Consider the following 72,089-nt stretch of genomic DNA (forward strand, 5'->3'; position numbering starts at 1 on the left):
GGCTTTGTCTACCTCCCAGTGGTCATGTGTGAGCCTTGTTGCTGAATGGGGAATGACTGAAGCGCCTCAAGATGGAGAGGATCTCACTGGCGGTCTTACTTAGAGTCCCCGAACTGGTGGCGGGCTGGCTCTTCCTCCGTCTGCGAGCTGTCCTCCCCTCCTTTGTCAACTTTGGGGTTTTCATGGCCGCATGAGGACCAGTGGGAGGATGCTTTCTGGGTCTTGTCCCCTCGTGTCCTGTGGTGACCTTCACCTGTCCTGCGGTGATGGGAACTTTTCCTCGATGAAGACGTGTCCTTCTTTCCTTTTTTTCCTTCCAGGCTTCATCCCTGGGGTGGGAGACCTTCTGGCTTCCATCCCGTTCAGACGTGTAGCCTTCGCTCTGCAAGGTGGAGACCATGGGGGCTGCGACCTTCCCTTCAGCTCTTCCAGCAGCAGGCTTGCTGGTTGTGACTGCAGCTGGCAACACCATGCTCATGCTGCTCTCTGGACCATCTGCCCCCGTCGAGGATATGCTGGCAACACCCGCCGAGACCAGGTTCGTGTCCTGCAGGGATAGGCTGGCAGCACCTGCAGTGGCCTGGACGGATCCGCTTTCTCCTGGATCCTCGATGGTGGCTCCCGCCAGGCCCACGGTCATCCCTGCCGCCGATCCTTCGGCGCCTTTCAGGGCTGCAGGTGACCCACGGGGGGCATGATGGATTCCCTCTCCCCCCACATAAGCACAAGACGTGGCTCCAGTCACGTCACGAAGCTTGTGAAGCCCAACCTCATCCTGATCCCTTTCTCTGTGGAGCTCTGTGGTCTGAGCCAAGGGGAGGAGAGACAGGTAAGATAGAGATGACAGAAAGTGAGCTCAGAACTGTCCGCTCCTCTCTCATCCTGGAGCTGAGCAACTCAAGGCCTTATACTTAGAATAACCTTTGAAATCACCCAGTCTAAGCTCCCATTGGATGCAAGACCCCATCTACTGCACCCCTGTCAAACGGCCACTCCACTGTACTTGAACAGTCCCAGGGTCAGGGAGAGCACTGATACAATTCTCCATGATGATATACACTTTAACTTTATACCCTTGTGCTTCTCTCTCTGCAGAACAGATTCCTAGAAGTGGGGTTCCTGGGTCAAGGGATGCACACCTTGTACATTTTGGTGACTCCACGGGTGGGGCTGATTTGAGTCAGCGTGTCGGACTCCCGGGGAGACACAATGAAGGAAGGACTTCCTAACTGTGAATGATGTTCCCCACCTGCTGAGACTACCTGGGCTGGGGTAAGTGTTCAGGAAGAGACCAGACAGTCAGGATGCTCTAGAAGGGATTACAGCCCTGGTGATGAGACCAGTGCAGCCGAGATGATACCTAAGGTCTCTCTGAAACTCGGCCTCGTGGGACAAGGTGGAGAAGCACTCAGAACCTCTCCAGTGTTGTGACTCCCGTAGTGATAGCTCGTTTGTCCCTGACCCTTTTCAACGGTAGAAGGTATTTCCCAGGCGAGTCTCAGAGAGCACCAAAGGCTATGAAGGACCAGCTTTGCCCTGCTCTCCCGAAGCGCCCTGCCCCGTGTTCTTGAGTCCCTGTCGGTGCTTACCACTAGGATTTTGGCATCCTCTGTAGTCGCTGCATCTCCAGTTTGGAGCATCGGGGTACTGCTGTAACTGTCTACCGGTGGTCTCAGGATATAGACAAGCTTTTCCCAATAGGAAAAGAGGTCTTCTTGTGCGTCGGAAGAGGGGCACAGCTGCAGATAGAAAGTCCGGCCGGTAGCAAGATTCAGGCACAGCTGCTGTTTCTCCCGGTTGTGGATGGAGATCTTGACAAACTTCAAGGGGAGCAGCTTGGTGAGCTCTAGGGTCTTCACGGGCTTGCAACCTCTCCCCTTGGTGATCCCGGCACAGACTTTCCTTGGTCGGGCCAGCAGCATGACGTCAGGTAGTGGGAAGAGGGGGCTGGTGGATGCGACGCCCACAGTCACCGTTCGGACGCGGTTGTCTAGGTCAATCAGTTCTCCTTCCTTGCTGACCTGGATAAAGTCGCTCTCAAACATGGGAGCGTACTTGAAAATGTCATACTCTCCTCCCTCGTACAGTTGTCGTTGCAGGACCCCCATGGAGGTCCTCGACACCCCCACTGAACAGTAGCTATTGGCCGTGTAATGAGGTAAACTCTCACTGCTCATGGCTCTCTTCGTTCAAGACAGAGCCACCAGCCACAAATTGAGTCTCGGAGAGAGAGAGAGAGAGGGAACGAAAGCACCTCGTCACCTCCCTGCAGGACTCTGCCAGAGTCTCTTGACCCGACCCTATTTATACCGCAAGCCCTTTGTGACCCGTCACCATCGCATCACACACCCCTTTGTTGAGCCTCCAAGCCCCCACCCCCTTGGGGCAGGCTCACCAGCCTCCCCCTAAACCAACCACCACGTCCATAGGGAAGAGGCTGACCCTGCCAGGGTATACGTGTGGGTAGGCTGGATAGTCTTTCTACTCAAAAGGTTGAGAAAACCCTCCTGCTTTTGTAAATATCTGGGTGGTTTCCAGTCTTGTTGTTGTTACAAATCTCCATCATCTTGGCGCTTCTGCTGAATGATGTCCTGGGGATAAAATCCTGGAAGTGGACCGTGTACTTGCTAAGGGCAGGCATCCTATGGGGATTGCTGTTCTCTGTGCCCCCAGCATATATAGCACAGTGCTGGCAGGAACTTAGAAAGAGTGCTACCTGTCAGAGTCCCATTGGTACTGTCATTTCCAGGATACGGAGAATTTTCTCACCCATTTTCTCTTTTCAAGGAGGCTAACGTTTTATATTTATATTTTTTTACAGTTTTAGAAACTGTTTTTCTTGTGAAATATAACACACATTCATGAAAGTGCACAAACCATAAATATATAGCTTAATGAGTAACAAGAAAGTGAGCAGCCTTGTAGCTGCCACCCAGAGCAAGGAATAGAAACCTGCCAGCCCCTCTTCTGCGTGCTCCCTCCCCACAAAGGGAACCCAACCTTGGCTTCTATTTTTTTCCTTTCCCCCCTTCTTTTTTATTGACGTATACTTGATTTGCAATGTTGTGTTCCTTTCTGTTGTGTTAATTTCTTCTGTTAATTTCTGATTCAGTTTCATGTGTATTCTTTGTATATTTCATGTATAGTCTTTTTCCTATTCTTTTCCATTATGGTTGATCACAGGATACTGACTATAGCTCTCTGTGCTCTACAGTAGGACCCTGCTGTTTATCCACCCTGTAGTTTGTATCCGCTAATCCCAAACTCCCAATCCTTCCCTGCCCCCAACCCCACTGAAAACCCCAAGTCTCTCTTCTATGTCTGGGAGTCTGTTTCTGTTTTGCAGATATGTTCATTTGCATCGTACTTTAGAGTCCATGTATAAGGGCTATCATATGGTGAGAAATGTTATTTTTTATATAGGCTTCCCAGGTCATCCTTATGCATGTGAATGTTTGAGAACTACTGTCTTCCACTGTAAAGTTATGGCATACTGGGGCTGAAAGAGGCCCCCCAGACCTCCTAGCCCAGTGGTTTTCCAACTTGGCTGCTGCACAGTAGAATTATTGGGTGAGATTTTTAAAACTCCCAGTGCTGGAGGGCTTACCCCACTTAAATGTCATCAGAATCTCTGGGATTGGGGTCAGGCTATCAATGTTTTTTTGTTTGTTTGTTTGTTTGTTTTGAAGCTCCCCAGGGAACTCCCAACATACAACCAAGGGTAAGAATCACTGCAGCGGTCCAATCCATTGGTTTTACAGTTGGGGACCCCGTGGCTGCCCACCGAGGTACCATTACAGAGAGGCAGAGTGACCCAAGAGAGTCAGTGGCCCAGACAGGATAGGAACTCAGATTTCCTGACTCCTCGTTGGTGCTGCTTCTACCATAAAGATTGTGTCCCTTTGTTGAGCCAATGACAACCCTGATCCCCCCGTGTTCTGTTTTATCCTACACAAAGTAAAATAACTCCCAATGGTTTGATTTCCTTACAAGCCAGAGAGAGTTTCTGTTTTCATAAGGTGAACCTCTGACCCCAGCTATGGCCTGAAGCTCAGCCCCGGCTGCAGACTTGTCCTCCCTCCACCCTAAGTGCCCTGGGGAAGCCTTGCTGGGAAAGCAGGCTTCTCTTTCTGGCAGTGGCTATGCACGTGTGACCTTCGAGCAAGCGACGAAAACCTTTTTCTGTGCTTATTTCCTTGCCTTCTACAGAGTGCCCATAACCAAAGCAAAGTGCTTTGCTGAGAAAAGGATGGTTGTTCAATAACATAGCCTCGTGCTAGGCACAGAACGGACAGCCAATAAATACTTGATGAGTTAAGTAATTAATTCAGCAACGCAAGTATACACATCACACAGTCACTTCCCCCAGCTTGTCTTCTCCCCAAGCTATTTACATATTAAATCTTATTTCAAAAGATTCCCAACCTCGCAATGAAAATTTCTGTAGAGTGCATCTATTTCCAGCCCTAGTGTATGGCTTAATGATACTTAATACCTATCTTGTACAACAAAATTTTGATTCTGGGGTCTCAGGCCAAAGCACAATTCGCACCACAGAAGTCACTGTCAAGTCCCTACCAGGCGAGGGGACATAGAAAACACAAGATCGCATTTCTTTCGGAGTTGTATGGTTTCCTTTATTAGAGAAAGTAGGAATTGCCTCTCTAGGGAAGGATCCAAGCCAACCGGGGCTTTGTCTACCTCCCAGTGGTCATGTGTGAGCCTTGTTGCTGAATGGGGAATGACTGAAGCGCCTAAAGACGGAGAGGATCTCACTGGCGGTCTTACTTAGAGTCCCCGAACTGGTGGCGGGCTGGCTCTTCCTCCGTCTGCGAGCTGTCCTCCCCTCCTTTGTCAACTTTGGGGTTTTCATGGCCGCATGAGGACCAGTGGGAGGATGCTTTCTGGGTCTTGTCCCCTCGTGTCCTGTGGTGACCTTCACCTGTCCTGCGGTGATGGGAACTTTTCCTCGATGAAGACGTGTCCTTCTTTCCTTTTTTTCCTTCCAGGCTTCATCCCTGGGGTGGGAGACCTTCTGGCTTCCATCCCGTTCAGACGTGTAGCCTTCGCTCTGCAAGGTGGAGACCATGGGGGCTGCGACCTTCCCTTCAGCTCTTCCAGCAGCAGGCTTGCTGGTTGTGACTGCAGCTGGCAACACCATGCTCATGCTGCTCTCTGGACCATCTGCCCCCATCGAGGATATGCTGGCAACACCCGCCGAGACCAGGTTCGTGTCCTGCAGGGATAGGCTGGCAGCACCTGCAGTGGCCTGGACGGATCCGCTTTCTCCTGGATCCTCGATGGTGGCTCCCGCCAGGCCCACGGTCATCCCTGCCGCCGATCCTTCGGTGCCTTTCAGGGCTGCAGGTGACCCACGGGGGGCATGATGGATTCCCTCTCCCCCCACATAAGCACAAGACGTGGCTCCAGTCACGTCACGAAGCTTGTGAAGCCCAACCTCATCCTGATCCCTTTCTCTGTGGAGCTCTGTGGTCTGAGCCAAGGGGAGGAGAGACAGGTAAGATAGAGATGACAGAAAGTGAGCTCAGAACTGTCCGCTCCTCTCTCATCCTGGAGCTGAGCAACTCAAGGCCTTATACTTAGAATAACCTTTGAAATCACCCAGTCTAAGCTCCCATTGGATGCAAGACCCCATCTACTGCACCCCTGTCAAACGGCCACTCCACTGTACTTGAACAGTCCCAGGGTCAGGGAGAGCACTGATACAATTCTCCATGATGATATACACTTTAACTTTATACCCTTGTGCTTCTCTCTCTGCAGGACAGATTCCTAGAAGTGGGGTTCCTGGGTCAAGGGATGCACACCTTGTACATTTTGGTGACTCCACGGGTGGGGCTGATTTGAGTCAGCGTGTCGGACTCCCGGGGAGACACAATGAAGGAAGGACTTCCTAACTGTGAATGATGTTCCCCACCTGCTGAGACTACCTGGGCTGGGGTAAGTGTTCAGGAAGAGACCAGACAGTCAGGATGCTGTAGAAGGGATTACAGCCCTGGTGATGAGGCCAGTGCAGCCGAGATGATACCTAAGTTCTCTCTGAAACTCGGCCTCGTGGGACAAGGTGGAGAAGCACTCAGAACCTCTCCAGTGTTGTGACTCCCGTAGTGATAGCTCATTTGTCCCTGACCCTTTTCAACGGTAGAAGGTATTTCCCAGGCGAGTCTCAGAGAGCACCAAAGGCTATGAAGGACCAGCTTTGCCCTGCTCTCCCGAAGCACCCTGCCCCGTGTTCTTGAGTCCCTGTCTGTGCTTACCACTAGGATTTTGGCATCCTCTGTAGTCGCTGCATCTCCAGTTTGGAGCATCGGGGTACTGCTGTAACTGTCTACCGGTGGTCTCAGGATATAGACAAGCTTTTCCCAATAGGAAAAGAGGTCTTCTTGTGCGTCGGAAGAGGGGCACAGCTGCAGATAGAAAGTCCGGCCGGTAGCAAGATTCAGGCACAGCTGCTGTTTCTCCCGGTTGTGGATGGAGATCTTGACAAACTTCAAGGGGAGCAGCTTGGTGAGCTCTAGGGTCTTCACGGGCTTGCAACCTCTCCCCTTGGTGATCCCGGCACAGACTTTCCTTGGTCGGGCCAGCAGCATGACGTCAGGTAGTGGGAAGAGGGGGCTGGTGGATGCGACGCCCACAGTCACCGTTCGGACGCGGTTGTCTAGGTCAATCAGTTCTCCTTCCTTGCTGACCTGGATAAAGTCGCTCTCAAACATGGGAGCGTACTTGAAAATGTCATACTCTCCTCCCTCGTACAGTTGTCGTTGCAGGACCCCCATGGAGGTCCTCGACACCCCCACTGAACAGTAGCTATTGGCCGTGTAATGAGGTAAACTCTCACTGCTCATGGCTCTCTTCGTTCAAGACAGAGCCACCAGCCACAAATTGAGTCTCGGAGAGAGAGAGAGAGAGGGAACGAAAGCACCTCGTCACCTCCCTGCAGGACTCTGCCAGAGTCTCTTGACCCGACCCTATTTATACCGCAAGCCCTTTGTGACCCGTCACCATCGCATCACACACCCCTTTGTTGAGCCTCCAAGCCCCCACCCCCTTGGGGCAGGCTCACCAGCCTCCCCCTAAACCAACCACCACGTCCATAGGGAAGAGGCTGACCCTGCCAGGGTATACGTGTGGGTAGGCTGGATAGTCTTTCTACTCAAAAGGTTGAGAAAACCCTCCTGCTTTTGTAAATATCTGGGTGGTTTCCAGTCTTGTTGTTGTTACAAATCTCCATCATCTTGGCGCTTCTGCTGAATGATGTCCTGGGGATAAAATCCTGGAAGTGGACCGTGTACTTGCTAAGGGCAGGCATCCTATGGGGATTGCTGTTCTCTGTGCCCCCAGCATATATAGCACAGTGCTGGCAGGAACTTAGAAAGAGTGCTACCTGTCAGAGTCCCATTGGTACTGTCATTTCCAGGATACGGAGAATTTTCTCACCCATTTTCTCTTTTCAAGGAGGCTAACGTTTTATATTTATATTTTTTTACAGTTTTAGAAACTGTTTTTCTTGTGAAATATAACACACATTCATGAAAGTGCACAAACCATAAATATATAGCTTAATGAGTAACAAGAAAGTGAGCAGCCTTGTAGCTGCCACCCAGAGCAAGGAATAGAAACCTGCCAGCCCCTCTTCTGCGTGCTCCCTCCCCACAAAGGGAACCCAACCTTGGCTTCTATTTTTTTCCTTTCCCCCCTTCTTTTTTATTGACGTATACTTGATTTGCAATGTTGTGTTCCTTTCTGTTGTGTTAATTTCTTCTGTTAATTTCTGATTCAGTTTCGTGTGTATTCTTTGTATATTTCATGTATAGTCTTTTTCCTATTCTTTTCCATTATGGTTGATCACAGGATACTGACTATAGCTCTCTGTGCTCTACAGTAGGACCCTGCTGTTTATCCACCCTGTAGTTTGTATCTGCTAATCCCAAACTCCCAATCCTTCCCTGCCCCCAACCCCACTGAAAACCCCAAGTCTCTCTTCTATGTCTGGGAGTCTGTTTCTGTTTTGCAGATATGTTCATTTGCATCGTACTTTAGAGTCCATGTATAAGGGCTATCATATGGTGAGAAATGTTATTTTTTATATAGGCTTCCCAGGTCATCCTTATGCATGTGAATGTTTGAGAACTACTGTCTTCCACTGTAAAGTTATGGCATACTGGGGCTGAAAGAGGCCCCCCAGACCTCCTAGCCCAGTGGTTTTCCAACTTGGCTGCTGCACAGTAGAATTATTGGGTGAGATTTTTAAAACTCCCAGTGCTGGAGGGCTTACCCCACTTAAATGTCATCAGAATCTCTGGGATTGGGGTCAGGCTATCAATGTTTTTTTGTTTGTTTGTTTGTTTGTTTTGAAGCTCCCCAGGGAACTCCCAACATACAACCAAGGGTAAGAATCACTGCAGCGGTCCAATCCATTGGTTTTACACTTGGGGACCCCGTGGCTGCCCACCGAGGTACCATTACAGAGAGGCAGAGTGACCCAAGAGAGTCAGTGGCCCAGACAGGATAGGAACTCAGATTTCCTGACTCCTCGTTGGTGCTGCTTCTACCATAAAGATTGTGTCCCTTTGTTGAGCCAATGACAACCCTGATCCCCCCGTGTTCTGTTTTATCCTACACAAAGTAAAATAACTCCCAATGGTTTGATTTCCTTACAAGCCAGAGAGAGTTTCTGTTTTCATAAGGTGAACCTCTGACCCCAGCTATGGCCTGAAGCTCAGCCCCGGCTGCAGACTTGTCCTCCCTCCACCCTAAGTGCCCTGGGGAAGCCTTGCTGGGAAAGCAGGCTTCTCTTTCTGGCAGTGGCTATGCACGTGTGACCTTCGAGCAAGCGACGAAAACCTTTTTCTGTGCTTATTTCCTTGCCTTCTACAGAGTGCCCATAACCAAAGCAAAGTGCTTTGCTGAGAAAAGGATGGTTGTTCAATAACATAGCCTCGTGCTAGGCACAGAACGGACAGCCAATAAATACTTGATGAGTTAAGTAATTAATTCAGCAACGCAAGTATACACATCACACAGTCACTTCCCCCAGCTTGTCTTCTCCCCAAGCTATTTACATATTAAATCTTATTTCAAAAGATTCCCAACCTCGCAATGAAAATTTCTGTAGAGTGCATCTATTTCCAGCCCTAGTGTATGGCTTAATGATACTTAATACCTATCTTGTACAACAAAATTTTGATTCTGGGGTCTCAGGCCAAAGCACAATTCGCACCACAGAAGTCACTGTCAAGTCCCTACCAGGCGAGGGGACATAGAAAACACAAGATCGCATTTCTTTCGGAGTTGTATGGTTTCCTTTATTAGAGAAAGTAGGAATTGCCTCTCTAGGGAAGGATCCAAGCCAACCGGGGCTTTGTCTACCTCCCAGTGGTCATGTGTGAGCCTTGTTGCTGAATGGGGAATGACTGAAGCGCCTAAAGACGGAGAGGATCTCACTGGCGGTCTTACTTAGAGTCCCCGAACTGGTGGCGGGCTGGCTCTTCCTCCGTCTGCGAGCTGTCCTCCCCTCCTTTGTCAACTTTGGGGTTTTCATGGCCGCATGAGGACCAGTGGGAGGATGCTTTCTGGGTCTTGTCCCCTCGTGTCCTGTGGTGACCTTCACCTGTCCTGCGGTGATGGGAACTTTTCCTCGATGAAGACGTGTCCTTCTTTCCTTTTTTTCCTTCCAGGCTTCATCCCTGGGGTGGGAGACCTTCTGGCTTCCATCCCGTTCAGACGTGTAGCCTTCGCTCTGCAAGGTGGAGACCATGGGGGCTGCGACCTTCCCTTCAGCTCTTCCAGCAGCAGGCTTGCTGGTTGTGACTGCAGCTGGCAACACCATGCTCATGCTGCTCTCTGGACCATCTGCCCCCATCGAGGATATGCTGGCAACACCCGCCGAGACCAGGTTCGTGTCCTGCAGGGATAGGCTGGCAGCACCTGCAGTGGCCTGGACGGATCCGCTTTCTCCTGGATCCTCGATGGTGGCTCCCGCCAGGCCCACGGTCATCCCTGCCGCCGATCCTTCGGTGCCTTTCAGGGCTGCAGGTGACCCACGGGGGGCATGATGGATTCCCTCTCCCCCCACATAAGCACAAGACGTGGCTCCAGTCACGTCACGAAGCTTGTGAAGCCCAACCTCATCCTGATCCCTTTCTCTGTGGAGCTCTGTGGTCTGAGCCAAGGGGAGGAGAGACAGGTAAGATAGAGATGACAGAAAGTGAGCTCAGAACTGTCCGCTCCTCTCTCATCCTGGAGCTGAGCAACTCAAGGCCTTATACTTAGAATAACCTTTGAAATCACCCAGTCTAAGCTCCCATTGGATGCAAGACCCCATCTACTGCACCCCTGTCAAACGGCCACTCCACTGTACTTGAACAGTCCCAGGGTCAGGGAGAGCACTGATACAATTCTCCATGATGATATACACTTTAACTTTATACCCTTGTGCTTCTCTCTCTGCAGGACAGATTCCTAGAAGTGGGGTTCCTGGGTCAAGGGATGCACACCTTGTACATTTTGGTGACTCCACGGGTGGGGCTGATTTGAGTCAGCGTGTCGGACTCCCGGGGAGACACAATGAAGGAAGGACTTCCTAACTGTGAATGATGTTCCCCACCTGCTGAGACTACCTGGGCTGGGGTAAGTGTTCAGGAAGAGACCAGACAGTCAGGATGCTGTAGAAGGGATTACAGCCCTGGTGATGAGGCCAGTGCAGCCGAGATGATACCTAAGTTCTCTCTGAAACTCGGCCTCGTGGGACAAGGTGGAGAAGCACTCAGAACCTCTCCAGTGTTGTGACTCCCGTAGTGATAGCTCATTTGTCCCTGACCCTTTTCAACGGTAGAAGGTATTTCCCAGGCGAGTCTCAGAGAGCACCAAAGGCTATGAAGGACCAGCTTTGCCCTGCTCTCCCGAAGCACCCTGCCCCGTGTTCTTGAGTCCCTGTCTGTGCTTACCACTAGGATTTTGGCATCCTCTGTAGTCGCTGCATCTCCAGTTTGGAGCATCGGGGTACTGCTGTAACTGTCTACCGGTGGTCTCAGGATATAGACAAGCTTTTCCCAATAGGAAAAGAGGTCTTCTTGTGCGTCGGAAGAGGGGCACAGCTGCAGATAGAAAGTCCGGCCGGTAGCAAGATTCAGGCACAGCTGCTGTTTCTCCCGGTTGTGGATGGAGATCTTGACAAACTTCAAGGGGAGCAGCTTGGTGAGCTCTAGGGTCTTCACGGGCTTGCAACCTCTCCCCTTGGTGATCCCGGCACAGACTTTCCTTGGTCGGGCCAGCAGCATGACGTCAGGTAGTGGGAAGAGGGGGCTGGTGGATGCGACGCCCACAGTCACCGTTCGGACGCGGTTGTCTAGGTCAATCAGTTCTCCTTCCTTGCTGACCTGGATAAAGTCGCTCTCAAACATGGGAGCGTACTTGAAAATGTCATACTCTCCTCCCTCGTACAGTTGTCGTTGCAGGACCCCCATGGAGGTCCTCGACACCCCCACTGAACAGTAGCTATTGGCCGTGTAATGAGGTAAACTCTCACTGCTCATGGCTCTCTTCGTTCAAGACAGAGCCACCAGCCACAAATTGAGTCTCGGAGAGAGAGAGAGAGAGGGAACGAAAGCACCTCGTCACCTCCCTGCAGGACTCTGCCAGAGTCTCTTGACCCGACCCTATTTATACCGCAAGCCCTTTGTGACCCGTCACCATCGCATCACACACCCCTTTGTTGAGCCTCCAAGCCCCCACCCCCTTGGGGCAGGCTCACCAGCCTCCCCCTAAACCAACCACCACGTCCATAGGGAACAGGCTGACCCTGCCAGGGTATACGTGTGGGTAGGCTGGATAGTCTTTCTACTCAAAAGGTTGAGAAAACCCTCCTGCTTTTGTAAATATCTGGGTGGTTTCCAGTCTTGTTGTTGTTACAAATCTCCATCATCTTGGCGCTTCTGCTGAATGATGTCCTGGGGATAAAATCCTGGAAGTGGACCGTGTACTTGCTAAGGGCAGGCATCCTATGGGGATTGCTGTTCTCTGTGCCCCCAGCATATATAGCACAGTGCTGGCAGGAACTTAGAAAGAGTGCTACCTGTCAGAGTCCCATTGGTACTGTCATTTCCAGGATACGGAGAATTTTCTCACCCATTTTCTCTTTTCAAGGAGGCTAACGTTTTATATTTATATTTTTTTACAGTTTTAGAAACTGTTTTTCTTGTGAAATATAACACACATTCATGAAAGTGCACAAACCATAAATATATAGCTTAATGAGTAACAAGAAAGTGAGCAGCCTTGTAGCTGCCACCCAGAGCAAGGAATAGAAACCTGCCAGCCCCTCTTCTGCGTGCTCCCTCCCCACAAAGGGAACCCAACCTTGGCTTCTATTTTTTTCCTTTCCCCCCTTCTTTTTTATTGACGTATACTTGATTTGCAATGTTGTGTTCCTTTCTGTTGTGTTAATTTCTTCTGTTAATTTCTGATTCAGTTTCATGTGTATTCTTTGTATATTTCATGTATAGTCTTTTTCCTATTCTTTTCCATTATGGTTGATCACAGGATACTGACTATAGCTCTCTGTGCTCTACAGTAGGACCCTGCTGTTTATCCACCCTGTAGTTTGTATCTGCTAATCCCAAACTCCCAATCCTTCCCTGCCCCCAACCCCACTGAAAACCCCAAGTCTCTCTTCTATGTCTGGGAGTCTGTTTCTGTTTTGCAGATATGTTCATTTGCATCGTACTTTAGAGTCCATGTATAAGGGCTATCATATGGTGAGAAATGTTATTTTTTATATAGGCTTCCCAGGTCATCCTTATGCATGTGAATGTTTGAGAACTACTGTCTTCCACTGTAAAGTTATGGCATACTGGGGCTGAAAGAGGCCCCCCAGACCTCCTAGCCCAGTGGTTTTCCAACTTGGCTGCTGCACAGTAGAATTATTGGGTGAGATTTTTAAAACTCCCAGTGCTGGAGGGCTTACCCCACTTAAATGTCATCAGAATCTCTGGGATTGGGGTCAGGCTATCAATGTTTTTTTGTTTGTTTGTTTGTTTGTTTTGAAGCTCCCCAGGGAACTCCCAACATACAACCAAGGGTAAGAATCACTGCAGCGGTCCAATCCATTGGTTTTACACTTGGGGACCCCGTGGCTGCCCACCGAGGTACCATTACAGAGAGGCAGAGTGACCCAAGAGAGTCAGTGGCCCAGACAGGATAGGAACTCAGATTTCCTGACTCCTCGTTGGTGCTGCTTCTACCATAAAGATTGTGTCCCTTTGTTGAGCCAATGACAACCCTGATCCCCCCGTGTTCTGTTTTATCCTACACAAAGTAAAATAACTCCCAATGGTTTGATTTCCTTACAAGCCAGAGAGAGTTTCTGTTTTCATAAGGTGAACCTCTGACCCCAGCTATGGCCTGAAGCTCAGCCCCGGCTGCAGACTTGTCCTCCCTCCACCCTAAGTGCCCTGGGGAAGCCTTGCTGGGAAAGCAGGCTTCTCTTTCTGGCAGTGGCTATGCACGTGTGACCTTCGAGCAAGCGACGAAAACCTTTTTCTGTGCTTATTTCCTTGCCTTCTACAGAGTGCCCATAACCAAAGCAAAGTGCTTTGCTGAGAAAAGGATGGTTGTTCAATAACATAGCCTCGTGCTAGGCACAGAACGGACAGCCAATAAATACTTGATGAGTTAAGTAATTAATTCAGCAACGCAAGTATACACATCACACAGTCACTTCCCCCAGCTTGTCTTCTCCCCAAGCTATTTACATATTAAATCTTATTTCAAAAGATTCCCAACCTCGCAATGAAAATTTCTGTAGAGTGCATCTATTTCCAGCCCTAGTGTATGGCTTAATGATACTTAATACCTATCTTGTACAACAAAATTTTGATTCTGGGGTCTCAGGCCAAAGCACAATTCGCACCACAGAAGTCACTGTCAAGTCCCTACCAGGCGAGGGGACATAGAAAACACAAGATCGCATTTCTTTCGGAGTTGTATGGTTTCCTTTATTAGAGAAAGTAGGAATTGCCTCTCTAGGGAAGGATCCAAGCCAACCGGGGCTTTGTCTACCTCCCAGTGGTCATGTGTGAGCCTTGTTGCTGAATGGGGAATGACTGAAGCGCCTAAAGACGGAGAGGATCTCACTGGCGGTCTTACTTAGAGTCCCCGAACTGGTGGCGGGCTGGCTCTTCCTCCGTCTGCGAGCTGTCCTCCCCTCCTTTGTCAACTTTGGGGTTTTCATGGCCGCATGAGGACCAGTGGGAGGATGCTTTCTGGGTCTTGTCCCCTCGTGTCCTGTGGTGACCTTCACCTGTCCTGCGGTGATGGGAACTTTTCCTCGATGAAGACGTGTCCTTCTTTCCTTTTTTTCCTTCCAGGCTTCATCCCTGGGGTGGGAGACCTTCTGGCTTCCATCCCGTTCAGACGTGTAGCCTTCGCTCTGCAAGGTGGAGACCATGGGGGCTGCGACCTTCCCTTCAGCTCTTCCAGCAGCAGGCTTGCTGGTTGTGACTGCAGCTGGCAACACCATGCTCATGCTGCTCTCTGGACCATCTGCCCCCGTCGAGGATATGCTGGCAACACCCGCCGAGACCAGGTTCGTGTCCTGCAGGGATAGGCTGGCAGCACCTGCAGTGGCCTGGACGGATCCGCTTTCTCCTGGATCCTCGATGGTGGCTCCCGCCAGGCCCACGGTCATCCCTGCCGCCGATCCTTCGGTGCCTTTCAGGGCTGCAGGTGACCCACGGGGGGCATGATGGATTCCCTCTCCCCCCACATAAGCACAAGACGTGGCTCCAGTCACGTCACGAAGCTTGTGAAGCCCAACCTCATCCTGATCCCTTTCTCTGTGGAGCTCTGTGGTCTGAGCCAAGGGGAGGAGAGACAGGTAAGATAGAGATGACAGAAAGTGAGCTCAGAACTGTCCGCTCCTCTCTCATCCTGGAGCTGAGCAACTCAAGGCCTTATACTTAGAATAACCTTTGAAATCACCCAGTCTAAGCTCCCATTGGATGCAAGACCCCATCTACTGCACCCCTGTCAAACGGCCACTCCACTGTACTTGAACAGTCCCAGGGTCAGGGAGAGCACTGATACAATTCTCCATGATGATATACACTTTAACTTTATACCCTTGTGCTTCTCTCTCTGCAGGACAGATTCCTAGAAGTGGGGTTCCTGGGTCAAGGGATGCACACCTTGTACATTTTGGTGACTCCACGGGTGGGGCTGATTTGAGTCAGCGTGTCGGACTCCCGGGGAGACACAATGAAGGAAGGACTTCCTAACTGTGAATGATGTTCCCCACCTGCTGAGACTACCTGGGCTGGGGTAAGTGTTCAGGAAGAGACCAGACAGTCAGGATGCTGTAGAAGGGATTACAGCCCTGGTGATGAGGCCAGTGCAGCCGAGATGATACCTAAGTTCTCTCTGAAACTCGGCCTCGTGGGACAAGGTGGAGAAGCACTCAGAACCTCTCCAGTGTTGTGACTCCCGTAGTGATAGCTCATTTGTCCCTGACCCTTTTCAACGGTAGAAGGTATTTCCCAGGCGAGTCTCAGAGAGCACCAAAGGCTATGAAGGACCAGCTTTGCCCTGCTCTCCCGAAGCACCCTGCCCCGTGTTCTTGAGTCCCTGTCTGTGCTTACCACTAGGATTTTGGCATCCTCTGTAGTCGCTGCATCTCCAGTTTGGAGCATCGGGGTACTGCTGTAACTGTCTACCGGTGGTCTCAGGATATAGACAAGCTTTTCCCAATAGGAAAAGAGGTCTTCTTGTGCGTCGGAAGAGGGGCACAGCTGCAGATAGAAAGTCCGGCCGGTAGCAAGATTCAGGCACAGCTGCTGTTTCTCCCGGTTGTGGATGGAGATCTTGACAAACTTCAAGGGGAGCAGCTTGGTGAGCTCTAGGGTCTTCACGGGCTTGCAACCTCTCCCCTTGGTGATCCCGGCACAGACTTTCCTTGGTCGGGCCAGCAGCATGACGTCAGGTAGTGGGAAGAGGGGGCTGGTGGATGCGACGCCCACAGTCACCGTTCGGACGCGGTTGTCTAGGTCAATCAGTTCTCCTTCCTTGCTGACCTGGATAAAGTCGCTCTCAAACATGGGAGCGTACTTGAAAATGTCATACTCTCCTCCCTCGTACAGTTGTCGTTGCAGGACCCCCATGGAGGTCCTCGACACCCCCACTGAACAGTAGCTATTGGCCGTGTAATGAGGTAAACTCTCACTGCTCATGGCTCTCTTCGTTCAAGACAGAGCCACCAGCCACAAATTGAGTCTCGGAGAGAGAGAGAGAGAGGGAACGAAAGCACCTCGTCACCTCCCTGCAGGACTCTGCCAGAGTCTCTTGACCCGACCCTATTTATACCGCAAGCCCTTTGTGACCCGTCACCATCGCATCACACACCCCTTTGTTGAGCCTCCAAGCCCCCACCCCCTTGGGGCAGGCTCACCAGCCTCCCCCTAAACCAACCACCACGTCCATAGGGAAGAGGCTGACCCTGCCAGGGTATACGTGTGGGTAGGCTGGATAGTCTTTCTACTCAAAAGGTTGAGAAAACCCTCCTGCTTTTGTAAATATCTGGGTGGTTTCCAGTCTTGTTGTTGTTACAAATCTCCATCATCTTGGCGCTTCTGCTGAATGATGTCCTGGGGATAAAATCCTGGAAGTGGACCGTGTACTTGCTAAGGGCAGGCATCCTATGGGGATTGCTGTTCTCTGTGCCCCCAGCATATATAGCACAGTGCTGGCAGGAACTTAGAAAGAGTGCTACCTGTCAGAGTCCCATTGGTACTGTCATTTCCAGGATACGGAGAATTTTCTCACCCATTTTCTCTTTTCAAGGAGGCTAACGTTTTATATTTATATTTTTTTACAGTTTTAGAAACTGTTTTTCTTGTGAAATATAACACACATTCATGAAAGTGCACAAACCATAAATATATAGCTTAATGAGTAACAAGAAAGTGAGCAGCCTTGTAGCTGCCACCCAGAGCAAGGAATAGAAACCTGCCAGCCCCTCTTCTGCGTGCTCCCTCCCCACAAAGGGAACCCAACCTTGGCTTCTATTTTTTTCCTTTCCCCCCTTCTTTTTTATTGACGTATACTTGATTTGCAATGTTGTGTTCCTTTCTGTTGTGTTAATTTCTTCTGTTAATTTCTGATTCAGTTTCATGTGTATTCTTTGTATATTTCATGTATAGTCTTTTTCCTATTCTTTTCCATTATGGTTGATCACAGGATACTGACTATAGCTCTCTGTGCTCTACAGTAGGACCCTGCTGTTTATCCACCCTGTAGTTTGTATCTGCTAATCCCAAACTCCCAATCCTTCCCTGCCCCCAACCCCACTGAAAACCCCAAGTCTCTCTTCTATGTCTGGGAGTCTGTTTCTGTTTTGCAGATATGTTCATTTGCATCGTACTTTAGAGTCCATGTATAAGGGCTATCATATGGTGAGAAATGTTATTTTTTATATAGGCTTCCCAGGTCATCCTTATGCATGTGAATGTTTGAGAACTACTGTCTTCCACTGTAAAGTTATGGCATACTGGGGCTGAAAGAGGCCCCCCAGACCTCCTAGCCCAGTGGTTTTCCAACTTGGCTGCTGCACAGTAGAATTATTGGGTGAGATTTTTAAAACTCCCAGTGCTGGAGGGCTTACCCCACTTAAATGTCATCAGAATCTCTGGGATTGGGGTCAGGCTATCAATGTTTTTTTGTTTGTTTGTTTGTTTGTTTTGAAGCTCCCCAGGGAACTCCCAACATACAACCAAGGGTAAGAATCACTGCAGCGGTCCAATCCATTGGTTTTACACTTGGGGACCCCGTGGCTGCCCACCGAGGTACCATTACAGAGAGGCAGAGTGACCCAAGAGAGTCAGTGGCCCAGACAGGATAGGAACTCAGATTTCCTGACTCCTCGTTGGTGCTGCTTCTACCATAAAGATTGTGTCCCTTTGTTGAGCCAATGACAACCCTGATCCCCCCGTGTTCTGTTTTATCCTACACAAAGTAAAATAACTCCCAATGGTTTGATTTCCTTACAAGCCAGAGAGAGTTTCTGTTTTCATAAGGTGAACCTCTGACCCCAGCTATGGCCTGAAGCTCAGCCCCGGCTGCAGACTTGTCCTCCCTCCACCCTAAGTGCCCTGGGGAAGCCTTGCTGGGAAAGCAGGCTTCTCTTTCTGGCAGTGGCTATGCACGTGTGACCTTCGAGCAAGCGACGAAAACCTTTTTCTGTGCTTATTTCCTTGCCTTCTACAGAGTGCCCATAACCAAAGCAAAGTGCTTTGCTGAGAAAAGGATGGTTGTTCAATAACATAGCCTCGTGCTAGGCACAGAACGGACAGCCAATAAATACTTGATGAGTTAAGTAATTAATTCAGCAACGCAAGTATACACATCACACAGTCACTTCCCCCAGCTTGTCTTCTCCCCAAGCTATTTACATATTAAATCTTATTTCAAAAGATTCCCAACCTCGCAATGAAAATTTCTGTAGAGTGCATCTATTTCCAGCCCTAGTGTATGGCTTAATGATACTTAATACCTATCTTGTACAACAAAATTTTGATTCTGGGGTCTCAGGCCAAAGCACAATTCGCACCACAGAAGTCACTGTCAAGTCCCTACCAGGCGAGGGGACATAGAAAACACAAGATCGCATTTCTTTCGGAGTTGTATGGTTTCCTTTATTAGAGAAAGTAGGAATTGCCTCTCTAGGGAAGGATCCAAGCCAACCGGGGCTTTGTCTACCTCCCAGTGGTCATGTGTGAGCCTTGTTGCTGAATGGGGAATGACTGAAGCGCCTAAAGACGGAGAGGATCTCACTGGCGGTCTTACTTAGAGTCCCCGAACTGGTGGCGGGCTGGCTCTTCCTCCGTCTGCGAGCTGTCCTCCCCTCCTTTGTCAACTTTGGGGTTTTCATGGCCGCATGAGGACCAGTGGGAGGATGCTTTCTGGGTCTTGTCCCCTCGTGTCCTGTGGTGACCTTCACCTGTCCTGCGGTGATGGGAACTTTTCCTCGATGAAGACGTGTCCTTCTTTCCTTTTTTTCCTTCCAGGCTTCATCCCTGGGGTGGGAGACCTTCTGGCTTCCATCCCGTTCAGACGTGTAGCCTTCGCTCTGCAAGGTGGAGACCATGGGGGCTGCGACCTTCCCTTCAGCTCTTCCAGCAGCAGGCTTGCTGGTTGTGACTGCAGCTGGCAACACCATGCTCATGCTGCTCTCTGGACCATCTGCCCCCGTCGAGGATATGCTGGCAACACCCGCCGAGACCAGGTTCGTGTCCTGCAGGGATAGGCTGGCAGCACCTGCAGTGGCCTGGACGGATCCGCTTTCTCCTGGATCCTCGATGGTGGCTCCCGCCAGGCCCACGGTCATCCCTGCCGCCGATCCTTCGGTGCCTTTCAGGGCTGCAGGTGACCCACGGGGGGCATGATGGATTCCCTCTCCCCCCACATAAGCACAAGACGTGGCTCCAGTCACGTCACGAAGCTTGTGAAGCCCAACCTCATCCTGATCCCTTTCTCTGTGGAGCTCTGTGGTCTGAGCCAAGGGGAGGAGAGACAGGTAAGATAGAGATGACAGAAAGTGAGCTCAGAACTGTCCGCTCCTCTCTCATCCTGGAGCTGAGCAACTCAAGGCCTTATACTTAGAATAACCTTTGAAATCACCCAGTCTAAGCTCCCATTGGATGCAAGACCCCATCTACTGCACCCCTGTCAAACGGCCACTCCACTGTACTTGAGCAGTCCCAGGGTCAGGGAGAGCCCTGATACAATTCTCCATGATGATATACACTTTAACTTTATACCCTTGTGCTTCTCTCTCTGCAGGACAGATTCCTAGAAGTGGGGTTCCTGGGTCAAGGGATGCACACCTTGTACATTTTGGTGACTCCACGGGTGGGGCTGATTTGAGTCAGCGTGTCGGACTCCCGGGGAGACACAATGAAGGAAGGACTTCCTAACTGTGAATGATGTTCCCCACCTGCTGAGACTACCTGGGCTGGGGTAAGTGTTCAGGAAGAGACCAGACAGTCAGGATGCTGTAGAAGGGATTACAGCCCTGGTGATGAGGCCAGTGCAGCCGAGATGATACCTAAGTTCTCTCTGAAACTCGGCCTCGTGGGACAAGGTGGAGAAGCACTCAGAACCTCTCCAGTGTTGTGACTCCCGTAGTGATAGCTCATTTGTCCCTGACCCTTTTCAACGGTAGAAGGTATTTCCCAGGCGAGTCTCAGAGAGCACCAAAGGCTATGAAGGACCAGCTTTGCCCTGCTCTCCCGAAGCACCCTGCCCCGTGTTCTTGAGTCCCTGTCTGTGCTTACCACTAGGATTTTGGCATCCTCTGTAGTCGCTGCATCTCCAGTTTGGAGCATCGGGGTACTGCTGTAACTGTCTACCGGTGGTCTCAGGATATAGACAGGCTTTTCCCAATAGGAAAAGAGGTCTTCTTGTGCGTCGGAAGAGGGGCACAGCTGCAGATAGAAAGTCCGGCCGGTAGCAAGATTCAGGCACAGCTGCTGTTTCTCCCGGTTGTGGATGGAGATCTTGACAAACTTCAAGGGGAGCAGCTTGGTGAGCTCTAGGGTCTTCACGGGCTTGCAACCTCTCCCCTTGGTGATCCCGGCACAGACTTTCCTTGGTCGGGCCAGCAGCATGACGTCAGGTAGTGGGAAGAGGGGGCTGGTGGATGCGACGCCCACAGTCACCGTTCGGACGCGGTTGTCTAGGTCAATCAGTTCTCCTTCCTTGCTGACCTGGATAAAGTCGCTCTCAAACATGGGAGCGTACTTGAAAATGTCATACTCTCCTCCCTCGTACAGTTGTCGTTGCAGGACCCCCATGGAGGTCCTCGACACCCCCACTGAACAGTAGCTATTGGCCGTGTAATGAGGTAAACTCTCACTGCTCATGGCTCTCTTCGTTCAAGACAGAGCCACCAGCCACAAATTGAGTCTCGGAGAGAGAGAGAGAGAGGGAACGAAAGCACCTCGTCACCTCCCTGCAGGACTCTGCCAGAGTCTCTTGACCCGACCCTATTTATACCGCAAGCCCTTTGTGACCCGTCACCATCGCATCACACACCCCTTTGTTGAGCCTCCAAGCCCCCACCCCCTTGGGGCAGGCTCACCAGCCTCCCCCTAAACCAACCACCACGTCCATAGGGAAGAGGCTGACCCTGCCAGGGTATACGTGTGGGTAGGCTGGATAGTCTTTCTACTCAAAAGGTTGAGAAAACCCTCCTGCTTTTGTAAATATCTGGGTGGTTTCCAGTCTTGTTGTTGTTACAAATCTCCATCATCTTGGCGCTTCTGCTGAATGATGTCCTGGGGATAAAATCCTGGAAGTGGACCGTGTACTTGCTAAGGGCAGGCATCCTATGGGGATTGCTGTTCTCTGTGCCCCCAGCATATATAGCACAGTGCTGGCAGGAACTTAGAAAGAGTGCTACCTGTCAGAGTCCCATTGGTACTGTCATTTCCAGGATACGGAGAATTTTCTCACCCATTTTCTCTTTTCAAGGAGGCTAACGTTTTATATTTATATTTTTTTACAGTTTTAGAAACTGTTTTTCTTGTGAAATATAACACACATTCATGAAAGTGCACAAACCATAAATATATAGCTTAATGAGTAACAAGAAAGTGAGCAGCCTTGTAGCTGCCACCCAGAGCAAGGAATAGAACCCTGCCAGCCCCTCTTCTGCGTGCTCCCTCCCCACAAAGGGAACCCAACCTTGGCTTCTATTTTTTTCCTTTCCCCCCTTCTTTTTTATTGACGTATACTTGATTTGCAATGTTGTGTTCCTTTCTGTTGTGTTAATTTCTTCTGTTAATTTCTGATTCAGTTTCATGTGTATTCTTTGTATATTTCATGTATAGTCTTTTTCCTATTCTTTTCCATTATGGTTGATCACAGGATACTGACTATAGCTCTCTGTGCTCTACAGTAGGACCCTGCTGTTTATCCACCCTGTAGTTTGTATCTGCTAATCCCAAACTCCCAATCCTTCCCTGCCCCCAACCCCACTGAAAACCCCAAGTCTCTCTTCTATGTCTGGGAGTCTGTTTCTGTTTTGCAGATATGTTCATTTGCATCGTACTTTAGAGTCCATGTATAAGGGCTATCATATGGTGAGAAATGTTATTTTTTATATAGGCTTCCCAGGTCATCCTTATGCATGTGAATGTTTGAGAACTACTGTCTTCCACTGTAAAGTTATGGCATACTGGGGCTGAAAGAGCCCCCCAGACCTCCTAGCCCAGTGGTTTTCCAACTTGGCTGCTGCACAGTAGAATTATTGGGTGAGATTTTTAAAACTCCCAGTGCTGGAGGGCTTACCCCACTTAAATGTCATCAGAATCTCTGGGATTGGGGTCAGGCTATCAATGTTTTTTTGTTTGTTTGTTTGTTTGTTTTGAAGCTCCCCAGGGAACTCCCAACATACAACCAAGGGTAAGAATCACTGCAGCGGTCCAATCCATTGGTTTTACACTTGGGGACCCCGTGGCTGCCCACCGAGGTACCATTACAGAGAGGCAGAGTGACCCAAGAGAGTCAGTGGCCCAGACAGGATAGGAACTCAGTTTTCCTGACTCCTCGTTGGTGCTGCTTCTACCATAAAGATTGTGTCCCTTTGTTGAGCCAATGACAACCCTGATCCCCCCGTGTTCTGTTTTATCCTACACAAAGTAAAATAACTCCCAATGGTTTGATTTCCTTACAAGCCAGAGAGAGTTTCTGTTTTCATAAGGTGAACCTCTGACCCCAGCTATGGCCTGAAGCTCAGCCCCGGCTGCAGACTTGTCCGCCCTCCACCCTAAGTGCCCTGGGGAAGCCTTGCTGGGAAAGCAGGCTTCTCTTTCTGGCAGTGGCTATGCACGTGTGACCTTCGAGCAAGCGACGAAAACCTTTTTCTGTGCTTATTTCCTTGCCTTCTACAGAGTGCCCATAACCAAAGCAAAGTGCTTTGCTGAGAAAAGGATGGTTGTTCAATAACATAGCCTCGTGCTAGGCACAGAACGGACAGCCAATAAATACTTGATGAGTTAAGTAATTAATTCAGCAACGCAAGTATACACATCACACAGTCACTTCCCCCAGCTTGTCTTCTCCCCAAGCTATTTACATATTAAATCTTATTTCAAAAGATTCCCAACCTCGCAATGAAAATTTCTGTAGAGTGCATCTATTTCCAGCCCTAGTGTATGGCTTAATGATACTTAATACCTATCTTGTACAACAAAATTTTGATTCTGGGGTCTCAGGCCAAAGCACAATTCGCACCACAGAAGTCACTGTCAAGTCCCTACCAGGCGAGGGGACATAGAAAACACAAGATCGCATTTCTTTCGGAGTTGTATGGTTTCCTTTATTAGAGAAAGTAGGAATTGCCTCTCTAGGGAAGGATCCAAGCCAACCGGGGCTTTGTCTACCTCCCAGTGGTCATGTGTGAGCCTTGTTGCTGAATGGGGAATGACTGAAGCGCCTAAAGACGGAGAGGATCTCACTGGCGGTCTTACTTAGAGTCCCCGAACTGGTGGCGGGCTGGCTCTTCCTCCGTCTGCGAGCTGTCCTCCCCTCCTTTGTCAACTTTGGGGTTTTCATGGCCGCATGAGGACCAGTGGGAGGATGCTTTCTGGGTCTTGTCCCCTCGTGTCCTGTGGTGACCTTCACCTGTCCTGCGGTGATGGGAACTTTTCCTCGATGAAGACGTGTCCTTCTTTCCTTTTTTTCCTTCCAGGCTTCATCCCTGGGGTGGGAGACCTTCTGGCTTCCATCCCGTTCAGACGTGTAGCCTTCGCTCTGCAAGGTGGAGACCATGGGGGCTGCGACCTTCCCTTCAGCTCTTCCAGCAGCAGGCTTGCTGGTTGTGACTGCAGCTGGCAACACCATGCTCATGCTGCTCTCTGGACCATCTGCCCCTGTCGAGGATATGCTGGCAACACCCGCCGAGACCAGGTTCGTGTCCTGCAGGGATAGGCTGGCAGCACCTGCAGTGGCCTGGACGGATCCGCTTTCTCCTGGATCCTCGATGGTGGCTCCCGCCAGGCCCACGGTCATCCCTGCCGCCGATCCTTCGGTGCCTTTCAGGGCTGCAGGTGACCCACGGGGGGCATGATGGATTCCCTCTCCCCCCACATAAGCACAAGACGTGGCTCCAGTCACGTCACGAAGCTTGTGAAGCCCAACCTCATCCTGATCCCTTTCTCTGTGGAGCTCTGTGGTCTGAGCCAAGGGGAGGAGAGACAGGTAAGATAGAGATGACAGAAAGTGAGCTCAGAACTGTCCGCTCCTCTCTCATCCTGGAGCTGAGCAACTCAAGGCCTTATACTTAGAATAACCTTTGAAATCACCCAGTCTAAGCTCCCATTGGATGCAAGACCCCATCTACTGCACCCCTGTCAAACGGCCACTCCACTGTACTTGAACAGTCCCAGGGTCAGGGAGAGCACTGATACAATTCTCCATGATGATATACACTTTAACTTTATACCCTTGTGCTTCTCTCTCTGCAGGACAGATTCCTAGAAGTGGGGTTCCTGGGTCAAGGGATGCACACCTTGTACATTTTGGTGACTCCACGGGTGGGGCTGATTTGAGTCAGCGTGTCGGACTCCCGGGGAGACACAATGAAGGAAGGACTTCCTAACTGTGAATGATGTTCCCCACCTGCTGAGACTACCTGGGCTGGGGTAAGTGTTCAGGAAGAGACCAGACAGTCAGGATGCTGTAGAAGGGATTACAGCCCTGGTGATGAGGCCAGTGCAGCCGAGATGATACCTAAGTTCTCTCTGAAACTCGGCCTCGTGGGACAAGGTGGAGAAGCACTCAGAACCTCTCCAGTGTTGTGACTCCCGTAGTGATAGCTCATTTGTCCCTGACCCTTTTCAAAGGTAGAAGGTATTTCCCAGGCGAGTCTCAGAGAGCACCAAAGGCTATGAAGGACCAGCTTTGCCCTGCTCTCCCGAAGCACCCTGCCCCGTGTTCTTGAGTCCCTGTCTGTGCTTACCACTAGGATTTTGGCATCCTCTGTAGTCGCTGCATCTCCAGTTTGGAGCATCGGGGTACTGCTGTAACTGTCTACCGGTGGTCTCAGGATATAGACAAGCTTTTCCCAATAGGAAAAGAGGTCTTCTTGTGCGTCGGAAGAGGGGCACAGCTGCAGATAGAAAGTCCGGCCGGTAGCAAGATTCAGGCACAGCTGCTGTTTCTCCCGGTTGTGGATGGAGATCTTGACAAACATCAAGGGGAGCAGCTTGGTGAGCTCTAGGGTCTTCACGGGCTTGCAACCTCTCCCCTTGGTGATCCCGGCACAGACTTTCCTTGGTCGGGCCAGCAGCATGACGTCAGGTAGTGGGAAGAGGGTGCTGGTGGATGCGACGCCCACAGTCACCGTTCGGACGCGGTTGTCTAGGTCAATCAGTTCTCCTTCCTTGCTGACCTGGATAAAGTCGCTCTCAAACATGGGAGCGTACTTGAAAATGTCATACTCTCCTCCCTCGTACAGTTGTCGTTGCAGGACCCCCATGGAGGTCCTCGACACCCCCACTGAACAGTAGCTATTGGCCGTGTAATGAGGTAAACTCTCACTGCTCATGGCTCTCTTCGTTCAAGACAGAGCCACCAGCCACAAATTGAGTCTCGGAGAGAGAGAGAGAGAGGGAACGAAAGCACCTCGTCACCTCCCTGCAGGACTCTGCCAGAGTCTCTTGACCCGACCCTATTTATACCGCAAGCCCTTTGTGACCCGTCACCATCGCATCACACACCCCTTTGTTGAGCCTCCAAGCCCCCACCCCCTTGGGGCAGGCTCACCAGCCTACCCCTAAACCAACCACCACGTCCATAGGGAAGAGACTGACCCTGCCAGGGTATACGTGTGGGTAGGCTGGATAGTCTTTCTACTCAAAAGGTTGAGAAAACCCTCCTGCTTTTGTAAATATCTGGGTGGTTTCCAGTCTTGTTGTTGTTACAAATCTCCATCATCTTGGCGCTTCTGCTGAATGATGTCCTGGGGATAAAATCCTGGAAGTGGACCGTGTACTTGCTAAGGGCAGGCATCCTATGGGGATTGCTGTTCTCTGTGCCCCCAGCATATATAGCACAGTGCTGGCAGGAACTTAGAAAGAGTGCTACCTGTCAGAGTCCCATTGGTACTGTCATTTCCAGGATACGGAGAATTTTCTCACCCATTTTCTCTTTTCAAGGAGGCTAACGTTTTATATTTATATTTTTTTACAGTTTTAGAAACTGTTTTTCTTGTGAAATATAACACACATTCATGAAAGTGCACAAACCATAAATATATAGCTTAATGAGTAACAAGAAAGTGAGCAGCCTTGTAGCTGCCACCCAGAGCAAGGAATAGAAACCTGCCAGCCCCTCTTCTGCGTGCTCCCTCCCCACAAAGGGAACCCAACCTTGGTTTCTATTTTTTTCCTTTCCCCCCTTCTTTTTTATTGACGTATACTTGATTTGCAATGTTGTGTTCCTTTCTGTTGTGTTAATTTCTTCTGTTAATTTCTGATTCAGTTTCATGTGTATTCTTTGTATATTTCATGTATAGTCTTTTTCCTATTCTTTTCCATTATGGTTGATCACAGGATACTGACTATAGCTCTCTGTGCTCTACAGTAGGACCCTGCTGTTTATCCACCATGTAGTTTGTATCTGCTAATCCCAAACTCCCAATCCTTCCCTGCCCCCAACCCCACTGAAAACCCCAAGTCTCTCTTCTATGTCTGGGAGTCTGTTTCTGTTTTGCAGATATGTTCATTTGCATCGTACTTTAGAGTCCATGTATAAGGGCTATCATATAGTGAGAAATGTTATTTTTTATATAGGCTTCCCAGGTCATCCTTATGCATGTGAATGTTTGAGAACTACTGTCTTCCACTGTAAAGTTATGGCATACTGGGGCTGAAAGAGGCCCCCCAGACCTCCTAGCCCAGTGGTTTTCCAACTTGGCTGCTGCACAGTAGAATTATTGGGTGAGATTTTTAAAACTCCCAGTGCTGGAGGGCTTACCCCACTTAAATGACATCAGAATCTCTGGGATTGGGGTCAGGCTATCAATGTTTTTTTCTTTGTTTGTTTGTTTGTTTTGAAGCTCCCCAGGGAACTCCCAACATACAACCAAGTGTAAGAATCACTGCAGCGGTCCAATCCATTGGTTTTACAGTTGGGGACCCCGTGGCTGCCCACCGAGGTACCATTACAGAGAGGCAGAGTGACCCAAGAGAGTCAGTGGCCCAGACAGGATAGGAACTCAGATTTCCTGACTCCTCGTTGGTGCTGCTTCTACCATAAAGATTGTGTCCCTTTGTTGAGCCAATGACAACCCTGATCCCCCCGTGTTCTGTTTTATCCTACACAAAGTAAAATAACTCCCAATGGTTTGATTTCCTTACAAGCCAGAGAGAGTTTCTGTTTTCATAAGGTGAACCTCTGACCCCAGCTATGGCCTGAAGCTCAGCCCCGGCTGCAGACTTGTCCTCCCTCCACCCTAAGTGCCCTGGAGAAGCCTTGCTGGGAAAACAGGCTTCTCTTTCTGGCAGTGGCTATGCACGTGTGACCTTCGAGCAAGCGACGAAAACCTTTTTCTGTGCTTATTTCCTTGCCTTCTACAGAGTGCCCATAACCAAAGCAAAGTGCTTTGCTGAGAAAAGGATGGTTGTTCAATAACATAGCCTCGTGCTAGGCATAGCACGGACAGCCAATAAATACTTGATGAGTTAAGTAATTAATTCAGCAACGCAAGTATACACATCACACAGTCACTTCCCCCAGCTTGTCTTCTCCCCAAGCTATTTACATATTAAATCTTATTTCAAAAGATTCCCAACCTCGCAATGAAAATTTCTGTAGAGTGCATCTATTTCCAGCCCTAGTGTATGGCTTAATGATACTTAATACCTATCTTGTACAACAAAATTTTGATTCTGGGGTCTCAGGCCAAAGCACAATTCGCACCACAGAAGTCACTGTCAAGTCACTACCAGGCGAGGGGACATAGAAAACACAAGATCGCATTTCTTTCGGAGTTGTATGGTTTCCTTTATTAGAGAAAGTAGGAATTGCCTCTCTAGGGAAGGATCCCTGCCAACCGGGGCTTTGTCTACCTCCCAGTGGTCATGTGTGAGCCTTGTTGCTGAATGGGGAATGACTGAAGCGCCTAAAGACGGAGAGGATCTCACTGGCGGTCTTACTTAGAGTCCCCGAACTGGTGGCGGGCTGGCTCTTCCTCCGTCTGCGAGCTGTCCTCCCCTCCTTTGTCAACTTTGGGGTTTTCATGGCCGCATGAGGACCAGTGGGAGGATGCTTTCTGGGTCTTGTCCCCTCGTGTCCTGTGGTGACCTTCACCTGTCCTGCGGTGATGGGAACTTTTCCTCGATGAAGACGTGTCCTTCTTTCCTTTTTTTCCTTCCAGGCTTCATCCCTGGGGTGGGAGACCTTCTGGCTTCCATCCCGTTCAGACGTGTAGCCTTCGCTCTGCAAGGTGGAGACCATGGGGGCTGCGACCTTCCCTTCAGCTCTTCCAGCAGCAGGCTTGCTGGTTGTGACTGCAGCTGGCAACACCATGCTCATGCTGCTCTCTGGACCATCTGCCCCCGTCGAGGATATGCTGGCAACACCCGCCGAGACCAGGTTCGTGTCCTGCAGGGATAGGGTGGCAGCACCTGCAGTGGCCTGGACGGATCCGCTTTCTCCTGGATCCTCGATGGTGGCTCCCGCCAGGCCCACGGTCATCCCTGCCGCCGATCCTTCGGCGCCTTTCAGGGCTGCAGGTGACCCACGGGGGGCATGATGGATTCCCTCTCCCCCCACATAAGCACAAGACGTGGCTCCAGTAACGTCACGAAGCTTGTGAAGCCCAACCTCATCCTGATCCCTTTCTCTGTGGAGCTCTGTGGTCTGAGCCAAGGGGAGGAGAGACAGGTAAGATAGAGATGACAGAAAGTGAGCTCAGAACTGTCCGCTCCTCTCTCATCCTGGAGCTGAGCAACTCAAGGCCTTATACTTAGAATAACCTTTGAAATCACCCAGTCTAAGCTCCCATTGGATGCAAGACCCCATCTACTGCACCCCTGTCAAACGGCCACTCCACTGTACTTGAACAGTCCCAGGGTCAGGGAGAGCACTGATACAATTCTCCATGATGATATACACTTTAACTTTATACCCTTGTGCATCTCTCTCTGCAGGACAGATTCCTAGAAGTGGGGTTCCTGGGTCAAGGGATGCACACCTTGTACATTTTGGTGACTCCACGGGTGGGGCTGATTTGAGTCAGCGTGTCGGACTCCCGGGGAGACACAATGAAGGAAGGACTTCCTAACTGTGAATGATGTTCCCCACCTGCTGAGAATACCTGGGCTGGGGTAAGTGTTCAGGAAGAGACCAGACAGTCAGGATGCTGTAGAAGGGATTACAGCCCTGGTGATGAGACCAGTGCAGCCGAGATGATACCTAAGGTCTCTCTGAAACTCGGCCTCGTGGGACAAGGTGGAGAAGCACTCAGAACCTCTCCAGTGTTGTGACTCCCGAAGTGATAGCTCGTTTGTCCCTGACCCTTTTCAACGGTAGAAGGTATTTCCCAGGCGAGTCTCAGAGTGCACCAAAGCTATGAAGGACCAGCTTTGCCCTGCTCTCCCGAAGCACCCTGCCCCGTGTTCTTGAGTCCCTGTCGGTGCTTACCACTAGGATTTTGGCATCCTCTGTAGTCGCTGCATCTCCAGTTTGGAGCATCGGGGTACTGCTGTAACTGTCTACCGGTGGTCTCAGGATATAGACAAGCTTTTCCCAATAGGAAAAGAGGTCTTCTTGTGCGTCGGAAGAGGGGCACAGCTGCAGATAGAAAGTCCGGCCGGTAGCAAGATTCAGGCACAGCTGCTGTTTCTCCCGGTTGTGGATGGAGATCTTGACCAATTTCAAGGGGAGCAGCTTGGTGAGCTCTAGGGTCTTCACGGGCTTGCAACCTCTCCCCTTGGTGATCCCGGCACAGACTTTCCTTGGTCGGGCCAGCAGCATGACGTCAGGTAGTGGGAAGAGGGGCCTGGTGGATGCGACGCCCACAGTCACCGTTCGGACGCAGTTGTCTAGGTCAATCAGTTCTCCTTCCTTGCTGACCTGGATAAAGTCGCTCTCAAACATGGGAGCGTACTTGAAAATGTCATACTCTCCTCCCTCGTACAGTTGTCATTGCAGGACCCCCATGGAGGTCCTCGACACCCCCACTGAACAGTAGCTATTGGCCGTGTAATGAGGTAAACTCTCACTGCTCATGGCTCTCTTCATTCAAGACAGAGCCACCAGCCACAAATTGAGTCTCGGAGAGAGAGAGAGAGAGGGAACGAAAGCACCTCGTCACCTCCCTGCAGGACTCTGCCAGAGTCTCTTGACCCGACCCTATTTATACCGCAAGCCCTTTGTGACCCGTCACCATCGCATCACACACCCCTTTGTTGAGCCTCCAAGCCCCCACCCCCTTGGGGCAGGCTCACCAGCCTCCCCCTAAACCAACCACCACGTCCATAGGGAACAGGCTGACCCTGCCAGGGTATACGTGTGGGTAGGCTGGATAGTCTTTCTACTCAAAAGTTTGAGAAAACCCTCCTGCTTTTGTAAATATCTGGGTGGTTTCCAGTCTTGTTGTTGTTACAAATCTCCATCATCTTGGCGCTTCTGCTGAATGATGTCCTGGGGATAAAATCCTGGAAGTGGACCGTGTACTTGCTAAGGGCAGGCATCCTATGGGGATTGCTGTTGTCTGTGCCCCCAGCGTATATAGCACAGTGCTGGCAGGAACTTAGAAAGAGTGCTACCTGTCAGAGTCCCGTTGGTACTGTCATTTCCAGGATATGGAGAATTTTCTCACCCATTTTCTCTTTTCAAGGAGGCTAACGTTTTATATTTATATTTTTTTACAGTTTTAGAAACTGTTTTTCTTGTGAAATATAACACACATTCATGAAAGTGCACAAACCATAAATATATAGCTTAATGAGTAACAAGAAAGTGAGCAGCCTTGTAGCTGCCACCCAGAGCAAGGAATAGAACCCTGCCAGCCCCTCTTCTGCGTGCTCCCTCCCCACAAAGGGAACCCAACCTTGGCTTCTATTTTTTTCCTTTCCCCCCTTCTTTTTTATTGACGTATAGTTGATTTGCAATGTTGTGTTCCTTTCTGTTGTGTTAATTTCTTCTGTTAATTTCTGATTCAGTTTCATGTGTATTCTTTGTATATTTCATGTATAGTCTTTTTCCTATTCTTTTCCATTATGGTTGATCACAGGATACTGACTATAGCTCTCTGTGCTCTACAGTAGGACCCTGCTGTTTATCCACCCTGTAGTTTGTATCTGCTAATCCCAAACTCCCAATCCTTCCCTGCCCCCAACCCCACTGAAAACCCCAAGTCTCTCTTCTATGTCTGGGAGTCTGTTTCTGTTTTGCAGATATGTTCATTTGCATCGTACTTTAGAGTCCATGTATAAGGGCTATCATATGGTGAGAAATGTTATTTTTTATATAGGCTTCCCAGGTCATCCTTATGCATGTGAATGTTTGAGAACTACTGTCTTCCACTGTAAAGTTATGGCATACTGGGGCTGAAAGAGGCCCCCCAGACCTCCTAGCCCAGTGGTTTTCCAACTTGGCTGCTGCACAGTAGAATTATTGGGTGAGATTTTTAAAACTCCCAGTGCTGGAGGGCTTACCCCACTTAAATGTCATCAGAATCTCTGGGATTGGGGTCAGGCTATCAATGTTTTTTTGTTTGTTTGTTTGTTTGTTTTGAAGCTCCCCAGGGAACTCCCAACATACAACCAAGGGTAAGAATCACTGCAGCGGTCCAATCCATTGGTTTTACACTTGGGGACCCCGTGGCTGCCCACCGAGGTACCATTACAGAGAGGCAGAGTGACCCAAGAGAGTCAGTGGCCCAGACAGGATAGGAACTCAGATTTCCTGACTCCTCGTTGGTGCTGCTTCTACCATAAAGATTGTGTCCCTTTGTTGAGCCAATGACAACCCTGATCCCCCCGTGTTCTGTTTTATCCTACACAAAGTAAAATAACTCCCAATGGTTTGATTTCCTTACAAGCCAGAGAGAGTTTCTGTTTTCATAAGGTGAACCTCTGACCCCAGCTATGGCCTGAAGCTCAGCCCCGGCTGCAGACTTGTCCTCCCTCCACCCTAAGTGCCCTGGAGAAGCCTTGCTGGGAAAACAGGCTTCTCTTTCTGGCAGTGGCTATGCACGTGTGACCTTCGAGCAAGCGACGAAAACCTTTTTCTGTGCTTATTTCCTTGCCTTCTACAGAGTGCCCATAACCAAAGCAAAGTGCTTTGCTGAGAAAAGGATGGTTGTTCAATAACATAGCCTCGTGCTAGGCACAGAACGGACAGCCAATAAATACTTGATGAGTTAAGTAATTAATTCAGCAACGCAAGTATACACATCACACAGTCACTTCCCCCAGCTTGTCTTCTCCCCAAGCTATTTACATATTAAATCTTATTTCAAAAGATTCCCAACCTCGCAATGAAAATTTCTGTAGAGTGCATCTATTTCCAGCCCTAGTGAATGGCTTAATGATACTTAATACCTATCTTGTACAACAAAATTTTGATTCTGGGGTCTCAGGCCAAAGCACAATTCGCACCACAGAAGTCACTGTCAAGTCCCTACCAGGCGAGGGGACATAGAAAACACAAGATAGCATTTCTTTCGGAGTTGTATGGTTTCCTTTATTAGAGAAAGTAGGAATTGCCTCTCTAGGGAAGGATCCAAGCCAACCGGGGCTTTGTCTACCTCCCAGTGGTCATGTGTGAGCCGTGTTGCTGAATGGGGAATGACTGAAGCGCCTAAAGACGGAGAGGATCTCACAGGCGGTCTTACTTAGAGTCCCCGAACTGGTGGTGGGCTGGCTCTTCCTCCGTCTGCGAGCTGTCCTCCCCTCCTTTGTCAACTTTGGGGTTTTCATGGCCGCATGAGGACCAGTGGGAGGATGCTTTCTGGGTCTTGTCCCCTCGTGTCCTGTGGTGACCTTCACCTGTCCTGCGGTGATGGGAACTTTTCCTCGATGAAGACGTGTCCTTCTTTCCTTTTTTTCCTTCCAGGCTTCATCCCTGGGGTGGGAGACCTTCTGGCTTCCATCCCGTTCAGACCTGTAGCCTTCGCTCTGCAAGGTGGAGACCATGGGGGCTGCGACCTTCCCTTCAGCTCTTCCAGCAGCAGGCTTGCTGGTTGTGACTGCAGCTGGCAACATCATGCTCATGCTGCTTTCTGGACCATCTGCCCCCATCGAGGATATGCTGTAAACACCCGCCGAGACCAGGTTCGTGTCCTGCAGGGATAGGCTGGCAGCACCTGCAGTGGCCTGGACGGATCCGCTTTCTCCTGGATCCTCGATGGTGGCTCCCGCCAGGCCCACGGTCATCCCTGCCGCCGATCCTTCGGTGCCTTTCAGGGCTGCAGGTGACCCACGGGGGGCATGATGGATTCCCTCTCCCCCCACATAAGCACAAGACGTGGCTCCAGTCACGTCACGAAGCTTGTGAAGCCCAACCTCATCCTGATCCCTTTCTCTGTGGAGCTCTGTGGTCTGAGCCAAGGGGAGGAGAGACAGGTAAGATAGAGATGACAGAAAGTGAGCTCAGAACTGTCCGCTCCTCTCTCATCCTGGAGCTGAGCAACTCAAGGCCTTATACTTAGAATAACCTTTGAAATCACCCAGTCTAAGCTCCCATTGGATGCAAGACCCCATCTACTGCACCCCTGTCAAACGGCCACTCCACTGTACTTGAGCAGTCCCAGGGTCAGGGAGAGCCCTGATACAATTCTCCATGATGATATACACTTTAACTTTATACCCTTGTGCTTCTCTCTCTGCAGGACAGATTCCTAGAAGTGGGGTTCCTGGGTCAAGGGATGCACACCTTGTACATTTTGGTGACTCCACGGGTGGGGCTGATTTGAGTCAGCGTGTCGGACTCCCGGGGAGACACAATGAAGGAAGGACTTCCTAACTGTGAATGATGTTCCCCACCTGCTGAGACTACCTGGGCTGGGGTAAGTGTTCAGGAAGAGACCAGACAGTCAGGATGCTGTAGAAGGGATTACAGCCCTGGTGATGAGACCAGTGCAGCCGAGATGATACCTAAGGTCTCTCTGAAACTCGGCCTCGTGGGACAAGGTGGAGAAGCACTCAGAACCTCTCCAGTGTTGTGACTCCCGTAGTGATAGCTCGTTTGTCCCTGACCCTTTTCAACGTTAGAAGGTATTTCCCAGACCAGTCTCAGAGAGCACCAAAGGCTATGAAGGACCAGCTTTGCCCTGCTCTCCCGAAGCGCCCTGCCCCGTGTTCTTGAGTCCCTGTCGGTGCTTACCACTAGGATTTTGGCATCCTCTGTAGTCGCTGCATCTCCAGTTTGGAGCATCGGGATACTGCTGTAACTGTCTACCGGTGGTCTCAGGATATAGACAAGCTTTTCCCAATAGGAAAAGAGGTCTTCTTGTGCGTCGGAAGAGGGGCACAGCTGCAGATAGAAAGTCCGTCCGGTAGCAAGATTCAGGCACAGCTGCTGTTTCTCCCGGTTGTGGATGGAGATCTTGACAAACTTCAAGGGGAGCAGCTTGGTGAGCTCTAGGGTCTTCACGGGCTTGCAACCTCTCCCCTTGGTGATCCCGGCACAGACTTTCCTTGGTCGGGCCAGCAGCATGACGTCAGGTAGTGGGAAGAGGGGGCTGGTGGATGCGACGCCCACAGTCACCGTTCGGACGCGGTTGTCTAGGTCAATCAGTTCTCCTTCCTTGCTGACCTGGATAAAGTCGCTCTCAAACATGGGAGCGTACTTGAAAATGTCATACTCTCCTCCCTCGTACAGTTGTCGTTGCAGGACCCCCATGGAGGTCCTCGACACCCCCACTGAACAGTAGCTATTGGCCGTGTAATGAGGTAAACTCTCACTGCTCATGGCTCTCTTCGTTCAAGACAGAGCCACCAGCCACAAATTGAGTCTCGGAGAGAGAGAGAGAGAGGGAACGAAAGCACCTCGTCACCTCCCTGCAGGACTCTGCCAGAGTCTCTTGACCCGACCCTATTTATACCGCAAGCCCTTTGTGACCCGTCACCATCGCATCACACACCCCTTTGTTGAGCCTCCAAGCCCCCACCCCCTTGGGGCAGGCTCACCAGCCTCCCCCTAAACCAACCACCACGTCCATAGGGAACAGGCTGACCCTGCCAGGGTATACGTGTGGGTAGGCTGGATAGTCTTTCTACTCAAAAGGTTGAGAAAACCCTCCTGCTTTTGTAAATATCTGGGTGGTTTCCAGTCTTGTTGTTGTTACAAATCTCCATCATCTTGGCGCTTCTGCTGAATGATGTCCTGGGGATAAAATCCTGGAAGTGGACCGTGTACTTGCTAAGGGCAGGCATCCTATGGGGATTGCTGTTCTCTGTGCCCCCAGCATATATAGCACAGTGCTGGCAGGAACTTAGAAAGAGTGCTACCTGTCAGAGTCCCATTGGTACTGTCATTTCCAGGATATGGAGAATTTTCTCACCCATTTTCTCTTTTCAAGGAGGCTAACGTTTTATATTTATATTTTTTTACAGTTTTAGAAACTGTTTTTCTTGTGAAATATAACACACATTCATGAAAGTGCACAAACCATAAATATATACCTTAATGAGTAACAAGAAAGTGAGCAGCCTTGTAGCTGCCACCCAGAGCAAGGAATAGAACCCTGCCAGCCCCTCTTCTGCGTGCTCCCTCCCCACAAAGGGAACCCAACCTTGGCTTCTATTTTTTTCCTTTCCCCCCTTCTTTTTTATTGACGTATAGTTGATTTGCAATGTTGTGTTCCTTTCTGTTGTGTTAATTTCTTCTGTTAATTTCTGATTCAGTTTCATGTGTATTCTTTGTATATTTCATGTATAGTCTTTTTCCTATTCTTTTCCATTATGGTTGATCACAGGATACTGACTATAGCTCTCTGTGCTCTACAGTAGGACCCTGCTGCTTATCCACCCTGTAGTTTGTATCTGCTAATCCCAAACTCCCAATCCTTCCCTGCCCCCAACCCCACTGAAAACCCCAAGTCTCTCTTCTATGTCTGGGAGTCTGTTTCTGTTTTGCAGATATGTTCATTTGCATCGTACTTTAGAGTCCATGTATAAGGGCTATCATATGGTGAGAAATGTTATTTTTTATATAGGCTTCCCAGGTCATCCTTATGCATGTGAATGTTTGAGAACTACTGTCTTCCACTGTAAAGTTATGGCATACTGGGGCTGAAAGAGGCCCCCCAGACCTCCTAGCCCAGTGGTTTTCCAACTTGGCTGCTGCACAGTAGAATTATTGGGTGAGATTTTTAAAACTCCCAGTGCTGGAGGGCTTACCCCACTTAAATGTCATCAGAATCTCTGGGATTGGGGTCAGGCTATCAATGTTTTTTTGTTTGTTTGTTTGTTTGTTTTGAAGCTCCCCAGGGAACTCCCAACATACAACCAAGGGTAAGAATCACTGCAGCGGTCCAATCCATTGGTTTTACACTTGGGGACCCCGTGGCTGCCCACCGAGGTACCATTACAGAGAGGCAGAGTGACCCAAGAGAGTCAGTGGCCCAGACAGGATAGGAACTCAGATTTCCTGACTCCTCGTTGGTGCTGCTTCTACCATAAAGATTGTGTCCCTTTGTTGAGCCAATGACAACCCTGATCCCCCCGTGTTCTGTTTTATCCTACACAAAGTAAAATAACTCCCAATGGTTTGATTTCCTTACAAGCCAGAGAGAGTTTCTGTTTTCATAAGGTGAACCTCTGACCCCAGCTATGGCCTGAAGCTCAGCCCCGGCTGCAGACTTGTCCTCCCTCCACCCTAAGTGCCCTGGAGAAGCCTTGCTGGGAAAACAGGCTTCTCTTTCTGGCAGTGGCTGTGCACATGTGACCTTCGAGCAAGCGACGAAACCTATTTCTGTGCTTATTTCCTTGCCTTCTACAGAGTGCCCATAACCAAAGTAAGTGCTTTGCTGAGAAAAGGATGGTTTTTCAATAACATAGCCTCGTGCTAGGCACAGCACGGACTCCCAATAAATACTTGATGAGTTAAGTAATTAATTCAGCAACGCAAGTATACACATCACACAGTCACTTCCCCCAGCTTGTCTTCTCCACAAACTATTTACATATTAAATCTTATTTCAAAAGATTCGCAACCTCGCAATGGAAATTTCTGTAGGGTGCATCTATTTCCAGCCCTAGTGAATGGCTTAATGATACTTAATACCTATCTTGTACAACAAAATTTTGATTCTGGGGTCTCAGGCCAAAGCACAATTCGCACCACAGAAGTCACTGTCAAGTCCCTACCAGGCGAGGGGACATAGAAAACACAAGATCGCATTTCTTTTGGAGTTGTATGGTTTCCTTTATTAGAGAAAGTAGGAATTGCCTCTCTAGGGAAGGATCCAAGCCAACCGGGGCTTTGTCTACCTCCCAGTGGTCATGTGTGAGCCTTGGTGCTGAATGGGGAATGACTGAAGCGCCTAAAGACGGAGCGGATCTCACTGGAGGTCTTACTTAGAGTCCCCGAACTGGTGGCGGGCTGGCTCTTCCTCCGTCTGCGAGCTGTCCTCCCCTCCTTGGTCAACTTTGGGGTTTTCATGGCCGCATGAGGACCAGTGGGAGGATGCTTTCTGGGTCTTGTCCCCTCGTGTCCTGTGGTGACCTTCACCTGTCCTGCGGTGATGGGAACTTTTCCTCGATGAAGACGTGTCCTTCTTTTATTTTTTCCTTCCAGGCTTCATCCCTGGGGTGGGAGACCTTCTGGCTTCCATCCCGTTCAGACGTGTAGCCTTCGCTCTGCAAGATGGAGACCACGGGGGCTGCAACCTTCCCTTCAGCTCTTCCAGCAGCAGGCTTGCTGGTTGTGACTGCAGCTGGCAACACCATGCTCATGCTGCTCAATGGACCATCTGCCCCCGTCGAAGATGTGCTGGCAACACCCGCCGAGACCAGGTTCGTGTCCTGCAGGGATAGGCTGGCAGCACCTGCAGTGGCCTGGACGGATCCGCTTTCTCCTGGATCCTCGATGGTGGTCCCGCCAGGCCCACAGTCATCCCTGCTGCCGATCCTTCGGCGCCTTTCAGGGCTGCAGGTGACCCACGGGGGGCATGATTGATTCCCTCTCCCCCCACATAAGCACAAGACGTGACTCCAGTCACGTCAGGAAGCTTGTGAAGCCCAACCTCATCCTGATCCCTTTCTCTGTGGAGCTCTGTGGTCTGAGCCAAGGGGAGGAGAGACAGGTAAGATAGAGATGACAGAAAGTGAGCTCAGAACTGTCCGCTCCTCTCTCATCCTGGAGCTGAGCAACTCAAGGCCTTATACTTAGAATAACCTTTGAAATCACCCAGTCTAAGCTCCCATTGGATGCAAGACCGCATCTACTGCACCCCTGTCAAACGGCCACTCCACTTTACTTGAACAGTCCCAGGGTCAGGGAGAGCACTGATACAAGTTTGGTTCAAGTTAGATTTTATTCCTCTTTTATGTATTTATAGATATAAGCATGGAAATAATTCATTCTTATAAATACATCAGTGTGAATGGAAGAAATTATTTTTCTGTTTTATTTTTACATTTTATTTTTAAAAATTTTGAAATATAATATTAGTTATTTTTTTATACAGTAGGTTATTATTAGTTATCTAGTTTATGCATAGACATGTATACAGGTCAATCCCAATCTCCCAACTCATCCCACCACCACCACCCAATGGCTTCCCCCACTTTGTGTCCATACGCTTGTTCTCTACCTCTGTGTCTCTATTTCTGCCCTGAAAACCAGTTCATCTGTACCATTTTTTCTAGGTTCCACATATAGGCATTAATATACAATATTTGTTTTTCACTTTCTGCCATACTTCACTCTGTATGACAGTCTCTAGATCCGTCAACCTCTCTACAAATGACCCAGTTTCATTCCTTTTTATGGCTGAGTAATATTCCATTTTATATATGTACCACATCTTTATCCATTCGTCTGTCTGTGGCCATTTAGGTTGCTTCCATTACCTGGCTATTGTAAATAGTGCTGCAATGAACATTGTGGTGAATGTGTCTCTGTGATTTATGGTTTTCCCTGGGTAAATGCCCAGAAGTGGGATTGCTGGATCCTATGGTAATTCTCTTTTTAGTTTTTTAAAGGAACCTCCATACTGTTCTCCATAGTGACTGTATCAATTTACATTCCCACCAATAGCGGAAGAGGGTTCCTTTTGTCCACACCCTCCCCAGAATTTGTTGTTTGTAGATTATCTGATGATGCCGATTCTAACAGGTGTGAGGTCTTACCTCATTGTAGTTTTGATTTGCATTTCTCTAATAATTAGTGATGTTGAGCAGCTTTTCATGTGCGTCTTGGCCATCTCTGTGTCTTCTTTGAAGAAACGTCTATTTAGATCTTCTGCCCATTTTTGTATTGGGTTGTTTGTTTTATTAATATTAAGCTGCATGAACTGTTTATATATATTGGAGATTAAACCTTTGTCCATTGATTCGTTTGTGAACGTTTTCGCCCATTCTGAGGGTTGCCTTTTTCCATTCCCGTTTTTTTAACAAAGAAAGAAAGAAAGCAAAAGAATCAGAACACTAATGTGCGTGAAATATGCCTCTTGAAACTGTCGTTTTGAAATATGGACGTCTTTTGAATTTTATGGTCGATATATGACACCAGGATTTGTTTTCAAGGCAGGTGTCATTTACAGGCCTGTATTGATTTGGAATATCCACCGACCATTAGCGCTGGGATTAAAGCTGCTGTTGTGTGAAACGGCCACAAGGTGGCAGCAGTTCTCCCTTACCAAATCTGGTTACTAGGGCAGCAGAGCCTCAATGGAAGTCGCGTTCTAGATTGGAATGTAGAACGGAATGTGCCAGGAGAAAGCCCCTCAAGTTTGTCTCACTAATTCTTGTTCGTGTTTTTAATTTAATTTTTTTATTTTTTATTACAGCAAGTTTGAGTACAACGTTTAGCTTGTTGTAGGTGTGCAAGAGGTGGTTCTTTTACACATATACATATGTCTGTTCTTCCTGGGATCCTTTTCCCATGTACGTTATGACAGAATGTTGAGTAGTCTTCTCTTGGTACTCCGTAGGTCTTTGGTGATTATGTACGTCTACTGTGTTTGTATATGTCTGTTAACCCCAATATCGTAATGAATTCAATGCTCACACCTTTCCCTTGGTGAAACATAAGTTTGTTTAATGAATCTGTGATTGCCCTTCTCCTTGGAAATATCTGCCCTGGTATCAATTTATAGGTAACACCTATAAGTGATATGATATGATATGTGTCTTTCACTTTCTGACTTACTCCAAGTCACGTGATTACCTCTAGACTCATCTACGGTGCTGCAAATGGCATTGTGTCCTTTTTTCCCTTGGCGAATATTCTGTCTTAGCGAGGTCCATTTTCTGCAATGTGATTCCCTGAGGGCAGAGGATTAGCTGACCTGGGCAGCCTGACCCTGCCGGCAAGCCCTCCCCAGGTGTGCCTGGGTTGAGGTCAATATAAACAGCACTCCAGGCAGCAATAGCCCCTGCAGCTGTGCCTGACTCCATATTCTCTGCCCCGTCAGCAGTCTCGGGGCTGTGCTGGTGGGAGCTTGTGTGGGTCCAGGGCTTTGTGGGCGGCCCGGGGTGAGTGGGGCTCTGCTGGACTTTCTGCAGGAGTTGCCAGGCTGCCACCTGTAAAGAAGAGGATGTGTCACCCATATCTTCCACTGGAATATCTCTCCGGGCTGAGGTGAGGAAGGAAAAAAAGGAGTGGGGGCCGGGATAGGAGGGGTATCTCAGGCAGGGCAATGGAAAGCTTCCAGAAGAGCGCCCGTGGCCAGGATCATCCTGGCTGACCTGCAGGCACCAAGTTGGCCTGCATGCTGTCGCTGGTGTGGCTCCACGGCCCTTCCTCTAGGCTTTCAAGCCCTTGTACATATTCAGGTGTTTCACCTGGGAAGGGTGGGAACAGTTCAGCAGCAGCTGACCTGGGGCTCAGCTCACGTTTACTCACAGAGGCCTCGGCACGGTCCCACAGCTTTGCAATAAGGACGCTCCTTGCGTGGATGGGCGGGGCTGCTGGCTGTATGGGGGATGATTCCCCACCTGTGACCAATTTCAGAATTGTTTACCACTGGAGCAAGTGCCTTGGTTGTGTTTCCCTCTGTATAAATGTTAGGTTCAGCTTTTTTTTTTCTTTTTTGGTTCAAGTTAGATTTTATTCCTCTTTTATGTATTTAAGGATATAAGCATGGAAATATTTCATTCTTATAAATACATCAGGGTGAATGGAAGAAATTTTTTTCTGTTTTATTTTTACATTTTATTTTTAAAAATTTTGAAATTTAATTTTATTTATTTTTTTATACAGTAGTTTATTATTAGTTATCTATTTTATGCATAGACATGTATACAGGTCAATCCCAATCTCACAACTATACCACCACCACCACCCCATGGCTTCCCCCACTTTGTGTCCATACGTTTGTTCTCTGCCTCTGTGTCTCTATTTCTGCCCTGCAAACCAGTTCATCTGTACCATTTTTCTAGGTTCCACATATAGGCATTAATATACAATATTTGTTTTTCTGACTTACTTCACTCTGTATGACAGTCTCTAGATCCATCAAATTCTCTACAAATGACCCAGTTTCATTCCTTTTTATGGCTGAGTAATATTCCATTTTATATATGTACCACATCTTTATCCATTCGTCTGTCTGTGGCCATTTAGGTTGCTTCAATTACCTGGCTATTGTAAATAGTGCTGCAATGAACATTGTGGTGAATGTCTCTCTGTGATTTATGGTTTTCCCTGGGTAAATGCCCAGAAGTGGGATTGCTGGATCCTATGGTAATTCTCTTTTTAGTTTTTTAAAGGAAGCTCCATACTGTTCTCCATAGTGACTGTTTCAATTTACATTCCCACCAATAGCGGAAGAGGGTTCCTTTTGTCCACAGCCTCCCCAGAATTTGTTGTTTATAGATTATCTGATGATGCCGATTCTAACAGGTGTGAGGTCTTACCTCATTGTAGTTTTGATTTGCATTTCTCTAATAATTAGTGATGTTGAGCAGCTTTTCATGTGCGTCTTGGCCATCTCTGTGTCTTCTTTGAAGAAACGTCTATTTAGATCTTCTGCCCATTTTTGTATTGGGTTGTTTGTTTTATTAATATTAAGCTGCATGTGCTGTTTATATATATTGGAGATTAAACCTTTGTCCATTGATTCGTTTGTGAACGTTTTCGCCCATTCTGAGGGTTGCCTTTTTCCATTCCCGTTTTTTTAACAAAGAAAGAAAGAAAGCAAAAGAAGCAGAACACTAATGTGCGTGAAATATGCCTCTTGAAACTGTCGTTTTGAAATATGGACGTCTTTTGAATTTTTTGGTCGATATATGACCCCAGGATTTGTTTTCAGGGCAGGTGTCATTTACAGGCCTGTAATGATTTGGAATATCCACTGACCATTAGCGCTGGGATTAAAGCTGCTGTTGTGTGAAACGGCCACAAGGTGGCAGCAGTTCTCCCTTACCAATTCTGGTTACTAGGGCAGCAGAGCCTCAATGGAAGTCGCGTTCTAGATTGGAATGTAGAACGGAATGTGCCAGGAGAAAGCCCCTCAAGTTTGTCTCACTACTTCTTGTTCGTGTTTTTAATATAATTTTTTATTTTTTATTACAGCAAATTTGAGTAAAACGTTTAGCTTGTTGTAGGTGTGCAAGAGGTGGTTCTTTTACACATATACATATGTCTGTTCTTCCTGGGATCCTTTTCCCATGTACGTTATGACAGAATGTTGAGTAGTCTTCTCTTGGTACTCCGTAGGTCTTTGGTGATTATATACGTCTACTGTGTTTGTATATGTCTGTTAACCCCAATATCGTAATGAATTCATTGCTCACACCTTTCCTTTGGTGAACCATAAGTTTGTTTAATGAATCTGTGATTGCCCTTCTCCGTGGAAATATCTGCCCTGGTATCAATTTATAGGTAACACCTATAAGTGATATGATATGATATGTGTCTTTCACTTTCTGACTTACTCCAAGTCACGTGATTACCTCTAGACTCATCTACGGTGCTGCAAATGGCATTGTGTCATTTTTTCCTTGGCGAATATTCTGTCTTAGCGAGGTCCATTTTTTGCAATGTGATTCCGTGAGGGCTGAGGATTAGCTGACCTGGGCAGCCTGACCCGGCTTGCAAGCCCTCCCCAGGTGTGCCTGGGTTGAGGTCAATATAAACAGCACTCCAGGCAGCAATAGCCCCTGCAGCTGTGCCTGACTCCATATTCTCTGCCCCGTCAGCAGTCTCGGGGCTGTGCTGCTGGGAGGGTGTGAGGGTCAACGGCTTTGTGGGCGGCCCGGTGTGAGTGGGGCTCTGCTGGACTTTCTGCAGGAGTTGCCAGGCTGCCACCTGTAAAGAAGTGGATGTGTCACACATAACTTCCACTGGAATATCTCTCCGGGCTGAGGTGAGGAAGGATAAAAAGGAGTGGGGGACGGGACTGGAGGGGTATCTCAGGCAGGGCAATGGAAAGCTTCCAGAAGAGCGCCCGTGGCCAGGACCATCCTGGCTGACCTGCAGGCACCATGTTGGCCTGCGTGCTGTCGCTGGTGTGGCTCCACGGCACTTCCTCTAGGCTTTCAAGCCCTTGTACATATTCAGGTGTTTCACCTGTGAAGGGTGGGAACAGTTCAGCAGCAGCTGGCCTGGGGCTCAGCTCACGTTTACTCACAGAGGCCTCGGCACGGTCCCCCAGCTTTGCAATAAGGACGCTCCTTGCGTGGGCGGGCGGGGCTGCTGGCTGTATGGGAGATGGTTCCCCACCTCTGACCAATTTCAGAATTGTTTACCACTGGAGCAAGTGCCTTGGTAGTGTTTTCCTCTGTATAACTGTTAGGTTCAGTTTTTTTTTTCTTTTTTGGTTCAAGTTAGATTTTATTCCTCTTTTATGTATTTATGGATATAAGCATGGAAATAATTCATTCTTATAAATACATCAGTGTGAATGGAAGAACTTTTTTTCTGTTTTATTTTTACATTTTATTTTTGAAAATTTTGAAATTTAATTTTATTTATTTTTTTTATACAGTAGGTTATTATTAGTTATCTATTTTATGCATAGACATGTATACAGGTCAATCCCAATCTCCCAACTCATCCCACCACCACCACCCCATGGCTTCCCCCACTTTGTGTCCATACGTTTGTTCTCTACTTCTGTGTCTCTATTTCTGCCCTGCAAACGAGTTCATCTGTACCATTTTTCTAGGTTCCACATATAGGCATTTATATACAATATTTGCTTTTCTCTTTCTGACTGACTTCACTCTGTATGAGAGTCTCTAGATCCATCAACTTCTCTACAAATGACCCAGTTTCATTCCTTTTTATGGCTGAGTAATATTCCATTTTATATATGTACAACATCTTTATCCATTCATCTGTCTGTGGCCATTTAGGTTGCTTCCTTTACCTGGCTATTGTAAATAGTGCTGCAATGAACATTGTGGTGAATGTGTCTCTGTGATTTATGGTTTTCTCTTGGTATATGCCCAGAAGTGGGATTGCTGGATCCTATGGTAATTCTCTTTTTAGTTTTTTAAAGGAAGCTCCATACTGTTCTCCATAGTGACTGTATCAATTTACATTCCCACCAATAGCGGAAGAGGGTTCCTTTTGTCCACACCCTCCCCAGAATTTGTTGTTTGTAGATTATCTGATGATGCCGATTCTAACAGGTGTGAGGTCTTACCTCATTGTAGTTTTGATTTGCATTTCTCTAATAATTAGTGATGTTGAGCAGCTTTTCATGTGCGTCTTGGCCATCTCTGTGTCTTCTTTGAAGAAACGTCTATTTAGATCTTCTGCCCATTTTTGTATTGGGTTGTTTGTTTTATTAATTTAAAGCTGCATGAGCTGTTTATATATAATGGAGATTAAACCTTTGTCCATTGATTCGTTTGTGAACGTTTTCGCCCATTCTTAGGGTTGCCTTTTTCCATTCCCGTTTTTTTAACAAAGAAAGAAAGAAAGCAAAAGAAGCAGAACACTAATGTGCGTGAAATATGCCTCTTGAAACTGTCGTTTTGAAATATGGACGTCTTTTGAATTTTTTGGTCGATATATGACCCCAGGATTTGTTTTCAGGGCAGGTGTCATTTACAGGCCTGTAATGATTTGGAATATCCACTGACTATTAGCGCTGGGATTAAAGCTGCTGTTGTGTGAAACGGCCACAAGGTGGCAGCAGTTCTCCCTTACCAAATCTGGTTACTAGGGCAGCAGAGCCTCAATGGAAGTCGCGTTCTAGATTGGAATGTAGAACGGAATGTGCCAGGAGAAAGCCCCTCAAGTTTGTCTCACTACTTCTTGTTCGTGTTTTTAATTTATTTTTTTATTTTTTATTACAGCAAGTTTGAGTACAACGTTTAGCTTGTTGTAGGTGTGCAAGAGGTGGTTCTTTTACACATATACATATGTTTGTTCTTCCTGGGATCCTTTTCCCATGTACGTTATGACAGAATGTTGAGTAGTCTTCTCTTGGTACTCCGTAGGTTTTTGGTGATTATATATGTCTACTGTGTTTGTATATGTGTGTTAACACCAATGTCGTAATGAATGCAATCCTCACAACTTTCCTTTGGTGAACCATAAGTTTTTTTAATGAATCTGTGATTGCCCTTCTCCGTGGAAATATCTGCCCTGGTATCAATTTATAGGTAACACCTATAAGTGATATGATATGATATGTGTCTTTCACTTTCTGACTTACTCCAAGTCACGTGATTACCTCTAGACTCATCTACGGTGCTGCAAATGGCATTTTGTCCTTTTTTTCCTTGGCGAATATTCTGTCTTAGCGAGGTCCTTTTTCTGCAATGTGATTCTCTGAGGGCTGAGGATTAGCTGACCTGGGCAGCCTGACCCTGCCGGCAAGCCCTCCCCAGGTGTGCCTGGGTTGAGGTCAATATAAACAGCACTCCAGGCAGCAATAGCCCCTGCAGGTGTGCCTGACTCCATATTCTCTGCCCCGTCAGCAGTCTTGGGGCTGTGCTGGTGGGAGGGTGTGAGGGTCCACGGCTTTGTGGGTGTCCCGGTGTGAGTGGGGCTCTGCTGGACTTTCTGCAGGAGTTGCCAGGCTGCCACCTGTAAAGAAGAGGATGTGTCACCCATAACTTCCACTGGAATAACTCTCCGGGCTGAGGTGAGGAAGGAAAAAAAGGAGTGGGGGCCGGGACAGGAGGGGTATCTCAGGCAGCGCAATGGAAAGCTTCCAGAAGAGCGCCCGTGGCCAGGACCATACTGGCAGACCTGCAGGCACCAAGTTGGCTTGCGTGCAGTCGCTGGTGTGGCTCCACGGCCCTTCCTCTAGGCTTTCAAGCCCTTGTACATATTCAGGTGTTTCACCTGTGAAGGGTGGGAACAGTTCAGCAGCAGCTGGCCTGGGGCTCAGTTCACGTTTACTCACAGAAGCCTCGGCACGGTCCCCCAGCTTTGCAATAAGGACGCTCCTTGCGTGGGCGGGCGGGGCTGCTGGCTGTATGGGAGATGATTCCCCACCTCTGACCAATTTCTGAATTGTTTACAAGTGGAGCAAGTGCCTTGGTAGTGTTTTCCTCTGTATAAATGTTAGCTTAATTTATTTTTTTCTTTTTTGGTTCAAGTTAGATTTTATTCCTCTTTTATGTATTTATGGATATAAGCATGGAAATAATTCTTTTTATAAATACATCAGTGTGAATCGATGAACTTTTTTTCTGTTTTATTTTTACATTTTATTTTTAAAAATTTTGAAATTTAATTTTATTTATTTATTTTTATACAGTAGGTTATTATTAGTTATCTGTTTTATGCATAGACATGTATATAGGTCAATCCGAATCTACCAACTCATCCCACGACCACCACCCCATGGCTTCCCCCACTTTGTGTCCATACGTTTGTTCTCTACATCTGTGACTCTATTTCTGCCCTGCAAACGAGTTCATCTGTACCATTTTTCTAGGTTCCACATATAGGCATTTATATACAATATTTGCTTTTCTCTTTCTGACTGACTTCACTCTGTATGACAGTCTCTAGATCCATCAACTTCTCTACAAATGACTCAGTTTCATTCCATTTTATGGCTGAGTAATATTCCATTTTATATATGTACCACATCTTTATCCATTCGTCTGTCTGTGGGCATTTAGGTTGCTTCCATTACCTGGCTATTCTAAATAGTGCTGCAATGAACATTGTGGTGAATGTGTCTCTGTGATTAATGGTTTTCTCTGGGTATATGCCCAGAAGTGGGATTGCTGGATCCTATGGTAATTCTATTTTTAGTTTTTTAAAGGAACCTCCATACTGTTCTCCATAGTGACTGTATCAATTTACATTCCCACCAATAGTGGAAGAGGGTTCCTTTTGTCCACACCCTCCCCTGAATTTGTTGTTTGTAGATTATCTGATGATGCCGATTCTAACAGGTGTGAGGTCTTACCTCATTGTAGTTTTGATTTGCATTTCTCTAATAATTAGTGATGTTGAGCAGCTTTTCATGTGCGTCTTGGCCATCTCTGTGTCTTCTTTGAAGAAACGTCTATTCAGATCTTCTGCCCATTTTTGTATTGGGTTGTTTGTTGTATTAATATTAAGCTGCATGAGCTGTATATATATATTGGAGATTAAACCTTTGTCCATTGATTCGTTTGTGATCGTTTTCGCCCCTTCTGAGGGTTACCTTTTTCCATTCCCGTTTTTTTAACAAAGAAAGAAAGAAAGCAAAAGAATCAGAACACTAATGTGCGTGAAATATGACTCTTGAAACTGTCGTTTTGAAATATGGACGTCTTTTGAATTTTTTGGTCGATATATAACCCCAGGATTTGTTTTCAGGGCAGGTGTCATTTACAGGCCTGTAATGATTTGGAATATCCACTGACTATTAGCGCTGGGATTAAAGCTGCTGTTGTGTGAAACGGCCACAAGGTGGCAGCAGTTCTCCCTTACCAAATCTGGTTACTAGGGCACCAGAGCCTCAATGGAAGTCGCGTTCTAGATTGGAATGTAGAACGGAATGTGCCAGGAGAAAGCCCCTCAAGTTTCCCTCACTACTTCTTGTTCGTGTTTTTAATTTAATTTTTTATTTTTTATTACAGCAAGTTTGAGTACAACGTTTAGCTTGTTGTAGGTGTGGAAGATGAGGTTCTTTTACAAATATACATATGTCTGTTCTTCCTGGGATCCTTTTCCCATGTTCGTTATGACAGAATGTTGAGTAGTCTTCTCTTGGTACTCCGTAGGTCTTTGGTGATTATATACGTCTACTGTGTTTGTATATGTCTGTTAACCCCAATATCGTAATGAATTCAATCCTCACACCTTTCCTTTGGTGAACCATAAGTTTGTTTAATGAATCTTTGATTGCTCTTCTCCGTGGAAATATCTGCCCTGGTATCAATTTATAGGTAACACCTATAAGTGATATGATATGATATGTGTCTTTCACTTTCTGACTTACTCCAAGTCACGTGATTACCTCTAGACTCATCTACGGTGCTGCAAATGGCACTGTGTCCTTTTTTTCCTTTGCGAATATTCTGTCTTAGCGAGGTCCATTTTCTGCAATGTGATTCCCTGAGGGCTGAGGATTAGCTGACCTGGGCAGCCTGACCCTGCCGGCAAGCCCTCCCCAGGTGTGCCTGGGTTGAGGTCAATATAAACTGCACTCCAGGCAGCAATAGCCCCTGCAGCTGTGCCTGACTCCATATTCTCTACCCCGTCAGCAGTCTCGGGGCTGTGCTGGTGGGAGGGTGTGAGGGTCCACGGCTTTGTGGTTGGCCCGGTGTGAGTGGGGCTCTGCTGGACATTCTGCAGGAGTTGCCAGGCTGCCACCTGTAAAGAAGAGGATGTGTCACCCATAACTTCCACTGGAGTATCTCTGGGCTGAGGTGATTAAGGAAAAAAAGGAGTGGGGGCCGGGACAGGAGGGGTATCTCAGGCAGGGGAATGGAAAGCTTCCAGAAGAGCGCCCGTGGCCAGGACCATCCTGGCTGACCTGCAGGCACCAAGTTGGCCTTCGTGCTTTCGCTGGTGTGGCTCCACGGCCCTTCCTCTAGGCTTTCAAGCCCTTGTACATATTCAGGTGTTTCACCTGGGAAGGGTGGGAACAGTTCAGCCGCAGCTGGCCTGGGGCTTAGCTCACGTTCACTCACAGAGGCCTCGGCACGGTCCCCCAGCTTTGCAATAAGGACGCTCCTTGCGTGGGCGGGTGGGGCTGCTGGCTGTATGGGAGATGATTCCCCACCTCTGACCAATTTCAGAATTGTTTACCACTGGAGCAAGTGCCTTGGTAGTGTTTTCCTCTGTATAACTGTTAGGTTCAGTTTTTTTTTTATTCTTTTTTAGTTCAAGTTAGATTTTATTCCTCTTTTATGTCTTTATAGATATAAGCATGGAAATAATTCATTCTTATAAATACATCAGTGTGAATGGAAGACCTTTTTTTCTGTTTTATTTTTACATTTTATTTTTAAAAATTTTGAAATTTATTTTTATTTATTTTTTTATACACTAGGTTATTATTAGTTATCTATTTTATGCATAGACATGTATACAGGTCAACCCAATCTCCTAACTCATCCCACCACCACAACCCCATGGCTTCCCCCACTTTGTGTCGATACGTTTGTTCTCTACCTCTGTGTCTCTATTTCTGCCCTGCAAACCAGTTCATCTGTACCATTTTTCTAGGTTCCACATATGCATTAATATACAATATTTGTTTTTCTCTTTCTGACTTACTTCACTCTGTATGACAGTCTCTAGATCCATCAACTTCTCTACAAATAACTCAGTTTCATTCCTTTTTATGGCTGAGAAATATTCCATTTTATATATGTACCACATCTTTATCCATTCGTCTGTCTGTGGGCATTTAGGTTGCTTCCATTACCTGGCTATTGTAAATAGTGCTGCAATGAACATTGTGGTGAATGTGTCTCTGTGATTTATGGTTTTCTCTGGGTATATGCCCAGAAGTGGGATTGTTGGATCCTATGGTAATTCTCTTTTTAGTTTTTTAAAGGAACCTCCATACTGTTCTCCATAGTGACTGTATCAATTTACATTCCCACCAATAGTGGAAGAGTGTTCCTTTTGTCCACACCCTCCCCAGAATTTGTTGTTTGTAGATTATCTGATGTTGCCGATTCTAACAGGTGTGAGGTCTTACCTCATTGTAGTTTTGATTTGCATTTCTCTAATAATTAGTGATGTTGAGCAGCTTTTCATGTGCGTCATGGCCATCTCTGTGTCTTCTTTGAAGAAACGTCTATTTAGATCTGCTGCCCATTTTTGTATTGGGTTGTTTGTTGTATTAATATTAAGCTGCATGAGCTGTATATATAGGAGATTAAACCTTTGTCCATTGATTCGTTTGTGAACGTTTTTGCCCCTTCTGAGGGTTACCTTTTTCCATTCCCGTTTTTTTAACAAAGAAAGAAAGAAAGCAAAAGAATCAGAACACTAATGTGCGTGAAATATGCCTCTTGAAACTGTCGTTTTGAAATATGGACGTCTTTTGAATTTTTTGGTCGATATATAACCCCAGGATTTGTTTTCAGGGCAGGTGTCATTTACAGGCCTGTAATGATTTGGAATATCCACTGACCATTAGCGCTGGGATTAAAGCTGCTGTTGTGTGAAACGGCCACAAGGTGGCAGCAGTTCTCCCTTACCAAATCTGGTTACTAGGGCAGCAGAGCCTCAATGGAAGTCGCGTTCTAGTATGGAATGTAGAATGGAATGTGCCAGGAGAAAGCCCCTCAAGTTTGTCTCACTACTTCTTGTTCGTGTTTTTAATTTAATTTTTTATTTTTTATTACAGCAAGTTTGAGTACAACGTTTAGCTTGTTGTAGGTGTGGAAGATGTGGTTCTTTTACACATATACATATGTCTGTTCTTCCTGGGATCCTTTTCCCATGTTCGTTATGACAGAATGTTGAGTAGTCTTCTCTTGGTACTCCGTAGGACTTTGGTGATTATATACGTCTACTGTGTTTGTATATGTCTGTTAACCCCAATATCGTAATGAATTCAATCCTCACACCTTTCCTTTGGTGAACCATATGTTTGTTTAATGAATCTTTGATTGCCGTTCTCCGTGGAAATATCTGCCCTGGTATCAATTTATAGGTAACACCTATAAGTGATATGATATGATATGTGTCTTTCACTTTCTGACTTACTCCAAGTCACGTGATTACCTCTAGACTCATCTAAGGTGCTGCAAATGGCATTGTGTGCTTTTTTTCCTTGGCTAATATTCTGTCTTAGCGAGGTCCATTTTCTGCAATGTGATTCCCTGAGGGCTGATGATTAGCTGACCTGGGCAGCCTGACCCTGCCGGCAAGCCCTCCCCAGGTGTGCCTGGGTTGAGGTCAATATAAACAGCACTCCAGGCAGCAATAGCCCCTGCAGCTGTGCCTGACTCCATATTCTCTGCCCCGTCAGCAGTCTCGGGGCTGTGCTGCTGGGAGGGTGTGAGGTTCCACGGCTTTGTGGGTGGCCCGCTGTGTGTGGGGCTCTGCTGGACTTTCTGCAGGAGTTGCCAGGCTGCCACCTGTAAAGAAGAGGATGTGTCACCCATAACTTCCACTGGAGTATCTCTCCGGGCTGAGGTGAGTAAGGAAAAAAAGGAGTGGGGGCCGGGACAGGATAGGGTATCTCAGGCAGGGCAATGGAAAGCTTCCAGAAGAGCGCCCGTGGCCAGGAGCATCCTGGCTGAGCTGCAGGCACCAAGTTGGCCTGCGTGCTTTCGCTGGTGTGGCTCAACGGCCCTTCTTCTAGGCTTTCAAGCCCTTGTACATATTCAGGTGTTTCACCTGGAAGGGCGGGAACAGTTCAGCAGCAGCTGGCCTGGGGCTCAGCTCACGTTTACTCACAGAGGCCTCGTCACGGACCCCCAGCTTTGCAATAAGGACGCTCCTTGCGTGGGTGGGTGGGGCTGCTGGCTGTATGGGAGATGATTCCCCGCCTCTGACCAATTTCAGAATTGTTTACCACTGGAGCAAGTGCCTTGGTAGTGTTTTCCTCTGTATAACTGTTTGGTTCAGTTTATTTTTTTTTTCTTTTTTGGTTCAAGTTAGATTTTATTCCTCTTTTATGTATTTATAGATATAAGCATGGAAATAATTCATTCTTATAAATACATCAGTGGGAATGGAAGAACTATTTTTCTGTTTTATTTTTACATTTTATATTTAAAAATTTTGAAATTTAATTTTATTTATTTTTTATACACTAGGTTATTATTAGTTATCTATTTTATGCATATACATGTATACAGGTCAATCCCAATCTCCCAACTCATCCCACCACCACCAACCCATGGCTTCCCCCACTTTGTGTCCATACGTTTGTTCTCTACCTCTGTGTCCCTATTTCTGCCCTGCAAACCAGTTCATCTGTAGCATTTTTCTCGGTTCCACATTTAGGCATTAATATACAATATTTGTTTTTCTCTTTCTGACTTACTTCACTCTGTATGACAGTCTCTAGATCCATCAACTACTCTACAAATGACTCAGTTTCATTCCTTTTTATGGCTGAGTAATATTCCATTTTATATATGTACCACATCTTTATCCATTCGTCTGTCTGTGGGCATTTAGGTGGCTTCCATTACCTGGCTATTGTAAATAGTGCTGCAATGAACATTGTGGTGAATGTGTCTCTGTGATTTATGGTTTTCTCTGGGTGTATGCCCAGAAGTTGGATTGTTGGATCCTATGGTAATTCTCTTTTTAGTTTTTTAAAGGAACCTCCATACTGTTCTCCATAGTGACTGTATCAATTTACATTCCCACCAATAGCGGAAGAGGGTTCCTTTTGTCCACACCCTCCCCAGAATTTGTTGTTTGTAGATTATCTGATGATGCCGATTCTAACAGGTGTGAGGTCTTACCTCATTGTAGTTTTGATTTGCATTTCTCCAATAATTAGTGATGTTGAGCAGCTTTTCATGTGCATCTTGGCCATCTCTGTGTCTTCTTTGAAGAAACGTCTATTTAGATCTTCTGCCCATTTTTGTATTGGGTTGTTTGTTGTATTAATATTAAGCTGCATGAGCTGTATATATATATTGGAGATTAAACCTTTGTCCATTGATTCGTTTGTGAACGTTTTCGCCCCTTCTGAGGGTTACCTTTTTCCATTCCCGTTTTTTTAACAAAGAAAGAAAGAAAGCAAAAGAATCAGAACACTAATGTGCGTGAAATATGCCTCTTGAAACTGTCGTTTTGAAATATGGACGTCTCTTGAATTATTTGGTCGATATATGACCCCAGGATTTGTTTACAGGGCAGGTGTCATTTACAGGCCTGTAATGATTTGGAATATCCACTGACCATTAGCGCTGGGATTAAAGCTGCTGTTGTGTGAAACGGCCACAAGGTGGCAGCAGTTCTCCCTTACCATATCTGGTTACTAGGGCAGCAGAGCCTCAATGGAAGTCGCGTTCTAGATTGGAATGTAGAACGGAATGTACCAGGAGAAAGCCCCTCAAGTTTTTCTCACTAATTCTTGTTCGTGTTTTTAATTTAATTTTTTATTTTTTATTACAGCAAGTTTGAGTACAACGTTTAGCTTGTTGTAGGTGTGCAAGAGGTGGTTCTTTTACACATATACATATGTCTGTTATTCCTGGGATCCTTTTCCCATGTTCGTTATGACAGAATGTTGAGTAGTCTTCTCTTGGTACTCCGTAGGTCTTTGGTGATTATATACGTCTACTATGTTTGTATATGTCTGTTAACCCCAATATCATAATGAATTCAATCCTCACACCTTTCCTTTGGTGAACCATAAGTTTGTTTAATGAATCTTTGATTGCCCTTCTCCATGGAAATATCTGCCCTGGTATCAATTTATAAGTAACACCTATAAGTGGTATAATATGATATGTGTCTTTCACTTTCTGACTTACTCCAAGTCATGTGATTACCTCTAGACTCATCTACGGTGCTGCAAATGGCATTGTGTGCTTTTTTTCCTTGGCTAATATTCTGTCTTAGCGAGGTCCATTTTCTGCAATGTGATTCCCTGAGGGCTGAGGATTAGCTGACCTGGGCAGCCTGACCCTGCCGGCAAGCCCTCCCCAGGTGTGCCTGGGTTGAGGTCAATATAAACAGCACTCCAGGCAGCAATAGCCCCTGCAGCTGTGCCTGACTCCATATTCTCTGCCCCGTCAGCAGTCTCGGGGCTGTGCTGGTGGGAGGTTGTGAGGGTCCACGGCTTTGTGGGTGGCCCGGTGTGAGTGGGGCTCTGCTGGACTTTCTGCAGGAGTTGCCAGGCTGCCACCTGTAAAGAAGAGGATGTGTCACCCATAACTTCCACTGGAGTATCTCTCCGGGCTGAGGTGAGTAAGGAAATAAAGGAGTGGGGTCCGGGACAGGAGGGGTATCTCAGGCAGGGCAATGGAAAGCTTCCAGAAGACCGCCCGTGGCCAGGACCATCCTGGCTGACCTGCTGGCACCAAGGTGGCCTGCGTGCTGTCGCTGGTGTGGCTCCACGGCCCTTCCTCTAGGCTTTCAAGCCCTTGTACATATTCAGGTGTTTCACCTGGGAAGGGTGGGAACAGTTCAGCAGCAGCTGACCTGGGGCTCAGCTCACGTTTACTCACAGAGGCCTCGGCACGGTCCCCCAGCTTTGCAATAAGGACGCTCCTTGCGTGGGCGGGTGGGGCTGCTGGATGTATGGGAGATGATTCCCCACCTCTGACCAATTTCAGAATTGTTTACCACTGGAGCAAGTGCCTTGGTAGTGTTTTCCTCTGTATAACTGTTAGGTTCAGTTTTTTTTTTTTCTTTTTTGGTTCAAGTTAGATTTTATTCCTCTTTTATGTATTTATAGATATAAGCATGGAAATAATTCATTGTTATAAATACATCAGTGTGATGGAAGTACTTTTTTTCTGTTTTATTTTTACATTTTATTTTTAAAAATTTTGAAATTTAATTTTATTTATTTTTTTATACACTAGGTTATTATTAGTTATCTATCTTATGCATATACATGTATACAGGTCAATCCCAATCTTCCAACTCATCCCACCACCACAAGCCCATGGCTTCCCCCACTTTGTGTCCATACGTTTGTTCTCTACCTCTGTGTCTCTATTTCTGCCCTGCAAACCAGTTCATCTGTAGCATTTTTCTAGGTTCCACATATAGGCATTAATATACAATATTTGTTTTTCTCTTTCTGACTTACTTCACTCTGTATGACAGTCTCTAGATCCATCAACTTCTCTACAAATGACTCAGTTTCATTCCTTTTTATGGCTGAGTAATATTCCATTTTATATATGTACCACATCTTTATCCATTCGTCTGTCTGTGGGCATTTAGGTTGCTTCCATTACCTGGCTATTGTAAATAGTGCTGCAATGAACATTGTGGTGAATGTGTCTCTGTGATTTATGGTTTTCTCTGGGTATATGCCCAGAAGTGGGATTGCTGGATCCTATGGTAATTCTCTTTTTAGTTTTTTAAAGGAACCTCCATACAGTTCTCCATAGTGACTGTATCAATTTACATTCCCACCAATAGCGGAAGAGGGTTCCTTTTGTCCACACCCTCCCCAGAATTTGTTGTTTGTAGATTATCTGATGATGCCGATTCTAACAGGTGTGAGGTCTTACCTCATTGTAGTTTTGATTTGCATTTCTCTAATAATTAGTGATGTTGAGCAGCTTTTCATGTGCGTCTTGGCCATCTCTGTGTCTTCTTTGAAGAAACGTCTATTTAGATCTTCTGCCCATTTTTGTATTGGGTTGTTTGTTGTATTAATATTAAGCTGCATGAGCTGTATATATATATTGGAGATTAAACTTTTGTCCATTGATTCGTTTGTGAACGTTTTCGCCCCTTCTGAGGGTTACCTTTTTCCATTCCCGTTTTTTTAACAAAGAAAGAAAGAAAGCAAAAGAATCAGAACACTAATGTGCGTGAAATATGCCTCTTGAAACTGTCATTTTGAAATATGGACGTCTTTTGAATTTTTTGGTCGATATATGACCTCAGGATTGGTTTTCAGGGCAGGTGTCATTTACAGGCCTGTAATGATTTGGAATATCCACTGACCATTAGCGCTGGGATTAAAGCTGCTGTTGAGTGAAACGGCCACAAGGTGGCAGCAGTTCTCCCTTACCAAATCTGGTTACTAGGGCAGCAGAGCCTCAATGGAAGTCGCGTTCTAGATTGGAATGTAGAACGGAATGTACCAGGAGAAAGCCCCTCAAGTTTTTCTCACTAATTCTTGTTCGTGTTTTTAATTTAATTTTTTATTTTTTATTACAGCAAGTTTGAGTACAACGTTTAGCTTGTTGTAGGTGTGCAAGAGGTGGTTCTTTTAAACATATACATATGTCTGTTCTTCCTGGGATCCTTTTCCCATGTTCGTTATGACAGAATGTTGAGTAGTCTTCTCTTGGTACTCCGTAGGTCTTTGGTGATTATATACGTCTACTGTGTTTGTATATGTCTGTTAACCCCAATATCATAATGAATGCAATCCTCACACCTTTCCTTTGGTGAACCATAAGTTTGTTTAATGAATCTTTGATTGCCCTTCTCCGTGGAAATATCTGCCCTGGTATCAATTTATAGGTAACACCTATAAGTGATATGATATGATATGTGTCTTTCACTTTCTGACTTACTCCAAGTCACGTGATTACCTCTAGACTCATCTACGGTGCTGCAAATGGCATTGTGTGCTTTTTTTCCTTGGCTAATATTCTGTCTTAGCGAGGTCCATTTTCTGCAATGTGATTCCCTGAGGGCTGAGGATTAGCTGACCTGGGCAGCCTGACCCTGCCGGCAAGCCCTCCCCAGGTGTGCCTGGGTTGAGGTCAATATAAACAGCACTCCAGGCAGCAATAGCCCCTGCAGCTGTGCCTGACTCCATATTCTCTGCCCCGTCAGCAGTCTCGGGGCTGTGCTGGTGGGAGGGTGTGAGGGTCCACGGCTTTGTGGTTGGCCCGGTGTGAGTGGGGCTCTGCTGGACTTTCTGCAGGAGTTGCGAGGCTGCCACCTGTAAAGAAGAGGATGTGTCACCCATAACTTCCACTGGAGTATCTCTCCGGGCTGTGGTGAGTAAGGAAAAAAAGGAGTGGGGGCCGGGACAGGAGGGGTATCACAGGCAGGGCAATGGAAAGCTTCCAGAAGAGCGCCCGTGGCCAGGACCATCCTGGCTGACATGCAGGGACCAAGTTGGCCTTCGTGCTTTCGCTGGTGTGGCTCCACGGCCCTTCCTCTAGGCTTTCAAGCCCTTGTACATATTCAGGTGTTTCACCTGGGAAGGGTGGGAACAGTTCAGCAGCAGCTGGCCTGGGGCTCAGCTCACGTTTACTCACAGAGGCCTCGGCACGGTCCCCCAGCTTTGCAATAAGGACGCTCCTTGCGTGGGCGGGTGGGGCTGCTGGCTGTATGGGAGATGATTCCCCACCTCTGACTAATTTCAGAATTGTTTACCACTGGAGCAAGTGCCTTGGTTGTGTTTTCCTCTGTATAACTGTTAGGGTCAGTTTTTTATTTCTTTTTTAGTTCAAGTTAGATTTTATTCCTCTTTAATGTATTTATAGATATAAGCATGGAAATAATTCATTCTTATAAATACATCAGTGTGAATGGAAGACCTTTTTTTCTGTTTTATTTTTACATTTTATTTTTAAAAATTTTGAAATTTATTTTTATTTATTTTTTTATACACTAGGTTATTATTAGTTATCTATTTTATGCATAGACATGTATACAGGTCAATCCCAATCTCCCAACTCATCCCACCACCACCACCCCATGGCTTCCCCCACTTTGTGTCGATACGTTTGTTCTCTACCTCTGTGTCTCTATTTCTGCCCTGCAAACCATTTCATCTGTAGCATTTTTCTAGGTTCCACATATAGGCATTAATATACAATATTTGTTTTTCTCTTTCTGACTTACTTCACTCTGTATGACAGTCTCTAGATCCATCAACTTCTCTACAAATAACTCAGTTTCATTCCTTTTTATGGCTGAGAAATATTCCATTTTATATATGTACCACATCTTTATCCATTCGTCTGTCTGTGGGCATTTAGGTTGCTTCCATTACCTGGCTATTGTAAATAGTGCTGCAATGAACATTGTGGTGAATGTGTCTCTCTGATTTATGGTTTTCTCTGGGTATATGCCCAGAAGTGGGATTGCTGGATCCTATGGTAATTCTCTTTTTAGTTTTTTAAAGGAACCTCCATACTGTTCTCCATAGTGACTGTATCAATTTACATTCCCACCAATAGCGGAAGAGGGTTCCTTTTGTCCACACCCTCCCCAGAATTTGTTGTTTGTAGATTATCTGATGATGCCGATTCTAACAGGTGTGAGGTCTTACCTCATTGTAGTTTTGATTTGCATTTCTCTAATAATTAGTGATGTTGAGCAGCTTTTCATCTGCGTCTTGGCCATCTCTGTGTCTTCTTTGAAGAAACGTCTATTTAGATCTTCTGCCCATTTTTGTATTGGGTTGTTTGTTGTATTAATATTAAGCTGCATGAGCTGTATATATAGGAGATTAAACCTTTGTCCATTGATTCGTTTGTGAACGTTTTTGCCCGTTCTGAGGGTTACCTTTTTCCATTCCCGTTTTTTTAACAAAGAAAGAAAGAAAGCAAAAGAATCAGAACACTAATGTGCGTGAAATATGCCTCTTGAAACTGTCGTTTTGAAATATGGACGTCTTTTGAATTTTTTGGTCGATATATAACCCCAGGATTTGTTTTCAGGGCAGGTGTCATTTACAGGCCTGTAATGATTTGGAATATCCACTGATCATTAGCGCTGGGATTAAAGCTGCTGTTGTGTGAAACGGCCACAAGGTGGCAGCAGTTCTCCCTTACCAAATCTGGTTACTAGGGCAGCAGAGCCTCAATGGAAGTAGCATTCTAGATTGGAATGTAGAACGGAATGTGCCAGGAGAAAGCACCTCAAGTTTGTCTCACTACTTCTTGTTCGTGTTTTTAATTTATTTTTTTATTTTTTATTACAGCAAGTTTGAGTACAACGTTTAGCTTGTTGTAGGTGTGCAAGAGGTGGTTCTTTTACACATATACATATGTCTGTTCTTCCTGGGATCCTTTTCCCATGTACGTTATGACAGAATGTTGAGTAGTCTTCTCTTGGTACTCCGTAGGTCTTTGGTGATTATATACGTCTACTGTGTTTGTATATGTCTGTTAACCCCAATATCATAATGAATTCAATCCTCACACCTTTCCTTTGGTGAACCATAAGTTTGTTTAATGAATCTTTGATTGCCCTTCTCCGTGGAAATATCTGCCCTGGTATCAATTTATAGGTAACACCTATAAGTGATATGATATGATATGTGTCTTTCACTTTCTGACTTACTCCAAGTCACGTGATTACCTCTAGACTCATCTACGGTGCTGCAAATGGCATTGTGTGCTTTTTTTCCTTGGCGAATATTCTGTCTTAGCGAGGTCCATTTTCTGCAATGTGATTCCCTGAGGGCTGAGGATAAGCTGACCTGGGCAGCCTGACCCTGCCGGCAAGCCCTCCCCAGGTGTGCCTGTGTTGATGTCAATATAAACAGCACTCCAGGCAGCAATAGCCCCTGCAGCTGTGCCTGACTCCATATTTTCTGCCCCGTCAGCAGTCTCGGGGCTGTGCTGGTGGGAGGTTGTGAGGGTCCACGGCTTTGTGGGTGGCCCGGTGTGAGTGGGGCTCTGCTGGACTTTCTGCAGGAGTTGCCAGGCTGCCACCTGTTACGAAGAGGATGTGTCACCCATAACTTCCACTGGAGTATCTCTCCGGGCTGAGGTGAGTAAGGAAAAAAAGGAGTGGGGGCCGGGACAGGAGGGGTATCTCAGGCAGGGCAATGGAAAGCTTCCAGAAGAGCGCCCGTGGCCAGGACCATCCTGGCTGACCTGCAGGCACCAAGTTGGCCTGCGTGCTTTCACTGGTGTGGCTCCACGGCCCTTCCTCTAGGCTTTCAAGCCCTTGTACATATTCAGGTGTTTCACCTGGGAAGGGTGGGAACAGTTCAGCAGCAGCTGGCCTGGGGCTCAGCTCACGTTTACTCACAGATGCCTCTGCACGGTCCCCCAGCTTTGCAATACGGACGCTCCTTGCATGGGTGGGTGGGGCTGCTGGCTGTATGGGAGATGATTCCCCACCTCTGACCAATTTCAGAATTGTTTACCACTGGAGCAAGTGCCTTGGTAGTGTTTTCCTCTGTATAACTGTTAGGTTCAGTTTTTTTTTTCTTTTTTGGTTCAAGTTAGATTTTATTCCTCTTTTATGTATTTATTGATATAAGCATGGAAATAATTCATTCTTATAAATACATCAGTGTGAATGGAAGAACTATTTTTCTGTTTTATTTTTACATTTTATTTTTAAAAATTTTGAAATTTAATTTTATTTAATTTTTTATACACTAGGATATTATTAGTTATCTATTTTATGCATATACATGTATACAGGTCAATCCCAATCTCCCAACTCATCCCACCACCACCAACCCATGGCTTCCCCCACTTTGTGTCGATACGTTTGTTCTCTACCTCTGTGTCTCTATTACTGCCCTGCAAACCAGTTCATCTGTAGCATTTTTATAGGTTCCACATATAGGCATTAATATACAATATTTGTTTTTGTCTTTCTGACTTACTTCACTCTGTATGACAGTCTCTAGATCCATCAACTGCTCTACAAATGACTCAGTTTCATTCCATTTTATGGCTGAGTAATATTCCATTTTATATATGTACCACATCTTTATCCATTCGTCTGTCTGTGGGCATTTAGGTTGCTTCCATTACCTGGCTATTGTAAATAGTGCTGCAATGAACATTGTGGTGAATGTGTCTCTGTGATTTATGGTTTTCTCTGGGTATATGCCCAGAAGTGGGATTGCTGGATCCTATGGTAATTCTCTTTTTAGTTTTTTAAAGGAACCTCCATACTGTTCTCCATAGTGACTGTATCAATTTACATTCCCACCAATAGCAGAAGAGGGTTCCTTTTGTCCACACCCTCCCCAGAATTTGTTGTTTGTAGATTATCTGATGATGCCGATTCTAACAGGTGTGAGGTCTTACCTCATTGTAGTTTTGATTTGCATTTCTCTAATAATTAGTGATGTTGAGCAGCTTTTCATGTGCGTCTTGGCCATCTCTGTGTCTTCTTTGAAGAAACGTCTATTTAGATCTTCTGCCCATTTTTGTATTGGGTTGTTTGTTGTATTAATATTAAGCTGCATGAGCTGTATATATATATTGGAGATTAAACCTTTGTCTATTGATTCGTTTGTGATCGTTTTCGCCCCTTCTGAGGGTTACCTTTTTCCATTCCCGTTTTTTTAACAAAGAAAGAAAGAAAGCAAAAGAATCAGAACACTAATGTGCGTGAAATATGCCTCTTGAAACTGTCGTTTTGAAATATGGACGTCTTTTGAATTTTTTGGTCGATATATAACCCCAGGATTTGTTTTCAGGGCAGGTGTCATTTACAGGCCTGTAATGATTTGGAATATCCACTGACTATTAGCGCTGGGATTAAAGCTGCTGTTGTGTGAAACGGCCACAAGGTGGCAGCAGTTCTCCCTTACCAAATCTGGTTACTAGGGGAGCAGAGCCTCAATGGAAGTCGCGTTCTAGATTGGAATGTAGAACGGAATGTGCCAGGAGAAAGCACCTCAAGTTTGTCTCACTACTTCTTGTTCGTGTTTTTAATTTAATTTTTTTATTTTTTATTACAGCAAGTTTGAGTACAACGTTTAGCTTGTTGTAGGTGTGGAAGATGAGGTTCTTTTACACATATACATATGTCTGTTCTTCCTGGGATCCTTTTCCCATGTTCGTTATGACATAATGTTGAGTAGTCTTCTCTTGGTACTCCGTAGCTCTTTGGTGATTATATACGTCTACTGTGTTTGTATATGTCTGTTAACCCCAATATCGTAATGAATTCAATCCTCACACCTTTCCTTTGGTGAACCATAAGTTTGTTTAATGAATCTTTGATTGCCCTTCTCCGTGGAAATATCTGCCCTGGTATCAATTTATAGGTAACACCTATAAGTGATATGATATGATATGTGTCTTTCACTTTCTGACTTACTCCAAGTCACGTGATTACCTCTAGACTCATCTACGGTGCTGCAAATGGCACTGTGTCCTTTTTTTCCTTTGCGAATATTCTGTCTTAGCGAGGTCCATTTTCTGCAATGTGATTCCCTGAGGGCTGAGGATTAGCTGACCTGGGCAGCCTGACCCTGCCGGCAAGCCCTCCCCAGGTGTGCCTGGGTTGAGGTCAATATAAACAGCACTCCAGGCAGCAATAGCCCCTGCAGCTGTGCCTGACTCCATATTCTCTGCCCCGTCAGCAGTCTCGGGGCTGTGCTGGTGGGAGGGTGTGAGGGTCCACGGCTTTGTGGTTGGCCCGGTGTGAGGGGGGCTCTGCTGGACATTCTGCAGGAGTTGCCAGGCTGCCACCTGTTACGAAGAGGATGTGTCACCCATAACTTCCACTGGAGTATCTATCCGGGCTGAGGTGAGTAAGGAAAAAAAGGAGTGGGGGCCGGGACAGGTGGGGTATCTCAGGCAGGGCAATGGAAAGCTTCCAGAAGAGCGCCCGTGGCCAGGACCATCCTGGCTGACCTGCAGGCACCAAGTTGGCCTTCGTGCTTTCGCTAGTGTGGCTCCACGGCCCTTCCTCTAGGCTTTCAAGCCCTTGTACATATTCAGGTGTTTCACCTGGGAAGGGTGGGAACAGTTCAGCCGCAGCTGGCCTGCGGCTTAGCTCACGTTCACTCACAGAGGCCTCGGCACGGTCCCCCAGCTTTGCAATAAGGACGCTCCTTGCGTGGGCGGGTGGGGCTGCTGGCTGTATGGGAGATGATTCCCCACCTCTGACCAATTTCAGAATTGTTTACCACTGGAGCAAGTGCCTTGGTAGTGTTTTCCTCTGTATAACTGTTAGGTTCAGTTTTTTTTTTTCTTTTTTAGTTCAAGTTAGATTTTATTCCTCTTTTATGTATTTATAGATATAAGCATGGAAATAATTCATTCTTATAAATACATCAGTGTGAATGGAAGACCTTTTTTTCTGTTTTATTTTTACATTTTATTTTTAAAAATTTTGAAATTTATTTTTATTTATTTTTTTATACACTAGGTTATTATTAGTTATCTATTTTATGCATAGACATGTATACAGGTCAATCCCAATCTCCCAACTCATCCCACCACCACCACCCCATGGCTTCCCCCACTTTGTGTCGATACGTTTGTTCTCTACCTCTGTGTCTCTATTTCTGCCCTGCAAACCATTTCATCTGTAGCATTTTTCTAGGTTCCACATATAGGCATTAATATACAATATTTGTTTTTCTCTTTCTGACTTACTTCACTCTGTATGACAGTCTCTAGATCCATCAACTTCTCTACAAATAACTCAGTTTCATTCCTTTTTATGGCTGAGAAATATTCCATTTTATATATGTACCACATCTTTATCCATTCGTCTGTCTGTGGGCATTTAGGTTGCTTCCATTACCTGGCTATTGTAAATAGTGCTGCAATGAACATTGTGGTGAATGTGTCTCTGTGATTTATGGTTTTCTCTGGGTATATGCCCAGAAGTGGGATTGCTGGATCCTATGGTAATTCTCTTTTTAGTTTTTTAAAGGAACCTCCATACTGTTGTCCATAGTGACTGTATCAATTTACATTCCCACCAATAGTGGAAGAGGGTTCCTTTTGTCCACACCCGCCCCAGAATTTGTTGTTTGTAGATTATCTGATGATGCCGATTCTTACAGGTGTGAGGTCTTACCTCATTGTAGTTTTGATTTGCATTTCTCTAATAATTAGTGATGTTGAGCAGCTTTTCATGTGCGTCTTGGCCATCTCTGTGTCTTCTTTGAAAAAACGTCTATTTAGATCTTCTGCCCATTTTTGTATTGGGTTGTTTGTTGTATTAATATTAAGCTGCATGAGCTGTATATATAGGAGATTAAAGCTTTGTCCATTGATTCGTTTGTGAACGTTTTTGCCCCTTCTGAGGGTTACCTTTTTCCATTCCCGTTTTTTTAACAAAGAAAGAAAGAAAGCAAAAGAATCAGAACACTAATGTGCGTGAAATATGCCTCTTGAAACAGTCGTTTTGAAATATGGACGTCTTTTGAATTTTTTGGTCGATATATAACCCCAGGATTTATTTTCAGGGCAGGTGTCATTTACAGGCCTGCAATGATTTGGAATATCCACTGACCATTAGCGCTGGGATTAAAGCTGCTGTTGTGTGAAACGGCCACAAGGTGGCAGCAGTTCTCCCTTACCAATTCTGGTTACTAGGGCAGCAGAGCCTCAATGGAAGTCACGTTCTAGATTGGAATGTAGAATGGAATGTGCCAGGAGAAAGCCCCTCAAGTTTGTCTCACTACTTCTTGTTCGTGTTTTTAATTTAATTTTTTATTTTTTATTACAGCAAGTTTGAGTACAACGTTTAGCTTGTTGTAGGTGTGGAAGATGTGGTTCTTTTACACATATACATATGTCTCTTCTTCCTGGGATCCTTTTCCCATGTTCGTTATGACAGAATGTTGAGTAGTCTTCTCTTGGTACTCCGTAGGACTTTGGTGATTATATACGTCTACTGTGTTTGTATATGTCTATTAACCCCAATATCGTAATGAATTCAATCCTCACACCTTTCCTTTGGTGAACCATAAGTTTGTTTAATGAATCTGTGATTGCCCTTCTCCGTGGAAATATCTGCCCTGGTATCAATTTATAGGTAACACCTATAAGTGATATGATATGATATGTGTCTTTCACTTTCTGACTTACTCCAAGTCACGTGATTACCTCTAGACTCATCTACGGTGCTGCAAAAGGCATTGTGTCCTTTTTTTCCTTGGCGAATATTCTGTCTTAGCGAGGTCCATTTTCTGCAATGTGATTCCCCGAGGGCTGAGGATTAGCTGACCTGGGCAGCCTGACCCTGCCGGCAAGCCCTCCCCAGGTGTGCCTGGGTGGAGGTCAATATAAACAGCACTCCAGGCAGCAATAGCCCCTGCAGCTGTGCCTGACTCCATATTCTCTGCCCCGTCAGCAGTCTCGGGGCTGTGCTGGTGGGAGGGTGTGAGGGTCCACGGCTTTGTGTGTGGCCCGGTGTGAGTGGGGCTCTGCTGGACTTTCCACAGGAGTTGCCAGGCTGCCACCTGTAAAGAAGAGGATGTGTCACCCATAACTTCCACTGGAGTATCTCTCCGGGCTGAGGTGAGTAAGGAAAAAAAGGAGTGGGGGCCGGGACAGGAGGGGTATCTCAGGCAGGGCAATGGAAAGCTTCCAGAAGAGCGCCCGTGGCCAGGACCATCCTGGCTGACCTGCAGGCACCAAGTTGGCCTTCGTGCTTTCGCTGGTGTGGCTCCACGGCCCTTCCTCTAGGCTTTCAAGCCCTTGTACATATTCAGGTGTTTCACCTGGAAGGGCGGGAACAGTTCAGCAGCAGCTGGCCTGGGGCTCAGCTCACGTTTACTCACAGAGGCCTCGGCACGGTCCCCCAGCTTTGCAATAAGGACGCTCCTTGCGTGGGTGGGTGGGGCTCCTGGCTGTATGGGAGATGATTCCCCACCTCTGACCAATTTCAGAATTGTTTACCACTGGAGCAAATGCCTTGGTAGTGTTTTCCTCTGTATAACTGTTAGGTTCAGTTTTTTTTTTTCTTTTTTGGTTCAAGTTAGATTTTATTCCTCTTTTATGTATTTATAGATATAAGCATGGAAATAATTCATTCTTATAAATACATCAGTGTGAATGGAAGAACTATTTTTCTGTTTTATTTTTACATTTTATTTTTAACGTTTTTGAAATTTAATTTTATTTATTTTTTTATACACTAGGTTATTATTAGTTATCTATTTTATGCATATACATGTACACAGGTCAATCCCAGTCTCCCAACTCATCCCACCACCACCAACCCATGGCTTCCCCCACTTTGTGTCCATACGTTTGTTCTCTACCTCTGTGTCTCTATTTCTGCCCTGCAAACCAGTTCATCTGTACCATTTTTCTAGGTTCCACATATAGGCATTAATATACAATATTTGTTTTTCTCTTTCTGACTTACTTCACTCTGTATGACAGTCTCTAGATCCATCAACTTCTCTACAAATAACTCAGTTTCATTCCTTTTTATGGCTGAGAAATATTCCATTTTATATATGTACCACATCTTTATCCATTCGTCTGTCTGTGGGCATTTAGGTTGCTTCCATTACCTGGCTATTGTAAATAGTGCTGCAATGAACATTGTGGTGAATGTGTCTCTGTGATTTATGGTTTTCTCTGGGTATATGCCCAGAAGTGGGATTGCTGGATCCTATGGTAATTCTCTTTTTAGTTTTTTAAAGGAACCTCCATACTGTTCTCCATAGTGACTGTATCAATTTACATTCCCACCAATAGCGGAAGAGGGTTCCTTTTGTCCACACCCTCCCCAGAATTTGTTGTTTGTAGATTATCTGATGATGCCGATTCTAACAGGTGTGAGGTCTTACCTCATTGTAGTTTTGATTTGCATTTCTCTAATAATTAGTGATGTTGAGCAGCTTTTCATGTGCGTCTTGGCCATCTCTGTATCTTCTTTGAAGAAACGTCTATTTAGATCTTCTGCCCATTTTTGTATTGGGTTGTTTGTTGTATTAATATTAAGCTGCATGCGCAGTATATATATATTGGAGATTAAACCTTTGTCCATTGATTCGTTTGTGAACGTTTTCGCCCCTTCTGAGGGTTACCTTTTTCCATTCCCGTTTTTTGAACAAAGAGAGAAAGAAAGCAAAAGAATCAGAACACTAATGTGCGTGAAATATGCCTCTTGAAACTGTCGTTTTGAAATATGGACGTCTTTTGAATTTTTTGGTCGATATATGACCCCAGGATTTGTTTTCAGGGCAGGTGTCATTTACAGGCCTGTAATGATTTGGAATATCCACTGACCATTAGCGCTGGGATTAAAGCTGCTGTTGTGTGAAACGGCCACAAGGTGGCAGCAGTTCTCCCTTACCAAATCTGGTTACTAGGGCAGCAGAGCCTCAATGGAAGTCGCGTTCTAGATTGGAATTTAAAACGGAATGTGCCAGGAGAAAGACCCTCAAGTTTGTCTCACTACTTCTTGTTCGTGTTTTTAATTTAATTTTTTATATTTTATTACAGCAAGTTTCAGTACAACGTTTAGCTTGTTGTAGGTGTGCAAGAGGTGGTTCTTTTACACATATACCTATGTCTGTTCTTCCTGGGATACTTTTCCAATGTACGTTATGACAGAATGTTGAGTAGTCTTCTCTTGGTACTCCGTAGGTCTTTGGTGATTATATATGTCTACTGTGTTTGTATATGTCTGTTAACCCCAATATCGTAATGAATTCAATCCTCACACCTTTCCTTTGGTGAACCATAAGTTTGTTTAATGAATCTGTGATTGTCCTTCCCCGTGGAAATATCTGCCCTGGTATCAATTTATAGGTAACACCTATAAGTGATATGATACGATATGTGTCTTTCACTTTCTGACTTACTCCAAGTCACGTGATTACCTCTAGACTCATCTACGGTGCTGCAAATGTCATTGTGTGCTTCTTTTCCTTGGCGAATATTCTGTCTTAGCGAGGTCCATTTTCTGCAATGTGATTCCCTGAGGGCTGAGGATTAGCTGACCTGGGCAGCCTGACCCTGCCGGCAAACCCTCCCCAGGAGTGCCTGGGTTGAGGTCAATATAAACAGCACTCCAGGCAGCAATAGCCCCTGCAGCTGTGCCTGACTCCATATTCTCTGCCCCGTCAGCAGTCTCGGGGCTGTGCTGGTGGGAGGGTGTGAGGGTCCACGGCTTTGTGGGTGGCCCGGTGTGAGTGGGGCTCTGCTGGACTTTCTGCAGGAGTTGCCAGGCTGCCACCTGTAAAGAAGAGGATGTGGCACCCATAACTTGTACTGGAATATCTCTCCGGGCTGAGCTGAGGAAGGAAAAAAAGGAGTGGGGGCCTGGACAGGAGGGGTATCTCAGGCCGGGCAATGGAAAGCTTCCAGAAGAGCGCCCGTTGCCAGGACCATCCTAGCTGACCTGCAGGCACCAAGTTGGCCTGCGTGCTTTCACTGGTGTGGCTCCACGGCCCTTCCTCTAGGCTTTCAAGCCCTTGTACATATTCAGGTGTTTCACCTGGGAAGGGTGCGAACAGTTCTGCAGCAGCTGGCCTGGGGCTCAGCTCACGTTTACTCACAGAGGCCTCGGCACGGTCCCCCAGCTTTGCAATAAGGACGCTCCTTGCGTGGGCGGGTGGGGCTGCTGGCTCTATGGGAGATGATTCCCCACCTCTGACCAATTTCAGAATTGTTTACCACTGGAGCAAGTGCCTTGGTAGTGTTTTCCTCTGTATAACTGTTAGGTTCAGTTTTTTTTTTCTTTTTGGTTCAAGTTAGATTTTATTCCTCTTTTATGTATTTATGGATATAAGCATGGAAATAATTCATTCTTATAAATACATCAGTGTGAATGGAAGAATATTTTTTCTGTTTTATTTTTACATTTCATTTTTAAAATTTTTGAAATTTAATTTTATTTTTTTTTATACACTAGGTTATTATTAGTTATCTATTTTATGCATAGACATGTATACAGGTCAATCCCAATCTCCCAACTCATCCCACCACCACCACCCCATGGCTTCCCCCACTTTGTGTCGATCCGTTTGTTCTCTACCTCTGTGTCTCTATTTCTGCCCTGCAAACCAGTTCATCTGTAGCATTTTTCTAGGTTCCACATTTAGGCATTAATATACAATATTTGTTTTTCTCTTTCTGACTTACTTCACTCTGTATGACAGTCTCTAGATCCATCAACTTCTCTACAAATGACCCAGTTTCATTCCTTTTTATGGCTGAGTAATATTCCATTTTATATATGTACCACATCTTTATCCATTCGTCTGTCTGTGGGCATTTAGGTTGCTTCCATTACCTGGCTATTGTAAATAGTGCTGCAATGAACATTGTGGTGAATGTGTCTTTGTGATTTATGGTTTTCTCTGGGTATATGCCCAGAAGTGGGATTGCTGGATCCTATGGTAATTCTCTTTTTAGTTTTTTAAAGGAACCTCCATACTGTTCTCCATAGTGAATGAATCAATTTACATTCCCACCAATAGCGGAAGAGGGTTCCTTTTGTCCACACCCTACCCAGAATTTGTTGTTTGTAGATTATCTGATGATGCCGATTCTAACAGGTGTGAGGTCTTACCTCATTGTAGTTTTGATTTGCATTTCTCTAATAATTAGTGATGTTGAGCAGCTTTCAATGTGCGTCTTGGCCATCTCTGTGTCTTCTTTGAAGAAACGTCTATTTAGATCTTCTGCCCATTTTTGTATTGGGTTGTTTGTTTTATTAATATTAAGCTGCATGAGCTGTTTATATATATTGGAGTTTAAACCTTTGTCCATTGATTCGTTTGTGAAAGTTTTCGCCCATTCTGAGGGTTGCCTTTTTCCATTCCCGTTTTTTTAACAAAGAAAGAAAGAAATCAAAAGAAGCAGAACACTAATGTGCGTGAAATATGCCTCTTGAAACTGTCGTTTTGAAATATGGACATCTTTTGAATTTTTTGGTCGATATATGACCCCAGGATTTGTTTTCAGGGCAGGTGTCATTTACAGGCCTGTAATGATTTGGAATATACACTGACCATTAGCGCTGGGATTAAATCTGCTGTTGTGTGAAACGGCCACAAGGTGGCAGCAGTTCTCCCTTACCAAATCTGGTTACTAGGGCAGCAGAGCCTCAATGGAAGTCGCGTTCTAGATTGGAATGTAGAACGGAATGTGCCAGGAGAAAGCCCCTCAAGTTTGTCTCACTACTTCTTGTTCGTGTTTTTAATTTAATTTTTTATTACAGCAAGTTTGAGTACAACGTTTAGCTTGTTGTAGGTGTGCAAGAGGTGGTTCTTTTACACATATACATACTTCTGTTCTTCCTGGGATCCTTTTCCCATGTACGTTAGGACAGAATGTTGAGTAGTCTTCTCTTGGTACTCCATAGGTTTTTGTTGATTATATATGTCTACTGTGTTTGTATATGTCTGTTAACCCCAATATCGTAATGAATGCAATCCTCACACCTTTCCTTTGGTGAACCATAAGTTTGTTTAATGAATCTGTGATTGCCCTTCTCCGTGGAAATATCTGCCCTGGTATCAATTTATAGGTAACACCTATAAGTGATATGATATGATATGTGTCTTTCACTTTCTGACTTACTCCAAGTCACGTGATTACCTCTAGAATCATCTACGGTGCTGCAAATGGCATTGTGTCCTTTTTTTCCTTGGCGAATATTCTGTCTTAGCGAGGTCCATTTTCTGCAATGTGATTCCCTGAGGGCTGAGGATTAGCTGACCTGGGCAGCCTGACCCTGCCGGCAAGCCCTCCCCAGGTGTGCCTGGGTTGAGGTCAATATAAACAGCACTCCAGGCAGCAATAGCCCCTGCTGCTGTGCCTGACTCCATATTCTCTGCCCCGTCAGCAGTCTCGGGGCTGTGCTGGTGTGAGGGTGTGAGGGTCCACGGCTTTGTGGGTGGCCCGGTGTGAGTGGGGCTCTGCTGGACTTTCTGCAGGAGTTGCCAGGCTGCCACCTGTAAAGAAGAGGATGTGTCACCCATAACTTCCCCTGGAGTATCTCTCCGGGCTGAGGTGAGTAAGGAAAAAAAGGAGTGGGGGCCGGGACAGGAGGGGTATCTCAGGCAGGGCAATGGAAAGCTTCCAGAAGAGCGCCCGTGGCCAGGACCATCCTGGCTGACCTGCAGGCACCAAGTTGGCCTGCGTGCTTTCACTGGTGTGGCTCCACGGCCCTTCCTCTAGGCTATCAAGCCCTTGTACATATTCAGGTGTTTCACCTGGGAAGGGTGGGAACAGTTCAGCAGCAGCTGGCCTGGGGCTCAGCTCACGTTTACTCACAGATGCCTCTGCACGGTCCCCCAGCTTTGCAATAAGGACGCTCCTTGCGTGGGTGGGTGGGGCTGCTGGCTGTTTGGGAGATGATTCCCCACCTCTGACCAATTTCAGAATTGTTTACCACTGGAGCAAGTGCCTTGGTAGTGTTTTCCTCTGTATAACTGTTAGGTTCAGTTTTTTTTTTCTTTTTTGGTTCAAGTTAGATTTTATTCCTCTTTTATGTATTTATAGATATAAGCATGGAAATAATTCATTCTTATAAATACATCTGTGTGAATGGAAGAACTATTTTTCTGTTTTATTTTTACATTTTATTTTTAAAAATTTTGAAATTTAATTTTATTTATTTTTTTATACACTAGGTTATTATTAGTTATCTATTTTATGCATATACATGTATACAGGCCAATCCCAATGACCCAACTCATCCCACCACCACCAACCCATGGCTTCCCCCACTTTGTGTCCATACGTTTGTTCTCTACCTCTGTGTCTGTATTACTGCCCTGCAAACCAGTTCATCTGTACCATTTTTCTAGGTTCCACATATAGGCATTAATATACAATATTTGTTTTTCTCTTTCTGACTTACTTCACTCTGTATGACAGTCTCTAGATCCATCAACTTCTCTACAAATGACTCATTTCATTCCATTTTATGGCTGAGTAATATTCCATTTTATATATGTACCACATCTTTATCCATTCGTCTGTCTGTGGGCATTTAGGTTGCTTCCATTACCTGGCTATTGTAAATAGTGCTGCAATGAACATTGTGGTGAATGTGTCTCTGATTTATGGTTTTGTCTGGGTATATGCCCAGAAGTGTGATTGCTGGATCCTATGGTAATTCTCTTTTTAGTTTTTTAAAGGAACCTCCATACTGTTCTCCATAGTGACTGTATCAATTTACATTCCCACCAATAGTGG

At 46.5% G+C, this 72,089-nt stretch overlaps 1 protein-coding gene across 1 annotated transcript; it reads right to left on the reverse strand.

Moving 5' to 3' along the window:
- Positions 1-595: 595 nt before the first annotated feature.
- On the reverse strand, positions 596-33,326 carry LOC308611662 (uncharacterized protein; the record flags this gene model as incomplete). The annotated part of the gene is made up of 7 exons (XM_081260367.1): positions 596-805; positions 1,590-2,183; positions 5,315-5,494; positions 6,279-6,872; positions 14,693-14,872; positions 15,657-16,250; positions 33,276-33,326. Coding segments are annotated over 7 exons (2,403 nt in total), but the record flags the coding sequence as incomplete, so codon positions are not given.
- Positions 33,327-72,089: the final 38,763 nt, after the last annotated feature.

This window comes from Mesoplodon bidens (assembly GCF_964165515.1).
Source record: "Mesoplodon bidens genome assembly, contig: HAP1_SCAFFOLD_144, whole genome shotgun sequence".
NCBI lineage: Eukaryota > Metazoa > Chordata > Mammalia > Artiodactyla > Ziphiidae > Mesoplodon > Mesoplodon bidens.